Source organism: Elaeis guineensis, chromosome 2, assembly GCF_000442705.2.
Source record: "Elaeis guineensis isolate ETL-2024a chromosome 2, EG11, whole genome shotgun sequence".
Taxonomy (NCBI): Eukaryota; Viridiplantae; Streptophyta; class Magnoliopsida; order Arecales; family Arecaceae; genus Elaeis; species Elaeis guineensis.
Window position 1 is genome coordinate 105062243 of NC_025994.2, and position 70429 is coordinate 105132671.

General features: G+C 40.9%; 5 protein-coding genes and 1 long non-coding RNA gene across 18 annotated transcripts in view; 4 read left to right on the forward strand and 2 right to left on the reverse strand.

The window, feature by feature from the left end:
- The first annotated feature begins 811 nt into the window (after positions 1–811).
- LOC105045881 (uncharacterized) lies at positions 812–12459 on the forward strand. Of its 4 annotated transcripts, XR_003801683.2 has the most exons (6): positions 812–1291; positions 1389–2686; positions 2770–2865; positions 10041–10215; positions 12099–12202; positions 12290–12459. XR_003801683.2 is itself a non-coding variant. In XM_010924312.4 (4 exons), exons 1-3 carry the CDS (start codon positions 1138–1140, stop codon positions 2857–2859), a joined length of 1542 nt encoding a protein of 513 aa, XP_010922614.1. In that variant the 5' UTR covers positions 813–1137; the 3' UTR covers positions 2860–2865; positions 12099–12459. The 4 variants fall into 4 exon arrangements, 1 of the variants encoding a protein (XP_010922614.1); XR_012138993.1 differs by having other exon boundaries at positions 12099–12459; XR_003801682.2 differs by lacking the exon at positions 10041–10215 and having other exon boundaries at positions 813–1291.
- Positions 12460–13324: 865 nt separating this feature from the next.
- LOC105045890 (bidirectional sugar transporter SWEET2a) lies at positions 13325–19568 on the forward strand. 3 transcript variants are annotated; one of them, XR_832159.4, is made up of 8 exons: positions 13325–14369; positions 15255–15291; positions 15378–15594; positions 15677–15835; positions 15946–16065; positions 16216–16376; positions 17834–17864; positions 19145–19568. XR_832159.4 is itself a non-coding variant. In XM_010924332.4 (7 exons), exons 1-6 carry the CDS (start codon positions 14312–14314, stop codon positions 16333–16335), a joined length of 711 nt encoding a protein of 236 aa, XP_010922634.1. In that variant the 5' UTR covers positions 13325–14311; the 3' UTR covers positions 16336–16376; positions 19145–19568. The 3 variants fall into 3 exon arrangements, 1 of the variants encoding a protein (XP_010922634.1); XM_010924332.4 differs by lacking the exon at positions 17834–17864; XR_012138994.1 differs by having other exon boundaries at positions 13327–14369; positions 16216–17864.
- An 11812-nt stretch (positions 19569–31380) lies between these two features.
- Positions 31381–34139, forward strand: LOC105049215 (S-type anion channel SLAH1-like). Its single transcript, XM_010928795.4, has 2 exons — positions 31381–32289; positions 33688–34139. Exons 1-2 carry the CDS (start codon positions 31426–31428, stop codon positions 33979–33981), a joined length of 1158 nt encoding a protein of 385 aa, XP_010927097.1. The 5' UTR covers positions 31381–31425; the 3' UTR covers positions 33982–34139.
- Positions 34140–39207: 5068 nt separating this feature from the next.
- Positions 39208–49588, forward strand: LOC109504889 (uncharacterized). Of its 5 annotated transcripts, XR_012138999.1 has the most exons (8): positions 39208–39329; positions 39405–39492; positions 39568–39660; positions 39744–39794; positions 39946–40019; positions 40683–40769; positions 40842–40921; positions 41178–41483. It is a non-coding gene; the product is annotated as an uncharacterized lncRNA (long non-coding RNA). The 5 variants fall into 5 exon arrangements; XR_012138997.1 differs by lacking the exons at positions 40842–40921; positions 41178–41483 and adding an exon at positions 49244–49588; XR_012138995.1 differs by lacking the exon at positions 40842–40921.
- LOC105045917 (protein kinase and PP2C-like domain-containing protein) lies at positions 41568–53372 on the reverse strand. Of its 3 annotated transcripts, XM_010924361.4 has the most exons (12): positions 52997–53347; positions 52794–52911; positions 52532–52698; positions 50622–50689; positions 50282–50505; positions 48575–48626; positions 47737–48259; positions 47596–47665; positions 47303–47522; positions 47039–47143; positions 43659–43754; positions 41568–41962 (listed from the first exon to the last, which is right to left on the reverse strand). In XM_010924361.4, exons 1-12 carry the CDS (start codon positions 53106–53108, stop codon positions 41768–41770), a joined length of 1950 nt encoding a protein of 649 aa, XP_010922663.1. In that variant the 5' UTR covers positions 53109–53347; the 3' UTR covers positions 41568–41767. The 3 variants fall into 3 exon arrangements, with proteins under 3 accessions (XP_010922663.1, XP_029122111.1, XP_073108613.1); XM_029266278.2 differs by lacking the exon at positions 52997–53347 and having other exon boundaries at positions 52532–52694; positions 52794–52917; XM_073252512.1 differs by lacking the exons at positions 41568–41962; positions 43659–43754 and having other exon boundaries at positions 47039–47177; positions 52997–53372.
- A 14906-nt stretch (positions 53373–68278) lies between these two features.
- The window catches only part of LOC105045933 (probable methyltransferase TCM_000336), a 4848-nt gene continuing 2697 nt past the window's right edge, over positions 68279–70429 (reverse strand). Inside the window, exons 3-4 of one of the 2 annotated variants that reach the window (XM_010924379.4) lie at positions 70392–70429; positions 68279–68820 (exon numbers count right to left, since the gene is read on the reverse strand). The exon at positions 70392–70429 is cut by the window's right edge and continues 235 nt beyond it. In XM_010924379.4, coding sequence (XP_010922681.1) covers positions 68485–68820; positions 70392–70429 — 374 coding nt within the window. In that variant the 3' untranslated portion in view covers positions 68279–68484. The remainder of the gene's footprint in view (positions 68821–70391) is intronic. The other variant, XM_010924388.4, reaches the window with a different exon arrangement.

The following is a 70429-nucleotide window of genomic DNA, read 5'->3' on the forward strand; positions in this document are numbered from 1 at the left end:
TGCCATAACATGACAATTCCAATATAATATAGTATTTCAACAAATACTATAACATATAATTGTTTTATTGTTAGTATTTACAATTATATCAGTTATTGTATGTTAAATGAAATCTATAATATATTCATGTAAGCATTAATATGTGGATGAAAAAGCAATCCATGGCAAGTTTTGGTTTGCTTGATTCAAACCTTCCTGACTCATCCAAACACGGGTCTGAAATCATTCATTTCCAAAATTTTTCAAAAATAGATAATTTAAAAATAAATGGATCTTTATTTTATGTTTTTTTTGGTACAAATTTTTATTTTATTTTTTAAACACGAAATATGCAAAAATGGGAATGCGGGCCTAGGCCCATATGGTGGGCACCGTGGAGGAATTCTTTGGGCACAGCGGGCGGTGCAGAAATACGTGCAGCATCCGTGATGATTAGTTCATACGTGGAATCGAATTGCGACGTGCGAACAAAATTTTTTTTTTTTTTTTTCCATCGACTCCGCGCGGGAACCAATTACCGCGCACCGCCCGCGGTGCATAAAGAACTTCGCGGGCGACGAAAGGCCTGCGAGGCTGCGACAGAACGCACGCGTTGCGGATCCAAAGTACAGACAAAGTGGCTCCCACATCTGATGCCACATTTATTCCCTCCCAAGTTTTTGTTTTATATGACAGAAGCCTCGTCCTTTGTCCGCACCTCCAATGAATAATGACATGATATGCCGTCGGCCGTCCCCACCGACTTAGTTACCGCGTGTAGACGGCGATGTAACGTTGGGAAGGGATAGATTTATGATTCCGAAAGCGAGCCCCAACCCCGCCGCCCTCCCCTCCCATTTTCCCACTCTCCCGCCATCCCCCGCCTCAAAAAAAGGTCCCACTGCTTCCCCTCTCCCTCCCACACCAACACCTTTTCCTGTCCAAGATCAGTCATCATCCCCATTGTTCTCTCTCCCTCTCCCTTTCTCTTCTCATCTCCCTCCCAAACCCAAGCCCAAACCCTAAAGAATCTCGAATAGGGTCCACTGGTCTCTCGGATTTTGTTTTTCCTCATCCGATCCCGTTTATATCTATATAGATTGAGATTGTGGTGTTGGGGGGCAAGGAAAAAAGAAAAGAAAGCAGGCGGTCGTCATCATGCCGTCCGGGGCGAAGAAGAGGAAAGCAGCCAAGCGCAAGAAGGAGAAGGAGGAGAAGGGGAAGGAGAAAAAGGAGGAGACGGGCAGCATCCCCCATCCACCCGTTTCCCCATCTAATGACCCTCTTCCCTCCCCTCCACCTCAACCTGAAGGTTTGTGTCCCCGACTTCTAAATCCCCATCTCGCTTTCATTTTTTTTTTTTCTTTTGTATCTGTGTTTCTTGAATATGTGTTTCATTTGTGGACCAGGTGATGGACATGAGCATCGGATGCCCCACGACAACGGGAGGCGGAGCGAGACGCTGTCGGAGACGCCATTTGCGACCCGGTTGTCTCCGGCGAACCATCCTCTGGCCGAGGAGACAGGGGAGGAAACTCCTGGATTTCACCGCGTTGCCGTTAATTCAGCGGTTGAGAGCTGGGAAAATGGTAACGGAGAGACCGACGAGCCGGCGGTTGACAGGCAGCCAGATGAGCGTGCTAACGAAGATGCGACCGAGCTGGGAGTGGAAACGGTGGCTGCTGCGGGAGATGAGGTGGGGAAGGGAGAGTCTCGCGAAGCGGAGGATGCGGAAGGGACCGAAATGGAGAAACCGGCGGAGGAATCGGTTGTTGCTGTCGAGCAGAGCGTGCTTACAACTGAAGAGGTGGAACAAGAAACAGAAGACCCAGTTGAGATTCTGAAAGAAGCTCCGGTTGGGATATCCCATAAATGTGGATTGAAGGTAGTGGCTCTGGCAGCGAAGGATGAGATCAAAGAAGAGCCATCATATGAACGGGAAGCGAAGGTTGTGCCTCTGCCCGGTGAGGACGAGGTCAGAGAAGAGGAGGCATCCTATGAACGCGAAGTTAAGATTGTGCCTCTACCAGATGAGGATGAGGTCAAAAATCGGCCATCCTATGAATGCGAAGTTAAGGTAGTGCCTCAGCCAGATAATAATGAGACCAAAGAACTGCCATGGCATGAAAATGGTGCGATTGTATTGCCTCTGACAGATAAGGATGAGGTTAAAGAACGGCCATCTCATAAACATGAAGGGAAAGTAGCAGCTCTGATAGATGAGGATAAGGTTAAAGAACATCCACCCCATCAATGTGAAGTGAAGGTAGTGGCTCTGTCAGCGAAGGACGAGATCAAAGAAGAGCCATCATACGAATGGGAAGTGAAGATTGTGCCTCTGCCAGGTGAGAAGGAGGTCAGAGAAGAGGCATCGTATGAACGCGAAGTTAAGGTTGTGCCTCTGCCATCATATGAATGCAAAGTGAAGGTAGTGCCTCGGCCAGATAAGAATGGGGTTAAAGAATGGCCATCCCATGAACACGATGCTCCACCAGATAAGGATGAGGTTAAAGAATGGCCATACCATGAACGTGAAGGGAAAGTAGTGGCTCTGCCAGATGAGGATAAGGTTAAAGAACAGCCATCCTATGAACGTGAAGGGAAAGTAGTGGCTCTGCCAGATGAGGATGTAACTCGAGAACAGTTTTATGCGAGTAGGGAAGCCATCCAAGGTCCCGGACGAGCGGAGGCTATACCATATACTGAGGTATTGAAATGGGGTTGTATTAATCTTTTCTTTCACTCCTTTAGGGTAATGTTACTGATGGGGGGTTAACTGGATGGCTGTAGGTTGCACCGTGTTCCCCATTGGTAGTGCATCCTGCGAGGTGGTGGAATTGCTGTGGACTTGTTGATGTTCTTGTTGGTTCTGAAAGATAATCTCAGGTGAGCTTTTAATTCCTCTTATTGAAAAAAAATATTTATTTACATCATAACTCCTAGTTCAAGCTATTTAGCACATGTCAATTATTTTTCTATGGCAGAGGTTGAAGAAGCCTTGGCTTGCTTATTTTCTGATAAACATGTAGGTAGTAGTATTTAAACTGGTAGGGAGTATAATGAACATAGTCTATATTTCAGACGTAGAAGGAACAAGCTGACCATTTACTTGGTACTGGTGGAGGAGGTAATTTTTCTGATCATTGAATAGTCATCACCTGTAGCTTTTGAAGGAAAATCATGAAATCACATTAGGAGGGGATAAATAGTAATTTGGCTGGTCTTGCAAGGAGAATAAGTAAAGGATGTACATTTGTGAATTGTTGACTATAGTTTGGTATGATGAACACTAGGTGTTAGCAAATGTATAATTTTACATCTACTTTAGATAAGGTGATATATGAATATTGGCATTGATCATAAGTGTATGCGGTAGAAGTGTGAAGAGAAGGGCTTGTTGCTTTCAGCTTGGGGATCTTGGAAACATGAAAAGGTTTAAGAGAAAATTCAGGAAAGGTTGTAATACGCTTACTATGGTATTTGGCAGAGAATTTGGATTGCAAGAAATAAAAGAATCTTCAATGTATCAGCTAGATTGGTGGTGGATATCCTTTGAGGATTTAAGTTTTTCAGCCTTTTGTGGTCTTCTACCATTTCTACATGTGAAAACAAAAGATATTGAAACCATTCAAGGAAATATGTTTCGAGTGTTTATTGAGGACTGCTTGTTGGTTTTGAGGTGGGATGTAGATTGACTTGTTTGTCTTTATTTCATCCTCTTTGAAATGAAATTAATGGTCTTTGCCCATCTTTATTCTATGACAAAAAAAGGAAGAAAAATCTAAATATAAGCCATGTGTATCTTTCAACAATTCAAAAGCTCGAGCAATATAGTGTAAGGTGGAAAATTTGACATGTAGACTGAATAGCTGCATTAACAGTTAAGAAAATTTTAAAATCATATGCACTAAATTAAGAAAACTGTAAACATCTTTAGAAATAAGATGCTTAGTTGATACCAGGTGGCCGAGTGTAATTACAATGTAGTTTCATGGGATAAATTTGTTTATTTCATGTAGATAGCATATTCAGTGACATCTTGAAAGTTTGGAAAATGCTAAACAAGAGATGAATGAATTTCCAATTGAGGATTGTAAACCATTCTTTAGCTAGCTTGTGCAGTGAGAGATTTATGATAACAACTGGTTGAAAAAATTATTATGTTCCCTTTCAAAAGGATAAAGGCATTATTCAATATTGTACCAGTTATTTGTGAATGAAACTTATGAGCCACAGAAAGAATTTCTTTGAGAGGGTGATGAAACAGAAATTAAAAAGATTAACAATAGCAAATATGGCATTAAACCTGAAAGATCAACCATATAGGAAATTTCTGGTTTAGACAACTGACTTTGAAGAGGATAAAGAATCAACAAATGTTCAATTATTCCAGATAAAAAATATTTTGAGAGTACCATAAGAGGTAATTCAGTAGGTATTGAGGGAATTCACATTTGAAGCAAAGGTCCTATATATAAGAGTATGTATAAGAGTAACAATAGGAGTTTCATATAATTATCAAGAGTATGTATAGGAGTAACAATAGGAATATGTATAGGAGTAACAATAGGTGTTACGTATAATTATCAAGAGATAAGTCAGCTTTAGTTGTATGACTATTTAAAATTCAAATGTAAACTCTTACTGTTGTTAAGCTTTATAAACACATGGTAGATAAGCTTGCTATTGATATTTAAGGACTTGTTTGGCTCATGGGAAGAGGAGAGGGAAAGTGTGGTTAATGGAAAAATGGAGAAGTGCCTCATCTTTGGGCGGAGTTTTCAAAGGAGAGAGATCGGAAAGTAGCTTTTCCATGGGAATAAGATTCCCCACATTTTATGGGAAAAACATCCATATGGGACATGGGAAAGTCTAATTCCCACTGATTGGGAATTGAAGTAATTTTTTCCCCAAAAATGCCCTTAAGCTTTTAGACAGAATGGGGTGGTCTTTCCTTTTATTAAGGGCATAACAAGTATTTTATACAACTTTCTTAGGAAAATAAATGCTCAACCAAACATAGGCAATTCTGGAATGTGCCACTTTTTCATGGTCAACGAAACATGCAAAAATACTTTTTCGGGCATCATATACCCAGACATCAGCTTCTCAAGAAAAACATTCCAGTGAGGGGAAATTCTTCTAACGGGTCTTAAGAAGAGGTGCCAATGTTATATGTAAATTATGTAATTGGTAAGAAGACAATTGGGTTGAAAATAAGGCTAAAGATATGGAGGTTTAAGGATTGGCATAGCTAGAACATGGTACAAGTCAAATTTAGTAGACATAAACCAGGAGTTCAAAGGCTTCCGTATTTTTGGCAGCCAAGGAATGTTCTATACTATCATTTTGTTAAACTAATTCTGTTGGAAGAATGGTGAAAGTTGAAATGTATTATTACAATAAGATAGATAAGGAAAAGTAGTACTTCTGGGTCTTTTAGACATGATGGAAGTTTAGTAAGAAGGTAACAAGTCCAACAATTTTGTATTGATTAAAATATGGGGCAAGAAGAGGCCCTAAGCATATTTGGTATGTCGAGAACATGGCAAAGATGAAATTAGTGAGATCAGTCATGGATATTTGGGTGAACAAGGAGAATCACGGAATTATGAACATTATGTTGCATGGATAAGTTATTAGTTGAGGATGGAACACCAAACTAGGTGGTACAGCCATGTGCAACAAAGATCTTACTAGGCTTTTGGAGTGGAAGCGACTCGAATTTGTCTTGAAGAGTCAAGGAAGGGAAGGGTAAGGTGAATAATAGAAATGGCTGCAGTGTGGGAAAATGACTTATAGAAGTTGGCAGTGATGGATGCTAACCTGGCATTGGGAGCGGAATACATAAATTTGCAATAGTAAGGATAGGTTCAGTTATTTGATTTGTTTTGGGATAACTGGCTCTCTTCAAAATTTTTTTTTTCTTTGTTTAGATTCTTAAATCCATCATATGCAATGGTTTTGTGCATGAAATGGCTAGCATGTAAATGTATTTGGTCATTGCTAGTTCTTCTTTTTGTAAGATGTAGTAAGCAACAAAATTAATTTTTTCAATGAGACAATATTACATGTAATTTAATATTAGTATGTTTATTTATCTTTTCACATTTATATATGTTGAAATTTAGATTGCGTAGTGACTCATAACCATTTAACAATGAAGCTAAATAAATAAAATAGGTGCCATTACTGTCTGTTCTGTTCCTTCTATGGCAGTAGATGGCTTTTGTTCTTATTTAGATAATTTATTGTTTAACTAATGGTTGCAGATGCTAGTATCTGCAGGTGTAACCTGTGTGGGTGTTAGCATGGTCCTACTTTACAGTTACTAGATCTATCTTCAAAAATGCAATTCAAGATATCTGCAAAAGTAGTGGGTTTGGTTGGATGTCCAATCTCACCACTAATATATCCGTTTGAATGGTCTTTTCTGTCAATTCCGCCGATCTATTGCCATCTCCATTTGTAAAAGATTCTGGGATTGGTAATTTGGATGTATTCTTCCACATATTAGAGTATTTTCTTGATTTGACAAGTTCATTTTTGCTCCTTTTCAATCTATTGGGCATGAACCTGCAAATCAATCTCTCTTTTGATACTCCAGCTGCTTGTTCAAGCCTTCAAAGACACACTTTTCAGCTCCTGGAAGTGGATATGCTGCCTTTGATCATATCCGGCAAATATGTGTATCAGTATCACTTCACTGTTTCTGATTCACCCTCCACAACCTGCGTTATTGTCACTTAATACTTCACTATGATTTTTCTTTTTCTTTAAAAAATAACATGCCATGCCTTGTTCCAACTGCCTTCTTCTGCTACATGGATCCTCATCTGCCAAGTGTTTCTGTTTAGGGTTTGGATCAATTTCATAATGATACACTTCTTATAATTGGCTGGATCGATTTCATAATGATCATAAGGATATGCTTCTTATCATCAGCTGTCAACCTAATATCAATTATTCCCCTTTTTATCCAGCCTTAGAACTGGCATTGGTGGTGCTGAATTTTGTCAAATGAATTGAATTTGGTCGGTTTCCTATTAATGAGCAAACCTGAGTACTCAAGAGCTGTCTAATTTGAACATTCTTAGGTGAGGCTGTTAACTCCCTATGCTATTCCTGCGATGAATTCCATCTAAATTACGATATTACATTCTATTGGGTGTACAAATAATATTAAATTAAGTAGGAACAGAACATGGTCTATTGAAAATCTATAACTATAGATTCTTTTTTTTTTTTAAAAATCTGTTGGAAGCTAATTAGACTCTAACTTGTCCCTCATCCAAGATGTCTATATGTGAGTTCCACTGTTCATTCGGTTCAGCAGCTTCATTCCATTAATTTTCTTTTCTCTGGCCCACCTTTTTGTCATAGAGCTTTGCCTGACTGATAATGCACAGGGAATCTTTGTTAGTGATCTTGTTTAGGATTCTGTCTATATCCTTTGAGATGGGGTTGGACAGAGAAAAAAACTTTTAGCTAATAGTCTTGCAGAACATCTAATCAATTGAATCTTCAGGCTGGAGGTGGATAATTGGCCTTTCAACCTTTGAAATTCTGTTTCATTTGATCAGGAGAAGGAAAACACTTGTTTTATTTCTTAAGTAGAAATAGGAGTCATGGTTTTAGCCTTTGAAATAGGTTACTCAGAAACAGGGCCATCGTTCTATGTACTTATTGAGTGCTGAAGGTTTTTATTTTCTTTAGATGTTACCTGGGTGAGATACGGCTTCTATTTGCTTTACTTACATCAGAGTTTTTCAAGTGAAAGAACAGACCTTAGGTGTTATTGATAAACAATGCTGTCTTTGGTGAAAGCATGATTCTGTATAATTAGGAGTTTATATAAAAGAATTGCTAATCTGAAATTGTTCTAGTCATTTTTTCCTTGTAGTGGAATAAGTTTGATGAGGGTTGACATCTGGTTGCTTTTGGTTATTGTAAGGATCTAATGCCAGTTGCTGTCATACTTTGCCATATAGTTTATACTGCATGACACTATTGTCAACATGAGAACAATCCCATAGAAGTATCTATGGACTTGTGCTGGCCTGTTTCATGTTTTATTGTTGCTGTATGCTAGCAAATAAACCAACATCATTTGGCATTTGATTATAGTTAATTATTTGCATGGACTTACCCATAGTCCACTATTTCTTGTGGGGATATTTCATATTTTTTTTCAGTCTCTTGTTTCTATTTGTGGAGTCCAATATAATACTAGTTTTCATTGATATGTTCGTTAGATTTATGTAGATAATGTTACATATTATTTCAGGTTGTGCTTGTCAATTAGAGCACACCTTTAATGTTCTTTGAGATGTTGTAGTTGTTTATGTGTGACAAAAATTGTTCTTCAGTGTTTAAAATATGTCTATCTCCCACTAGAAGAGACTAGTTTTGATGCAAAAAATAGGTTCTCTAATGCAGCACAGCTCTGCATCTTTTGGTATTTTGATGAACTAGGTTTGGCTGTGCAATGCACATGAGAAAGGCAAAGATGCTAAAATTTCCATTTGTTTTCTTTTAAATTTGTATTATAGAAGATATTAAGTTGTAGTACTGCCTCCAAGAGAAGCCTACACATTCCATTGTGTGTGTTGAAATCATCATTTAACAACCCTGAGCATGCTAGGGTTCTATTGAGTAAGGTAATCAAGTAGTACATTGGAAGGAAGGGAGATCTGTTAGTTATATGTTTCATGGGCCCATGAGCAGATATTGTGTGAAGGGCTTCAAAGTCCCCTCACATGTTGCTGGACTCTGAGGCTTTGATGTTACATATGGTAGAAGATGTGTCTATGCTGATGTTTGCAGATTGTTGGTATGGTACATTATGTTAAGAATATGCTGTTCACTTCTGACCAGCATCGGTATGGTATGTGATACGATAATTCTTTGGTTAGCTTCATGCAAGTTTGGAGCTTTTGTTATTGTCATAAGGTTATTTCTTTTCCTATGAGTTTTATATGTAATTCAAGCAACTTTCTGGATATGCTTAATGTAGACATATGGATAGGTCAGTGAAGAATGTATCACACATTCTAGGGACACTGATTCAATAGACCATGCGGGATGAGCATGACAAATTGAGGAAAGGTGGGTAGCTGAATAAGACAAGAAATCAAAAGCTTGTTTATGGTATCTGAGTGGTGAGCTTTTATGTTCCTTGGGGATAAATTTTTCTGAATTATTGACCTGAATGGAGGTGCAAATGTAAGTTTTTTGAAAACAGGTCTTTTTTCTCATAAATCAAACAAATAGTTTTAGATGTCTTAGCTTGTTTATTTGGATGTTGAAATTGCATATTATTTAGAAGTAATTTGGCTATCACAATCCATGATATTATAAAATTTGTTTAGGATAACCTCTGATTTCTGGAAGCAAATATGTATTTATCCTTTCATTTTACTAGTAGTCTATTGGCAAAATTTTCTTTTATTTTTAGGTTTTGTTGGTATACCATGAAGTGTTGTTAGAATCTTGTTTTTCTTATGGCTGCAACCAAGGTTCACCAGACAGACTGGTACCATACCATATCGTACTGGGCATACTATACTATATCAGAACTTAACTGGTATGCAGTCTTGTACTGTACCGGCACTTGGTATGTGTTGCTATCTCATACTATACCTCGTAGCGACATTATAATAAGATGATACCGATATGAAATCCGATACCGAGATGGTGAATCTTAGGTGCAACTATTCCTCTTTTTTTTTTTTTAATTTGTGATGCCTTGTCACTTGATTGCTAAAATTTTGTGATGTTTATATAATTGACATTGAAATTAGGAAATTTTAGTTCATGCAGCTTTAAAACTTCTTAAGTGCAAAAGGCTATATGATATAATTATGTATGGAGTGCAGACATGCATATATATACACTCATAGACACAGACATAAACCATGAAATATGATATGTACATATCTGTATTCTTTTTTTATTTCACTAAATAGAAAAGGGTCTAAACATCATGAGCGTGAGAATATAGTCCAGTGGTGGGCTTGAGAGATACAGAGCGAAATAACTTCTGAAGATTATGGCTGCAGGAGGCCCTAAAGAAGAGACTTTCAATGTACCTCATTCTTGTAGACAGATGTGAAGTTCCTTTTCATTTTGGCCACCTTTGCAAAACTTTGGTGCTTTGCATCCTTGATGCTGAAAACTCGCAGTCTTAATGCTGAGCTTGAGACCTTACAAATTTCCATAAAATAACCCCTGACGGTAAAGTGATCCTTACTCTTGTAAACAGCAGGGCAATTCTTTTTCATTTTTGACCACTTCTACAAAAGTTTGGTGCTTTGCATAATTGGTGCACCAAACTGGCAGCTATAATTTTGAGCTTGAGAGCTTATGCAACTGAACATACTGCACCCTTGATGGTGAATTTAATCAGAATACTCATTGTTCATTTATCCATAGAAAATTTAATTATTGTTCTTTAATGCAATACGAACTTCAGTTGAACACATGAGATGGATGATTGCTACAAAACCATTATATGCAAGACAGCTTAAATTCTTCCTTATGTTATTGGTCAATAGTAGGACAAATTACATGACTTGTTATTTCTTTCAACATTTTATGTAAGAATTCCTTTATGATTATGGGCTGTCTGATGCAATCTTTTTCTAAGTCATCTATGCAAAATGTCTTCTAGGATCTTAAAATCTGATTTCTGACCTAAAGAAGAGGAGATAAAGTCACTCTAGGCAATACTATGAATGAGGTTAAATCTATGACTCAAAAGGGGAATCCTCATTCAAATGAGAATGAAATGACCAAGAAAAGAAAAATATCTATCACGCTGAATGCAACTCAATATCTATGTGGTTACAATGCTCAAATCTATGTATTACAATACTAATTGTCAAAGACTTGCTCTTGATTTCTCAATCTATGTTAGTAATCCAATACAGCAGATTTTTTTAATAGCACATCTTTAGACCATCTTTCAAAATTCAAAATAAGAAAAAAATTGTTTGTGTCATTAACATGACCTGTTTTTAGCATATACTTGTGACTAAAGTTAAACCTTTTCTTTTTAGTGATTATCATCCCTGAAGTAGCTAAGACTAAAAAAAATCTTTGTGATCCAGAGGTTGCTTTGAAGCATGTGCTTGCATGCATAAATACAACTTAGGTTTGGAAAGGCGTCCCTTTTGTTTGACTGTTGATAATTGTAAATAATACATGCAAAGAGAACTTAGAACGCCATACTCAACTTGGATTGCATCAGCTTGCTCCTCCTGCAAAATAATCTTTAACCAACTGGTGAATTGAAGAGCTGTGCATGGTCGGCAATAAGCATTGATTTATTTAACTGTTTAATCTGCTATATTTTATCTTTTACTTCTGTTTAATTTTTAGTTTTAGTATGTTTTAAAGTCTATGGTTGAGACTAGAAGATTACTTAATAATCCACATCTTGAATTAGTTTATGGAAGTGAAAAATGGGTGATATTTTAGGGTTTGATTTGAAGGTGTCATGTTCTATTTTCTCACTTCTTGGGGAATGGAAATGAGGGTTGTTTCTTCTTATGGCCGACTAGTTCTCTCCTATCTATTCTTTTCTCAGTCCTTCCTCTTCTTCCTTCCATCTTCCTCTTACCTGCGCTTGATTCAGTTTCTTTGCTGACATATTCACTTCTCCTTCTTGCAAATATGGATGCTATTATTCTATAACTTGCACACACATTAATAGGGATCTCAGATCATAGGATGGCTGCAGAACTCAGGGAGTTTTATTAGATGTAATTTAACTTTTTAAAACTTTCTTTTATTTTTTGTTGTTTATAAGTTTTAATAGGCTATTATGAATCAAGGGTAGATATTAAAAATCTTAGATTTTATTTAATAGTTTGATGGGTCTAGTTACCGTAGTGGTACTGTTAACATGGCCTTATTTATGCTATCGTAAGTGTAAACAGCAGCCATGCCTTGTGCTGCAGTGACTATGAATGTTCGGGCATCATTTTAGTTGTAATATTTCTGGTGCTTTTGTTTTATTACTTGTTCCACACTTTTCTTGTTTACATTTTATTTTATTGTTAAATAAATCATTGCTTATCATGCATGCTGATTGTTGCAACACCTTTTCTGTGCAGAAGCAGGAAATGAAGATGTAGTATGATAATTGATAAAGATTTGTAATAGTAAGGCTAATTGGTATTAGTCAAAGGAATTATGAAGTTTTAGATTTTTGAATAAGGTATGTTGATGGTTGTGGTGTTTTAAGGCTTCCTTGATCTAAATTAGCGAACTGATACTGTTGATCATTATCTTGGTTTCCTTGCAGCGATGGTAAAATTTTGTGATTGCTAATATCTGTGGCATGGTGGCTTCAGAGATATCCAGAATGTGTAGCCCAGAAACAAATATTCTCCTTTTTACTCTTCCCATTAGCTAATTATTGTGAAGTTCTCAAATATATGAACCCGTATATATGCATTTTTGCATTTGCTGTTATGTGTTTTTGATGTGTAAATGTATGCGTGCTTGTCAATATGTCATGGTATATAGAGTTTGGAATAACATGATGCTCTTTATTATTGATGATAGATTATAATGCATATATGATGGGCAAATCATTACAGCAGGTACAGTTTAGTGATACGAAAATGATCATTAACTGGATGAAGCATCAAATATGTGATTAGAAGATACTTGTTCAATGTGTGTGCTTTCTGCTTAAACGGGTCTTGTTCTTTGGTATATTCAGCTGTGTACAGTTCGATCATTGACTAAAGCTTTGGTTGCGCCTCCCACATGGTTTAGGAGGTTATGTTGTTTACTTCTTTTAATGAATGGTTATTGATGAGAGGGGGTGCGAAGATACTGTCCCCCCGGGGGGGGGGGGGGGGGGGGGGTGTTGGTTGGGTGGTGGTTAGTAGAGATGATAAATCTAAAATTTCATGATTTTGGTGAAAATTTTTGGGTGTGTCAATTGGCTCAGTTGATGAAGTTATTGAGAATTGATATTAGTGATGGGATCTGAGAACTACCATTTTGTTTATTGAATCTTGCTTGAGGAATCACCATTTTGCTGGTTGAAGCTTGCTTATATGAAGTTGGTGCAATGTGCATTTAGAATCGAGGAAGGAGAAGAGAACCACATTAGGGAAAAAAATAAAGGATGGAAAGGGGCGTTCTACAAATATCACACCCTCGATTATTTGTATTTACATAATGACTCGGGAAAAGTCATGGTAATTTAAGTAAAACCCTTTTATGTTAGTTATATATCTAAATTAATGAGAAATTTTAATTATTGGTTGTGGTTTTTTTTTTTTTGATGATAATTATAGGTTGTGGTTATGCGCAAGAAAGTTGGATGTTGAATTGCTGACCATTTCTTAAATAACTTTAATCATTGGTATTCATCTTCTGACCACTCAATGTGTATAACATTATTTTGACGTTTACTTGGTGTTCCAATGGTTGGTGGGATTAAGGTTGTTGAAAAAAAAGAAAAGAAAAGTTCGAAGGGGTGAGAGAGAGTTTTGGATCTCTCCTTGAAATAACTTCAACCATATGTCCGTGTCCATTTGTACGAAAGAAATCAATTTGCTTTCTGATTCACCCTTTAGATACTTGAGACAATTGACAAGCGGCAACCTTATCATGGGTCAAATTGACCAAACTATGATGCCTGCAATAGCTTCTTTCTATGGTCGGTTTGATGGATTTACGGAACGAAGTATGCTAATCCGAACTCCCGTGCCTTCCAAAAATAAAATAAATTAATTCAATGACGCTTATAGTTGCACGAACAAGTTGATGGGGAGGTTCTTTTTCTTGTTGATTCAGCTGCCTCGTCCTCCTTCCATGGTGTAAAAGAGTAGGAGATTACCGATAGGATGAATCTCTCCTCAAAACACTCGTCACTTCCCTTTCGTTACATTGGATGGTGAAATGGGACGCTGGGTTGGTGAGGCCCACCCTGCACTACCGTGCTCACGTTTCATCGATAGAGACCGACCGCAGCAGCGGGTGGATAGGAATGGAAAGGGGAGAGTCCAATTTTCTGCCTCCACGAATAGTCCAACAAAAATACAAAGCACATGCGGGACGTAAGCAGTGGTTGACCGGGCCGAGGGAGGGGATAGCGAGTTTCGTCGGCTGGAGGATCGGAGACCAAGCGGACCAAATGGCTGACATGGCCTTTGGGAAGATGCCCCGCCAGCTCCTCCTCTACTCCATTTTCCAAACGTGACGGCCCAGCAACAATAGATGAGAGAGGGAGATAAGAGGGTACCGCCTGTATTCCAGCCTGTTAAACACCCACCTCCCTCCCAGTTTAGAGAGAGAGAAGGGATTGATGGTTTCTTCAGGGATCTCCTTGTATGGCGTCGGCACCTATGCGGCTGGAATTGCTGGTAAGAACTCCACCCTCTGTTGCATCTCCCTTTCGATTTGTGTGTATCGCGGACGCACATTTTTCTGCTCTTGGTCTAAAGCTGTGGTGTTCCCTTATCTTGTAATGATTTGCTGCCCGAAAACAGAACCTTTTTAGGTGGTCTACTGCGGATGTGTCGCATCAGTTCACTTGCTAGTTTTGGGATCAAAGAACATTATCAAGTTTTTGATATTAAGCGTTTGACATTGTTGATGCTAACAAATACGAACTTAAAGAAAAGAAAACGGCAAAATGTAAAGAGAAGGCAGAATTTTTGCCCATCACGGACCATCGGTATGCCACGCGGTTACATGCTGTACCATTAGTCGATCCATTAACAATCTCTGTTGATTTCTCCATTTGATTATGGCTGTTGCTCATCGGATAGCAGAGGTCTGTTGTAAACTTTGAGCAAGCTGGGGGATCAGGGAATTCCGGAGAGTATTGTCAAGCCCTGCGGGAGAAGCAAAGAAGAGAGCTGTGTGGGATGTTCTTTCTTATGTTGCTTATGGGATTGAATCCCATATATACATGATCACAGAGTGTATTTGGAATGTAAACTATGTATGTTACCTATGAATTTGACTAGCTGGATGTATAAGGTAGTTTTGCATTTTATATATGATCCTTATACTATGTACACAAGGTAAGGTGGCTTTATGCATGTGACCAGCAAGAACATATGCTATAAGCTGGTTGACCATGTTTGCCAATAGGTGCAAATACCATAACTCCAACAAGCCCTTCCTTAGCCTGTTTTGATACATGAAGGATCGTAAAATAGCAGCAAGCTCTTTCCTTTTTGACGTTATGTTAGTCACATTTATGAAAGAGTATGACCAAACCATCTTCTTTATGTTTGCAGGTAACCTCTTTGCATTTGTGCTGTTTGTCTCACCGATGTAAGCGCCCCCTTGTATTCCTTTCTTAGTTGCTTGGCTAAAAAACATCTCATCAATTCTTTCCATTCATGTTTGATTGCTTTCAGACCCACGTTCAAAAGAATTGTCAAAAACAAATCAATAGAGCAATTCTCAGGGTTACCCTATGTGTGCTCCCTCTTGAACTGCTTGATCTGCATGTGGTATGGTCTTCCCTGTGTCTCCTATGGTGTAATCTTGGTTGCTACAGTCAATTCCATTGGTGCTGCTTTTCAGCTGGTCTATGTCACCCTCTTCATTATATATGCAGATACTACAAGAAGGGTAACTTCATCCCCTTAAGTTTTTCAATCCTCTTGTGTCATGTTTATGCCATTAATATATTTTCCTATGATTTGTTTTTCAGCTGAAGATGTCTGGATTGCTGATAGCGGTTTTCTGCGTTTTTTCTCTCATCATATATGTCAGCCTTGAGTTGTTTGATCACCAAGCACGGCAAACTTTTGTTGGATATCTAAGTGTTGCTTCCCTCGTTTCCATGTTTGCATCCCCTTTATTTATCATTGTATGTTTTCTCTCAATTCTGACTTGGATAACCCTGTTACATACAGTGTTCATAGATTAGTTGGTAATACTTAGCTCTAACAAGCTTCTTTTCATGCTTTTATTCATCAGAACTCGGTAATACAGACAAGGAGTGTCGAATTCATGCCGTTCTACCTATCCCTTACAACCTTTTTGATGAGTGTATCATTTTTTGCATATGGGATGCTGCTGCATGACTTTTTCATATATGTAAGGACACTGCTACATTTTCATTTCACTGGTGGTATTATTTATTTTGCACTAATTAGTTTTCTAATACAATAGAAGATCGTCTTCTCAGCCTAACATTTTTTTTTACTTGGTAAATTAATTCTTCATTAACTTAAATGTGAATTTCAGATTCCAAATGGGATTGGAACAGTGTTGGGGGTCATACAATTGCTGCTATATGCATATTATAGCAGGGAAGCAAGAGAAGAGTCTAGGTTGCCATTGCTAAGGTCAGATGGATGTCTCTGATCTCAAAAAGGTCAAGTGTGGATGACTCTGATCTCAAAAAGGTCAAGTGTATGATTCATTGTTTCCTTGTAATTCTTTCATAATTCTGTTGCGGGAATCATGTATTATGTATCAATGTTGTTTAAAAAAATATACAGAAGTCATATATTAGTAGTCTGTCTCAGTACTTAATTCCTGCAAGCTTTCTGTTATATATATGCACATTTCCTATGGGGCATCGGATATCCTTGGTTTAGTAGATGATTCAAATATATTGGAAATGAGTTCCAGGTTTCTTAACAGAGATAGTCACTTTTTGAATTCCATGAACCAAGAATATGCTCAAAGAACTTCAAACTGAATGACAGAGGACACTCATATGCTTTTTATATTGTTGTTGAGTTCTCTAATTGCATCATCTATAAATTTATCTATATGTTCCTTTCATTTTTATAAATCTTTCATGGACACACGCACATGCACATGCACATGCATGCATGCTCACACATATGTGCACCCATGCACACACACACTTGCAGATTCTTATGGTTTGTTTTAGACTCCTATTTCAAGTAAAATTGGTCTAGAAAATTCCTGCTTGCGGGATGTATTTGGTTGAATAAGTCATCCAATCATCAGGATTTGATTTTTTTATTATTTTTGGTGTTTTTCTGTCCAGACTTATGTAGACTTCTGGATTTTGCAACTTAATAAATATTTTAGGCATCCATATGGAGTTTGGTTACTTGGTCATTAAGGCTATGTTGGTTGCTGCTCAAATGGTGGGTAAGGGAAGTTTATCAGTTTAACCAACCAAATACCAACAACAATATGGATAAATTTATTTGTTCAAAGGGTAAAAGAGATAATCTGGTTAATTTTGCTTCGTGTGGGAGCATGAAATAAAGTTAATCACCAGAGCTTTCTCTTCGAACTTTTTCAAGTTTCAACAACTTTTCCATTAACCATAGCAATGTTAGTCAAATGAGTGATAACTTTAACTGCTTGTTATCTGACTTGGGGGTGGTTACCAATGGTAAAATCTATATATGTCCTGTTTAGCTATTCGGCATTCAAATGTAGCTTAAGGGTCCTAGTTTAATTGTAATAGAAGTCATGAAGAAAAGGCTCAAAAGGACAATAAGGCTGGCCACTAGAAGCATGGTGCATGGTTTATCATGAAAAGACAGGTTCTTTTGGCTAGATGTCACCCTTCTTATACCCCTTGCTCCCTCTCTCTTCTAGATTTCTACTTATGTTATACCTATTTTTGCATGCATTTTTACTGAATTTGTGTTGAAATTTGACCAGACACCCTCTTTTCTAGCTTGAAATCCTCTAGAACCTTATTCTTCCTGATGATAAAAGAATTATTCTTTAGAAAGCTTTCACTTATAACCATCACCTATCAAGCCAAATCCATGATTTTGACCATCACCATTAAGTTGCAAGCCTTTTATCAACAATCAGCGTCAGCATTGGAGATATTAGCAGCAACTAATTCCGTTGTCCTTCACAGGAGCTGATGGAATCTTTTGACTCCCCTCCAGGTCAGCCATGCTTCTAATCCTTTGTTTGCTTGTTTTGACTGCTTGTTATCTGCTTATTTTGCTCCCAACTCATAATTCCTCTTGTAATAATTGAGCATAACAGCATTGAGTTAGGACAAGTGGTTGCACAAGCTGGCTACTGCTTCATGCTTGAGGCATCCAGTTTTCTTTCATTCTAACATGAATTTTTCGCCAAAATATCCTTGCTTTGCCATCTAGCCAAGTGCATGGAAATGAAGCAATTTTGGCTTTATTGTTTGGACATTTAAGAACTACTGCATGCTGTGTAGGTTCTCAACTTAGCTATCTTAAAGGCTTTGTCTTCTCTGTATGCCTCTTGGGGTGGCAGTCTATCACTTCATTCCAGATACATGGCCTGATTTAAAACTTATAACTACTTTTGTCTTCATCAAGTTAACAATAAATGGTGATTTAGTGTGCCATTTGCACTTGTCAACCACTGAAAAATGCTACTTCTTATTTGGTGTCAAAGAATTTTCTTTCAGCTGTGATTTTATCTCCATGTTTCACAATTGGCGGCAACCTTCCAAGCACTGGATTCTTTAACTTTATCCACCTTTTCCATTACCAATTAGGGGTTTTCCTTTTCAAATCTATTATGTAATAACACACAAAATAATGTTTGAGAGAGAGAATCTAATCCTGGAAATCATGCAGAGAAACCTTTGTCAGAAATAATCATATGTACTTTGTTCATAATTCTGGTTTGAAGAGTTGCATCATGCTAATATAAATGAAGTCTCCATGCTCCATAATCATTTGTCATTAAGCATCGAGGTGGAGCAACATGAATAGATACATTGATATTATTCAGATGTAAGACCAAAACAAGATACATTATGGAATTCTATTTTAGCCTCGCTTTAACATTTTGGATTGTGTTCTAATGATGAATAGAGATTTTCCAACATGTGTGGGCACCTATTTTATTCATGACTGTTCAAGTTGAACCGCCATGTTGGTGCAGATCTGCAACAAACCAAACTCATGAACCATACATGACAAAAAATGATCTCCAAAAAACATGTTCGACACTTTTTTAATTGCTTAAAGAAGGCTAAATTTTTTTCAAGAAATTATGTGTAGAAAAGAACATTAGTCTCTAAACAGTAGGATCCATTTTGTCCTACACCATGTACAGTTTTCTTTAATCATGACCCATGATAGTATAGAGCATTTTGAAACTCCAAAGCATCTGTATAATTTGTGGTTGTGATCTGGCCTTGTGATATTGAATCATGGAACGTCAACTCTTCCAGTTGCAACCAACAAGAATCAGCAAGTGCAAGAAACAAATGCCTCAAGATGTGAAGTTTGTGCCATCTCCTTCGCCATGCTCTCTTATGCTACTCTTGAATATCTTTTCATTAATGTAATTCTAAGAGCTTTTGGAGGAGAAAGGTTTGTAGCTCTAGACATGACATTTGATTGATTTTTAAAAAGGTGGGTTTGTCAGGAATACGTTCTCCTTGTCTCTATCAACCTTATCTGTAATGGAACATGAGGCAGATAATTCCTTGAAGTCATGCAAGAAAAACTTGCACTTGGAACATCCTTCTCCATCAGACTTTACCTGTTGGTGTCAATGTCATATTTCTGTATCAGATCTTTAATCCTTTTTTTTTTTTTTTTTGAACGATCTTATTTGGATTTAGAATAAAGCTATAAGTTTGAAGACACCAATTGCTTCTCCAATTTATGAATTCTTCTCCAGTAGTGTGTTTGTCACGCTCCAAATCCGAGACATAATACGGCCATGCTACCGAGGGATGAAGTCCACGATAACACGAAGTCAATCCATCATAATCATCTAAAATCCATCAAACAAAAAGATTCAATTTCATTATTCATCAAATAATCGAACCAATATTGGTTCAGAGCATCTAAATCCAAAAACAAGTACCAACCCGAATCTCAATATTTATAAATAACTACAAATCCGTGATTATAAAATAACTAAATTTCTGCTATCAAATTTTCAAATTTGCTATGCAGATCTTCAAGCCTGGATTCTTTTTGTCGATCCTAACCTTATTCTTCTGTTCAAACAAAAAGAAAACAAAAAGAATATGAGCTACACTAACCCAGTAAGTAGAACTTGCACTTCCTTATCGGATCAAACATAAGTTTTTCATGATAATGCAATATTTAGAAAATAACAAGTAATACAAAATAAAGCATTTCATAGAGCATATAACAAAACAAGTTATAAACTCATCATGCATGAATAAATCATGTATATTTCACAATCATGAATCGTAAATCATTTTCATCATGTATTCATGTCATGTTTCAAAACATTGCTCACAGATATTCATGCTAAGGTCACTATTATATCCGTGACAGGACCATGTTTCTTAATCGACAGAGTTTTTAATTCATGTGCCAACTTTATACCCGCTAGCAGGATCATGTTTTGTGTGGATGCTAGCTCTGGATGTCGACCTTCCCGAAGGAATTCATTCATAGCTATCTGAGAGCTTTTGAAATCATTATATCTTTTTCTTAAAGTATACATATATATAAACGAAAAAACAATAAAATTCATGCTTCATAATCATGCTATTTTCATAAGACATATTAATGAAATCAATGCTCATAATAAAACATGCTTTTTCATATCACATATGTCGATCCTTATTTTATAAAAAATTATAATTTCATCAATAGCAATTCTTTGCATAAAAACATGATCATTTAAAAATAATTAAGGTGCATAAGATCTACTTACCTCGTTCATCTTAGATCTTCAGACTTCGTTAGAAGAATCAGCTAATCCTATTTAAAATATCAAATCATTATCAAATTCTATTCCATAACTATAACAAAATTAAATCATAAGGAAAGAAGACTGTTGACCGGATGTGTCGGACCATCCAGATACCAGGGCAATTCAGGATTTCTGATATGAGGGTCAGATTCAAGTGACTTGATCAAGAAATTGTGAAGCACAGATTAGATCGAGATCAATCAATAGAGTTCATTAATAATGAATTTGAAAGATCCTTGATATGATCAAATGAGGTTGACATACAGCACGGATATCAAAACAACTTTGGATCATCTTGTTAGAGTCAATATGAGCCCCTAAAAGATGAAGGCATGACTCGGTACAAGATTCATAGACCTTCTTAGAGAGAGAAAGTCAATCATGAGAGAGAAAATAGAGAGAGAAAGTGGAGAGAGAATCTTCGTATTCTTCAAAAGTGACAATCATGATTGAGATCATCAGAGGTCATATCAGGGTGACTTAATATGAATTAACCATGATTGATGTTATCAATTTCGAATAAGGATCGGATCGGGATCCAATCTACTGCACGAATTTCGGAACGATCTCAGATCATCATATTTTCATCTCAAGTTTATCCTAGGATCTGTGATGCAATCAGAGAGAGAGAATGATCCTAGAGAGACAAAAACCATAAAAAGAGATTAAATGATCTAGAGAGAGAAAATAAAGAGAGAATCTAGAGAGAGAAAATGGAGAGAGAATGTAGAGAGGAGAGAGAGTCTTATTATTTTATATAATAAATTTTTTATTTTTATTTTTTATTTTTTTTCTTCTTTTTCTTTTCCTTTTTTTTCTTTTTCTTTTTCTTTTTTTTTCTTCCTTCTTCTTCTTCTTTTCTTTTTCTTTTTCCTTCTTCTTCTTTTTCTTTTTTTCTTCCCACGGTTGTCTTGGGCTAAAACAGGGGACCATATGGTCCCCTCCTTTGCTCGGCCGACCAAGGGCTGCAGCCATCATGGCTGTGGCCGACGACAAGGGACGATGATCCCATGGCTCGGAGGGACCAAACCGATGGTCGGCGGTGACCACCGGCGTCGGAAAATTGAAGAAAAATGACAAAAATAGAGGTTTCTTCCGCAACAAAATCCGATGACTCCGGTCGCCGGCGAGCGTGCACATCGACATGGGAAGGAAAGAGGAGAAGAGAGGAAGGAGGAGGAGACTCACCTTCGACGCCAGTGAGGCTTTCCGGCGAGAAATTGGACGGGCACAGGTCGGGTCTCCACGATGGTTTTTCGACGATTGCCGCCGACTGAGTCTCGGGTCTTTGGTGAGAGGGAGAGAGGAGGGTTCTCCTCCTTAAATAGAGCCGGAGGGGGCTCTTTCCGATTCCGATTGGGAGTCAGTGAGAGGAGGAAGAAGACTGCCTTTAGGAGTCTTCTCCTCTGTTCTCCTTTTTTTTTTCGTTTGGGCTTTGTGGGCTGGTTTTGGGCCCAATTGGGCCAGATTATCATATTCTACCCCCTTTAAAAAAAAATTCATCCTCGAAATTTAACATACCTTCATTTTCAAATAAGTGTGAATATCTCGTCTTCATATCATCTTCAAGCTCCCATGTGGCCTCTCTCTCTTCCTGATTACTCCAATGAATTTTCACATATGGAATGATACACCGTCTTAGAACTTGTTCTTTTCGATCAATAATTCGGAAGAAAAATTCTTCATAAGTTAAATCTTCATGAACTTACAATGGCTCATACTTTATCACATTATTTAAATCAGGTATAAACTTTCTCAGTAGTGAAGCATGAAAGATATTATGCACTTTAGATAAATCCAATGGTAAGGAGAGTTCGTAAGCAACATCTCCTACTCGGCTCAAAATTTCAAAAGGTCTAATATATCACGGACTCAGCTTGCCATGTCTTCCAAACCTCATGACACTTTTTGGAGATGATACTTTTAAAAAAATATGATCACCGAAGTGAAATTCTAATTCTCTTCTTTTTCTATCTGTCCAATTCTTCTGTCTATCCTGTGCTGCTTTGAGTCTTTCCTTAATTAGATAGTTTTTCTCTCTAGCATCCATTTATTATCAGTAAAATCCTTCCTTATTTATAACTAATGTATTTCATAATATCTTTTGATTTAAAGGATTAATATTTCTAATCAATTCAGACCATCACGTTTTTGCTGCGCACTCTGATCTTAACTTACCAAATTATCTAAGTCTATCAAAAATAAAAATATCTTTGTATATTAAATCAATCAAAAATAGATCCAACTTTTAGATTTCATATACAATTTAGGATAAAATTTAAGATTTTCTTGTCATTACTATCTCTTAGGCATAGCACATCAAAATTAAATCTTCATCCACCTTCAATGTTTGAACTTATTACATAAACTTCACCACTCCTCAAGAATCCAATATATCTAGAATTAATTTGAGTTAACCTTCGATTTACCTTACAATCATTTAGACAACTTTCAAACCAACTTTTCTTTGCAAAAAAATTAACATCAAAATCAGTAAAGTTATCATGTCCTTTATCCATATAGGTTTAGCATTCTAATGTCATCAAATATACCTAACATAATATATCGATACCTCCCACTTCATTCTAGGATCGACACTTCTCGTACTCAGGTCAACTTTGCTAATTGAAATCTAAGATATAACTCGTCAATTCTATTATAGACATCATATGCCACTTATGCATAAATTTCATCATAATACCTATTGATTCGAAATCAAATTATTGAATCCTTTCTTTTATATCTATCATGTTCCTCATGATCTTAACCTCAAGTTCAAATATCACTAAAGTCACAATCCCGAATAATGATAACCTTAAGTTCAAATACCACTTAAGTCATATTCTCTAGTGATCATAACCTAACTTTATATCATTCTATCACGTCCTTAATGATCATAATCTTAAGCTCTGATATTATCCATTATACTCCACTCGGTCACATCCTATTGATCATACATAAAGTTTTGATATCACTTTATAATCTCAATGATCTTAAACCTAAGCTCTGATATTATTCTATCATATCCTAATCATTTATATCATAATCTCCAATGATTATAACATAAGCTCTGATACCATAAAATATCACACCCCAAATCTGGGACATAACACGGCCATGCTATCGAGGGATGGAGCCCACGATAACACGAAGCCAATCCATCATAATCATCTAAAATTCATCAAAAAAAAAGATTCAATTCCATTATTCTTCAAATAATCGAACTAATATTGGTTCAGAGCATCTAAATCCAAAAGCAAGTACCAATCTGAATCTCAATATTTATAAATAACTACAAATCCATGATTATAAAATAACTAAACTTCTGCTATCAAATTTTCAAGCTTGTTATGTAGATCTTCAAGCCAGAATTCTTTTTGCCGATCCTAACCTTATTCTTCTGTTCAAACAAAAAGAAAACAAAAAGAATATGAGCTACACTAGTCCAGTAAGTAAAACTTGTACTTTCTTATCGGATCAAACATAAGTTTTTCATGATAATGCAATATTTAGAAAATAACAGGTAATACAAAATAAAGCATTTCATAGAGCATATAACAAAATAAGTTATAAACTCATCATGCATGCATAAATCATATATATTTCACAATCATGAATCGTAAATCATTTTCATCATGTATTCATGTCATATTTCAAAATATTGCTCATAGATATTCGTGCTAAGGTTACAATTATATCCGTGACAGGGTCATGTTTCTTAATCGACAGAGTTCTTAATTCATGTGCCAACTTTATACCTGCTGACAGGGTCATGTTTCATGTGGATGCTAGCTCTGGATGTCGACCTTCCCGAAGGGATTCATTCATAGCCATCTGAGAACCTTTGAAATCATTATATCTTTTTCTTAAAGCATACATATACATACACGGAAAAACAATAAAATTCATGCTTCATAATCATGCTATTTTCATAAGACATATTCATGAAAATTTTAATGCTTATAATAAAACATGCTTTTTCATATCACATATGTCGATCTTTATTTTATGAAAAATTATGATTTCATCAATAGCAATTCTTTGCATAAAAATATGATCATTTAAAAATAAATAAGGAGCATAAGATCTACTTACCTCGTTCATCTTAGATCTTCAGACTTCGTTAGAAGAATCAGTTAATCCTATTTAAAATATCAAATCATTATCAAATTTTATTCCATAACTATAACAAGATTAAATCATAAAGAAAGAAAACTGTTGATCGGATGTGTCGGACCATCCAGATACCAGGGCAATTCAAGATTTCTGATCTGAGGGTCAGATTCAAGTGACTTGATCAAGAAATTGTGAAGCACAGATTAGATCGAGATCAATCAATAGAGTTCATTAATAATGAATTTGAAAGATCCTTGATATGATCAAATGAGGTTGACATACAGCATGGATATCAAAACAACTTTGGATCATCTTGTTAGAGTCAATATGAGCCCCTAAAAGATGAAGGTATGACTCGATACAAGATTCATAGACCTTCTTAGAAAGAGAAAGTCAATCATGAGAGAGAAAGTAGAGAGAGAAAGTGGAGAGAGAATCTTCGTATTCTTCAAAAATAACAATCATGTATCATATCAGGGTGACTTAATATGAATTAACCATGATTGATGTTATCAATTTCGAATAAGGATCGGATCGGGATCCAATCTACTGCACGAATTTTGAAACAGTCTCAGATCATCATATTTTCATCTCAAGTTTATCCTAAGGTCTGTGATGCAATCAGAGAGAGAGAATGACCCTAGAGAGATAAAATCCATAAAAAGAGATAAAATGGTATAGAGAGAGAAAATAAAGAGAGAATTTAGAGAGAGAAAAGGAGAGAGAATGTAGAGAGAGGAGAGAGAGTCCTATTATTTTATATAATAATTTTTTTATTTTTATTTTTTTCTTCTTCTTTTTCTTTTTTTTTCTTTTCCTTGTTCTTTTCTTTTTTTTTCTTCCTTCTTCTTCTTTTTCTTTTCTTTTTCTTTTTCCTTCTTCTTTTTCTTTTCTTCTTCCCACGGTTGTCTTGGGCTGAAACAGGGGACCATGTGGTCCCCTCTTTTGTTCGGCCGATCAAGGGCCGCAGCCGTCATGGCGATGGTCGGCGACAAGGGCCGACGATCCCATGGCCCAAAGGGACCAAACCGATGGTCGGCGGTGACCACCGGCGTCGGAAAATTGAAGAAAAACGGCAAAAATAGAGGTTTCTTCCGCAACAAAATCCGGCGACTCTGGTCGCCGGCGAACGTGCACACCGGCACGAGAAGGAAAGGGGAGAAGAGAGGAAGGAGGAGGAGACTCACCTTCGACGCCGGCGAGTCTTTCCGGTGAGAAATTGGATGGGCACAGGTCGGATCTCCACGGTGGTTTTTCGACGATTGCCGCCGACTGAGTCTCGGATCTTTGATGAGAGGGAGAGAGGAGGGTTCTCCTCCTTAAATAGAGCCGGAGGAGGCTCTTTCCGATTTCGATTGGGAGCTGGTGAGAGGAGGGAGAAGACTCCCTCTTCTCCTCTGTTCTTATTTTTTTTTTTTTTCGTTTGGATTTTGTGGGCTGGTTTTGGGCCCAATTGAGCCGGATTATCACTGTGTTGGTTAACTTTATGAATTATTCTCCACTAATTACTTCGATTTATGGCTACTTTCAGTAGTGCTTTTGCATGTTCTTCCAAAGCATTGCTAAATACTTCATTTATGTTATAGCTCTTTCATTTCTCATTCCTGAACTTCAACGCATAATCTCTCCTTTTTGGTTCCTCCTTTGCTTGTCAGACTGTTGATGCAGTCTTGTAAAATGTCGACTCGCAGTCTAGCCTCTCTCCTTGTTGCTAATTTGTTAACCACTTTGTTCTCAGCTGTTGGAACTTGCACAATGATTCCTGTACTCCCCAGTTTTATCATACATCCACCTCAACTGTCTTTGCCTGACTGCTCATGTGCTTAGATCTTCTTTATGGCCCAACGTTCCAAACAAATAATATTCAAGGGTCATTGTATTCTTTTAAACTTATTCCTGAAGCCTGAAAAGCATGTATGAATCAAACAACAAACTAAAAAGGTGCATCTCTGTTTCAACAACCTTTTATCTGTCTGCAAGCCATATTGTATATATCTCTCCATCTGACTAACGTATGTTTATGTAGCCTATGCCAAGCAGCGACTACCATATTACATGTACCATGTTGTTCTGCATTGATATTCAGGAATTGCATAGAAGGCACGAGCATGTCCGAAGGGTCAGTTGGTTGACGAAAGTATTCAACTTATTCAATTTCTTTTCATCCCATACCGCATTATATTCTTTACAATAGACATTTAAGGGGGGGAAAAAAGGGCCCGTTAGGCATTATTGGTGATTTTGTGTTTCCGTTTCTCTACAAATTACTGAAATATTACATGGAGATTTAATGCCGGCAGGATTGCAGAGGACTTGTGCCACCCTTTGATTTTGTTTTCGTTCTTTAATTTATGGAAGCAATAAATATTTGCTTCCAAAGTCTCTAAAGAGGTTTTATCATACTAGTTCAATTTTTTTTTTTTTTTTTTTGAGGTTTTCAAGAATAAAACAAAAAGGGATGGACCATAGTGTATTGGTAAAGTTGATTCATTGTGAGTGATGGGTACGAAATATGGGAATAGCCTTCTGGATAAAGTTGCATACATCAAACACACCCCAATGTGCAGTGGCTGCCCTTTTTCTGGAGGATAAAAAAACCAGAAAATAAGAGCATTGCCAAACGCTCCCTCAGTTTTTGACTAATTGAAACAACTAGCACTAAGAGCCGCTCCTAGGCAATTGTGCTGATTGTTGATTACATCAAGAGATGTATTATTATAAACTATTACGGCACAACTATGCTTAGATATTAGTAAAATAAGTAAGCTTGAAATTCAAAACAAGAACTAGAAATACTTAACAATATCCACACATAAACGACATGTTTTAGGTGCTTTACATGTATTGATCAGATTGGTGGTGCCATGGGAAGTTAGTCGAATGTGTGCTAACCGTGATATCTTGTTCTTTATCTGATGTTTAATGATGGATTTACACTATTACCTCAGACAATATTACCAGGGCCTTTAAATCCTTGATTAGACTAAAAATAAGATTCAACCATGGAGAGCTCCATACCTTTCTCAGAATAAGTAGAGCTGTTCATGATAATCAAGAAAAAGTTTGAAAGGTGAAGTAAGCAACAAACTCATTAATTCCACAGCATATTAACCTACTTGTGCAAACTAGGATAGCTACATATGTGGTACACGCTGGCATGCATGATTGTACTCAATTCTGTACCATGCAGTCTGCTTCTCTTCCGATTCATGATCGTATACAAACATACAACAATTGTTTCTTATCCTCAGAGCCAAACCACCTTAGTGCAAAAAAATAAAATAAAATAAATAAAGTAATTGTAGTAGGGATGTGTAAAACATATTACACCTCTCAAAAAAATATGATAATAAAATAATAAAATTGACTTCAATTTTAAACAAGGAAGGGAGTTCCAGAGCAACAAACACTAGGACCTCGTTTCTTCTGCAAGAAGAGGAGGCAAGATGTATGGTCAATGAAAAAATAAAAGAAGGTCTCATATTTGATTGAAATTTTTGAAAAAGAAAGATGATAAAGAAGTATGCTTATGAGATTAAGATTTTCATATTTTAGGAAAAAGAAAAATTTAGGTGGGATGTAAGAAAATGCAATTTCTATCGGCCAAAAATTAAGGTATGTTTTTTGAAAAATGCCCTTAAGCTTTTAGATAGAATATGATAAAATCTTTCTCTTTATTAAAGATATAATATATATTTTATATAACTTTTTTACAATAATAGATGCTTAAAGAAAATATAAGAAATTTTAGAATGTGTCATTTTTTTTCATTGTCAATTAAATATACAAATATGACTTTTTCAAGTAGTATGTGTCTAGGTATCACCTTCCTAGGAAAAATATTTTTGTGAGAAATTTTTTTTTTCCACGGACCAAATGAGTTCTAGATAAGTTTTGGGGGGTTCACTGCTGGTAAAGGTCAACACTTTAGCATGTGGGATATTGAAGAGAAAAAAAGAAAGAGAGATAAGAGCCCAGGAGACACGGAGGTGGAGATGACTCCTCCAAGTAAGAGGATCACAAAGTATTAACGTTATAATTATATCAAGCGTCCAACTTAATGGACAAAGACAATGTAATAAATACCGACCTCATGCATATTGCGGCCTTTGGTAAATAAAACTTTTCTTTTTGTTAGTCATAGCACATGTAAACATTTAGTTGAAACCCTGTCCGTGGTGTCATTTAATTGTTAGTCATAGCACATATAAACATTTAATGTAATAAATACCGACCACATATATTGGCTGTACAGAACCCTTATACTCGGTAGTTTGATTACGTGTTTTCATTAAAAAGAAAAATCGTGAACTAAAAGATCGCCATCATCTACGCGTCTTGTCGCACACGTTGCAAGTAGTCAACGGCTGGTAGTGCCCCAACTGTTCCGTGTCATTACATGGCTGTGGAAAAGGTAACTGCGAAATCTAGCCGAACTCATCTTTCACGACCATTTTTTGGTTAGTATTTTTCTATTTCAGTCGAGCATGTGTAGTACACAAGCTACGTGTAATTATCTCAGCCATTTAACAAGTTTTTCCTCTCTTCGGTAAGTTCTCGAGATCATTGCTTTGTTAAATGTAGAGCATCAAATGTGGAAGGCCAAGAATGACAGTTCTTCTAGATGCTGCCGCTCCTTCCAAGCAGCTACCAATCCGTGCGGTGAATCCCTTGAAATTGTCACAACTCCATGAGAAAGTAGCGCAGCTAAGTTAAAAATCAAAGTTTAGGAACCCCCCTCCCAGGGTTTCTTCTTTTTTTTCTTTTTTTTTTGGTAGAAGCCCCCTCCCAGGGGTTTGACCTATGACCGCCATCCTTTTATCATCGTGCAACCACTTAGGTATGAAATGGTGCATTCCGGTGAGGAGGGAGTAAAAAAGCAGAAGACTAGTCCACCATTTGGTCACAGATTGTACCTTACAAGCAGCTGCTTGGAACGGAGACAGCATGGCCGGTAGAGGACCAGTTGACTCGGCATCTCAATATATATATTTTTATATATGTATATGTATGTGTACTCGTTTTTTTTCCTTCACATACACAATATGATATGATGAAATAAATTTACAAGGAACCTAATTGTTCTGAAAATGACTGCTCTAATTAGGGATGTAGTCGGGCCAGGCTCAACTACCACCGGCTAAGTTCAAGCTTGGCTCTTTCTAGAATTGAGCCCGGGTATCAACTGCCCATTAAATTTTAAAGACACGGAGCCACCTACAGACAGTTACAACCCCCCCAACTCGACTAATCTTAAGAAAGAGATTTACATAGAATGGGCTACGAGGAAGGTAGCCCTCCTATTCCCAGGCAAGGGCAGGATATGAATCTTACTCTTTCATGCAATTACTAAGAGACTTTAACAGTAAGAAAATTGCCTTTTGCTATTCACAAATAGGTCACCATTAAATATGGGTTTCTTTCTCCCTTTCTCTAGAAAAAATAGGTCACTGAAAAAAAAAAAATAAAAAATCCAGTGAGACCCTCATGTTCTCTAATCTTTTTATATACATAAATAGACATAACTCTAGCTGTCAAGTCTTATTTAATTATTATCAAAAAAAAAAAACCTTATTTCAACTATTCGAGGTTGGTTCTTTGGATCCTTAATACATGGTTGGGGACGGATATGGAGGTGAAGATTAAATCATCATTGCCTTCATCTTTTCTTGATTTGACCATCGTCCATCTTTAGTAGTGGAATAGGGTAACCATCACTTTATTTCCACATGACCGAGCATTCACGAGAGGCAATAACCGGTTACCAGCTGACGTCAAGGTGTCCTATAAGTGGATGCCAGAGGGCAGCTTCAATCGCCTGAGCACCCCCAAAGAAATCGAAATGTAATCCCACTTTTCTTTACGTAGAATAACCAAATACATAAAACAGATTAATAATACCTTGGTCCAACGTGGACCATGTGGTCGCATACGTGGTTGCTATCCTAATTCCTGCGTATGCCTGGTCTCAATCTGAACCAGCAAGTGAAAAAGCGCACGCCGAATCACACTTCTTTTTTATATATTAAAAAATAAAAAAAACAACGGAAAACATTCCAAGGTTGGATTCTACTCATCAAAAGCTGCGCCGACCCATCAATAATTTAACATAAAAACTAAGGAATCCCACCTCCCAAATCTCAAACCCAGAATTTCCCAATGAAAAAAAAAAAAAAGAAAAAGAAAAAGAAAAATGAAGAACCGGTCCAACAAGGCGGGGCTTGAGTCAGTGGACCGGGGTTGTACCCTTCGCGCGAAAGAAGGAATCACCTTCCGTCGCTTCAATCTACCGTCGGATCATCAACCGCACACTCTGAAAAGCAATCCGAGAACTGTCACTCATCCGCCTGCACGGATCGTAGAGCGACCAGTGGATAATCCAACGGTGGATTCGCGCGAAGGAATGCGAATCCTTCTTTAGCGCGAAAGATGCACCTCCGATCGACTCTCAGTCGGTCAGACAGTCAGCCAACCCCCTTCTCCCTTTGTATTCCTTTCAACGTGTGGGTTACCTTTATTTATCATTATTATTTTTTCAGGCGAAATGGTGCGTCTTTAAATAGCGAGACCCCTCCACCAACGTGAGATGCGGTTGTAATGAGAGAAGAAGGAAAGTGAGAAAAGGACACAGATATAAGCCATCACTTTTCCTCGATGGAGGAAAGAGAGCAGCAGCTCCCAATCACTACCAACTCTTCCACCCCGAGGCAAACACCAACGACGGGCCTCAATATAGTTGCCACTAGCAAAGTTCTCGCCTGGCTCTCCAACCTGACCAGATTCCATGCCGGATACTTCCGCATTAGCCTCTCCCTCTGCGGCCAGGCCCTGCTATGGAAGACTCTCAGCGAGCCCACCACCGACGCCCACGCCCTCCGCCCTGTCATACACACGCTTCCCTCGGCCGCCTTCTTCTTCCTCTGGTCCCTCGCTCTTTTCTCTCTCGTGGCTCTCTGCCTCCTTTACGCCGTTCGCTGCCTCTTTCGGTTCGAAAGCATCAAGGCCGAGCTCTCCCACCATGTGGGCATGAACTACCTCTTTGCTCCATGGATCTCATGGCTCCTCCTCCTCGAGTCCACCCCCTTCCTCCACCCTAAGACCGCCAGCTATCTGGTCCTCTGGTGGGTGTTCTCGGTCCCCATATTCGTGCTCGACGTCAAGATCTACGGGCAGTGGTTTACCAAGGGGAGGAAGTTGCTGTCGATGGCGGCGAATCCCACGAGCCAGATTTCGGTGATCGGGAACCTGGTAGGGGCGAGGGCGGCGGCGAGGATGGGGTGGCGGGAGAGCGCCTTGTGCATGTTTTCACTTGGGATGGCGCACTACCTCGTGCTCTTCGTCACCTTGTACCAGAGGTTCGTGGGGAGCAATAGCCTCCCGGCGATGCTCCGCCCGGTATTCTTCCTCTTCTTCGCGGCGCCCGGCATGGCCAGCTTGGCCTGGGATTCCATTTCTGGCACCTTCGACAATGCCTCCAAGATGCTCTTCTTCCTCTCCCTCTTCCTCTTCGCTTCCTTGGTAAGTAAAATGGTGTCTTTTTTTTTTAGGTAAATTTGGATTTATTATACCAGTCAATTGTTGATACATTCGCGGGAATCATTAAATAAATATCTAACAAATCAAAAAGAGAATGTGAAAGTAGTATTTTTTTTTTTTTTCCATTTCTTTTCTTTTTCCCTCGGCTAGAATCCAAGAGCGATTAATTCTGTCTATGCCATCCATCTTTGTCCGATAATTAAAAAGGACGCACGTGAGGTCTACAATATGATTTTGACGCATTGGAGAGAGATGCGAATTTTCGAGCCGGTTTCACACTATTCAACACACTATTTAACAGTGGCAATTTATGGTTAGACCTATTTATTTGACTTATAAATGCTCCGCTTCAAATATATTTGTATTTGACACAAATAAATTTGACTCACAGATGTATCAATCCATCTGAACTTCATTATTAAATAGATTGAATTTAAATTGAAATATATTTAACTCATTTCAATCCATTTAATAATTAAATCAAATCATAATCCGATCTATTTAACTTAAAATTTTTTTAATTTTTTTCTGACCTATTTAATTCGATTCATTTAACATATTTAATCCATTTAATTTTACTTCATCTATTTAATAAATACAAATTGGATCAAATTATCTATTTAATAAATAAATTAGATTCAAATCTATATTTTTTATCCATTTAATAAATATATTGAATTGATAAATTTTTAATCCAACTTGTGCTTGATTCTATATATATATCTAATCCAAATTTGATTGCCACCTCAATACTATTGGATCATAGCCCCACAAAGGATTGAATTTTTTCCACCGTTCACTGAGTTTAAGCATGCTTAATTATATGTGAAATCCACCAACTAAAAATTAAAAAAAAAAGTCAGGCCACGGTATATATATATATGGATGGTGGATCCAGTATTACTCCGTTTCTTGTTTTATTGTTTGCTCAAAGAACTTATTAACAATCAATGGGATACGCGGCCAGCTGACGGTGAGGTTGAGCGAGATTATTTATTGCTAGGATTTCTTAGTAACGAACCTTTTTTTTTTTTGGTAGAAATCTTAGTAACTAACTTACCATGCCATTTTTAAACAAGATGGGCAGACGGAAGTTAAGAGTGAAAGTTGTGGTCAAAAAGAAAGACTATCTTACTAGAAAAAGGAGACAAAAGGGCATTTACAAAAAAGACAGGAGAAGAAAGAGGGGTCTTAAGGTGGGGAACGTAGCATACACGTTATTCTCCTAGCTGTAAGCAAAAAACTGCATACTAAAGTACCGGTCCACGTCAAAAAGTTAGGAAGACGATTAGACTTCATCCTCTACAATTTCAAATGCTACCATCATCTCATTTGTTTGCTTAGACTTTAACATGCATGGAATATTCCGACCGCATGCAGGTGTCGAGGCCAGCACTGTTCAGGAGATCCATGAGGCGGTTCAACGTTGCATGGTGGGCGTACTCCTTCCCGCTGACCGTGCTGGCCCTGGCGGCCACTGAATATGCCCAGGAGGTGAAGGGGTTCATCTCTGACGCCCTCATGCTCGTCCTCTCCGTTCTCTCCGCGCTTGTCACCCTCGCCCTCTTGGTCTTCACATTCCTCAAAACCCGCGATCTCTTGCCCCATGACGATCCCTTCGCACCATCGTCCTCCATGTCGACTGCCTTCGTAATGCCTACACTGCAAACATAGCCATGCACTACAGCTAATTTATGGACATGATCAGTGATAGACTTGTTCCATGTGTAATCTTGAAGCCTCCAAATATACGTAATCTCTGCGCTTGTAACATTTACATGTACGTAGTCACTTGTGTCCTTGACAAGTTAACTTTTTGGCATGGAACTCTCCAAGAAAATCGTAGCCTATTTTGTTCTGGTTCTTGTTAGTCAAAAATCATACGCCGAAGCAAACAGGCGATAAATCTTACCTTCAAAGCTAAAGAAAAGTCGTGATGAAAAGAGCTGAACACAGCAATACTCAAGCAGTCATATATGAATTTTGTCGCCCAAGAGCACAAAAGCATTGCATACGGAATTTTCCCCCACGCTTATCTGACATCATTTTGACCAAATTGAACTTTTTTAAATCCTGCATTGCCACGATGAAATGAAAATCCATCGTTGGAAGTATTCTACCCAAACTGATTGAAAGCATAAGAATTTAACGAAGGAAAAAAAATGATTAAACTCCAAATATATAGAGAGAGAGTGGGAGCTTCTACATTACCCAACAACGATCTTCTCTCAACTGCATTCCAAAACGGTGCCCTTTTCTTCTCCGAAGATAATAATCATCCCAAAACAGTTATTACCATCCCATTAACGAGTAAGTCTTATAATCTCCTTATACTTAGTGATGATTATAACTCCGATAATCCAATATGGTCAGTCTCAGCAATCTCTGGGACAAAGGACCGCAAGTTCTCATCCCGCTGGTCCGCCCGCCTGCGGGATTGTTTTTTTTGTTTTTTTTTTGCCGCAAAGTGGATATAACAATTATTTATTGGTCGATCCACGTGCTCGCTGCCATTGGAATTGACCATAACTGCTGGTGAGTAGCGATTTCTGACATGCACTCGCCAACTGGTCGACCATCGTGGCTCAATTTGTCCTCTCTACTAAATAACAAAATGGGACGTACATGAAATGAGGAATATCAAAAGTGGTTGTTTTCCCACTTTTCAGTATTCGATCTTCTTCTTAAATGGAACACGACACAGCTTCGTTTGGAGAAAAGAACAGAGCACAACCTGAAATATTGCTGGTTTCGTTATTATGAAAATGATCAAGTTTCCATTTATTTTCATTAAATGAATGTTGCAGACCCCTAAATTCCCAAGTTACAAGTCCTAACTCCAACCGAGGATTGGAGTCTTAGCGCTTTTAGTCACCTTAATCCCAAACGAATAATGGAGGTCTATCGCATTAGGCAACATTACGACAAAAATGTCTTTTGTTTTTTTCCCTTTTTTTGAAGGAAAGGGAAGCAATGCTGCCACCCTGATTTATTAAAAGAAAGAAACGTACAAAGAGAGATTTACAGAGGGAGGCAGGACCTTCTCTACAAAATAGAGACGGCAAGCAACAGTTACTACTGGAGATGTACAGATTGGGCACAAACAAAAGTCTTCAAAGAGGCGCAATCTATTCCAAGGGAGCGGCCAAAAAAGCAGAGGTTGGAGAATCTACGTTACGCCAAAAATGAAAAACTGATTTTTTTCTGTTCTACATGTCAAAGTTCTTTGAGCTTTATTATACCGGAGATGGGCAAAAAATGTGAGAATTCATATTCAACACTAGATTTGAAGCAGCTTAATTGAACGCCGCCTTTGAAACGCAACTTAATTCGTCGACGGAGCTCCACTCCATCCAGCACTTTGATGTCCTGCTTTCAATGGAACTCATGGGGTTTCATGTCTTCTAGGACATCATATCTGTTTCATCTCTTGTTAACTTTTAGATTTGAGAGTAAAACAAATTAAGCCACTACTCCTTTCCTCAAAATCTGTCTGTGTCGCTTTGCCTCTTCTCGCGTCCAGGTCTCTCTTCTTTTCTGATACATGATCGGCAAATGACATCTACCAAGTCCAATGAATGGTTGACAGGGGCCAAAGAACGAAATTTAGTGGTAATAGTACCTTTGAACTAGCTGAATAGTTTTGTGATGTGCCGTCAATGGGATTGCGTCGAGTCTCGCATGACCATTTGGAAAGCAAGATATCTTCCTCCTCTTATCAGGAACCACACTACTTCAAAGGAAGGAACTCGGATTTACCAGTCTCAAAGAGAAGGGGGCAAAAAAAAGGAAAAAAAGGGAAGAAGACTCTTTCGCCATACTTTGAAGAGAGGGGCAGTGATTGCTGTGGGAATTGGGAAAGAAAAGAAAAAGAAAGAAAGGCAGCAAACATGAAGAGCTCTCCTGCAAGTTGTCCATGCATATCTTAGGTTACCAGGGCTCTCATTGATCTATAGCAAATTCGATAGAGCAATCCTTTATGCACCGTGCATGGTGCAGAAAACTGCACACCGTATGCGGTGATTCGCTCATGTGCGGATCCGAGGATGTTGGTGAAAAAATAAATTTTTTTTTTGCCGGCCCTGTGAGAGCGAATCATAGCGTGCGGTTTTCTGCACCACGTGTAGTACACAAAAAGTTCGCCAAACCGTGCACTGCACATGGTGCACAAAGAATTTCGCAAATCGAAATACCCACTGTACATGGATAGATGACACAACAATGGAGTGAAAATTGAATTTAGAAAGCAATATTGGGCACACACAAGTAAAATTGCCAAGGATTTCCACCTCCATATAGAGATGGCAATGGATCGGATATCGATCGGATCGGCCTATATCCAAACCTAATCCACAGTTAAAAACTCTATACTCATATATGCTCTATTACCATCTCGTGTCGGGTCGGATTGGATAGATAAGAGGGGTTAGATCAGATTGGATACATGTAATAATATAAAAGCATTATAGTTTTGAAAGGGGATATGTATTAAGATTATATCGGGTTGGATTCGAGATAGGGCATATCATTATCTATATCCAATCCGAATGCGTTTTGGATATTTTTTCTAGAACTCACACCTACCCTAGATTCTAATCGAATTGGATAAAACCTGTATTATTTTGGTTGGATTGGATCGGATGCTTGATGGGTAGGCTAAATTTGTTGTTCCTATCTCCATGATCGAGTATCTTGTGACCAAGTCTGAGACTAGGTAATCAAAAAAAAGATAAATTTTTGTTGTCAAAGTTTTTGCTTGATGGTGAGTGTTGTGGTCGGAGGTCTCTTGGCTCGGATGGCTCGGAGAACTTTCATCTTTCATGAGGTATTGTCTGCTTTGGCTAAACGATTCCCCTATAATCTTATAGTTTTTGCTGAATGGGCCATCTTTTGGGGGTCGCTTGGGCCTCACGGATTTGTCCTACTTGTGCAGATGCCTCAAGAGAAGGAGTAGAGCCCAACCATATAAACTAGAATTACATTTGATTCACAACTGATGTGGGACTAAACCGTTCCGCCAATATATAGTAGCTCTTCTCTTGGGGGTCCTTCCTCTAGCGCCATTATTATGGTCAGAGATCTCTTAGCTCGGGTGACTTGGGGAACTTCTGCTCTTTGTAAGGTATTATCCATTTTGACCATACGATCCCCTTACGATCTCATAGCTTTTTGCTGGATGGGCCATTTTTTGGGGGTGCTTGGGCCTTATGGATTTATCCTGCTTGCACAGATGCCTCAAGAGAGGGAGTAGAGCCCAACCATATATGTCAGAATTACTTTTGACTCAGTACAACCAATGTGGGATTAAATTCTTCCATAATAATAAAAGGATCGTACTGCCAAAGCGAACAATACCTCACAAAAGATGAAAATTCTTCAAGCCATTTGAGCCAAGAGACCTCTGACCATAACAATGGCGCAAGAGGGAGGGCACTCACCCTATTTTCTGGAGGAAGATGGTGAGAATCCAATCGCAGAACTATCTCATCACTTTGTCAGAGAGATCCAGCAATAATGAGGACAACAAGGTCACTTGACTACAGAAATGGACACTATCTGTCGAGCTAGTGGTAACTCGAGTAATTTTTTTTAAAATGAAAAATAAATAAAAATTAGTGGGAAAGATTCTAGCCATCCATTAATAAGAAAAATTAGGATAATTTATTTTTATTAGATTAAAAAATTGGTTGCCATTCTTTTTTTATTTTTATCTTTTTAGAAAATATCACTTAGCCTCGTCCGACTTGATCGTCCCTATTTTCCTCCTTCGTCTTCAACTCACCGCTCCTCACCTCTTTTATTTTCAACCTACCTCCTTCTCTCCTTCATTTTCAACCCACCCCTCCTCCTTCTCTATCTTCAACCCGCCTCTCCTCCTCTTCCTCCCCTCTATCATCTTCAATCTACCCTCCTTCCTTTGCAACTCAACATTCCTCCTCCTCCATCGACTTTTGGTGTTTCTCCTCCAAGTTCCATGGTAAAAGCCTAAGGATTGGATTGAAGAGGAAGAGATTGTTTAGAAAGAGCTTCTCAATTAAGATAAAATCATGCTCCTCCACCATTCATCTCACTATAAAAAACTATCTAGCATTTCAAGAAGAATACTATACCAACCATGCATGCATATGACTAGCTATAGATAGTCATTGATGGATTAATTTGACCATCCATATTGGATCGAATGGCTAGAATGTTAACTTTATTAAAAGATGATTTTACCCTTTGGAGCACCATAAAAATTCTTATTCTTTTGATCATTTTTATTGCTTTTTAGGCTTTAGTCTCAAGGGTAAAATGAAGAAGTTTGGTTAAGCCAATGCTTTCTCTTTTTTTCTTTTCACTCACTCTTCATCCCAGGCCTTTCTCATACTTGATCAAGTTTCAAAACATACTTTGTTATATTTTCACTTTTATATATGCATTTGCAGGTATATTAGTTTCTAGTAAAAGTCAAGAGAATCTTAATGTGAAGTTTTTTATATGTCGGAAACTACAAGTAACTTAAAAAATTAGAGCCCTGTTAAAAATTTAGTGTTAACTTTATTCCTATATAAATTGAAATTAAAAGATCCATAAGTATTGTCAATTAGATGCCTGTAAGTAAGTTGAAAATAAATCAGGGGCTTGACTTTCATTTTTCTCTTAATGGATTTCCATTTGGAGTGAAAGCCCAGTATCTTCATCTAAAGCTTATCATTTGGACTTATATGTTTAATTGAGAGATTTGAAGGTAGTTTTACCTTTGACTTTAAATATTGATTGGGTAAGAAATATCTCTAAGCTAATACGGCAAATAGTGTGCCGAATTTTAAGTAGTTTTGCCGTCAGCCTTGTGCCGCACCATCTTAACCCGCGCTTATAAATACCGACATTTCGGCATCAGTCACACATCCCGTTTTTGAGTTCCCTCCCTTCCGAAGCCCGCTCTTCCCTTTTCCTTGTCCACCGACTATTTGCTCCCCCCTCCAGATTGAGTGGTGCATAGGGTTCTGATAGCTTCGCCGGTCTTCCCCGAAGAAAGGGTTTGACACCAACCCATCTCTTTCTTGATTCTTTGCCTTGAGCTATGATACTAATTCTTTGTGTTTCATGGCAAGATCCACCCATTGAACGGGTAAAGGAGCTTCGAGGCAATGATTCAAGAAAAGGTTTCTGATAGCTTCGTTAGTCTTCCCCCAAGAAAAGGTTTGATGCCAATCCATCTCTTTCTTGATTCTTTGCCTTGAGGTATGATGCTAGTTCCTTGTGTTTCATGACAAGGTTCAACGATTTATCGGATGAAGGAGCTGCTAGGCAAAGATTCAAGAAAAGGTTTGATCTCTGATAGGTCCGCCGGTCTTCCCCCAAGAAAAGGTTTGATTCCAACCCATTTCTTTCTTGATTCTTTGCCTTAAGCAATGATACTCATTCCTTGTGTTTCATACTTTCATGGCAAGATCCAAAGATTGATTGGGTAAAGGAGCTGCTAGGCAACGATTCAAAAAAAGGTTTGATCCTGTGTGCAGCCGTATGTTGAGAGATTTGGAGGGAAAGAAATGCAAGAATCTTCACCAAAAAGAGATCTTCTATTTACTCAATTCTTCAAAAAGCTGTAAACTCTTGTAAGCCGTGATCCCTTCTTGATGTCTTTTTTTGCAGGTGATGAGACCAATTTTTTGCAGATGATTTCTTGGCTAGATCAGATGATTTTTTGGCCGTCTTTTTTTGTTCTGGTATATCCTCACTTTCTTCTTTTTCTCTCCTCCTTTTTGGTCGATTTGAGGTGGCTATGGGCTTTTTCAGATAAAATTTTAAACAATGATTATATATATATATATATATATATATATATATATATATATATATATATATATATATATATATATATATATATATATATATATATATATATATATATTTGCTCTCTCTCTTTTCATATCTCTCTATTTTCTTTTATTTTTCTTGGATCTGAGGCATCTGAGATCACTTTGATGTTTAGCCCTAGAAAACCAATCACCCACCGCCTTTCTTTTCCTTCTCGACTTGATCCAAGATTATTGTGAACTGCTTCAGATCAACCCCTGGAAACCACACTTTGAGAATGGAGTGAGTTTTCTGGTTCATGGAATGCTTGCCTTTCTCATTCTTCTTCAATGAAGAAAGACTTCTACTTTTAGATTTCTTGAAATAATTTTGGCTTTTGGAAGATAATTATGGCTGCAAATTATTGGATTACCTTACATGTTAATTTTCATACCCTTCTTTAAGACCTTACAAATTTGAAATCTCAATTGTCTACCTGTAGTTTCCTTTTTTTCAGATTTATAATTGTGCTAGGGACGTGGGTCTCTTATCAAGCTGTTCCTATACTCATGCGTTATCTTTTATTTAACCAGATTCAGCTTTATCTCCAGACTCTATGTTTTCATACCTATACATCATCATGGAATGCCTTGGGGGGACAGAACAAGCACCACTTCCAGGTATCTAGCTTTTGTGGTGGTTATTATTTTGCCGTGTTCTTCAGCCTATCGACATGCTATCTTACTATACAGTGCACCGTTGGTAAAGGATTTTCCAACTATTCACCTGGCAAGTGATTTTCTGTACACTCTTAAGCATTACAATCTGCAAGGTGGAATTTCTTTTTGTCACTCAGCAGTTCTCCTGTGCTTTGTTCTTTATGAAGCTCTCATTAATGGTTGCCCCCTTAAATGTCTCATACCACTGGCCTGCTGTTATATGGTTCTGCATCTTGGAAGTTACCTGCTGCTGTGTTGTGCTATACATTTTTTTTTGGTAGAACTGTGTTATGCTATACTTGCTGGTTATTCACTATACTTCATAGTTTTCTACTCTTCACTTGTCTCTTTTATGTATTATTTATACAGGTTGGGAGCTGTATTTTTGAACTATGGGCCATTTCTTGTTTCCGGCCGATCTTCTTGTGGGTTCCCTTTGCTCCTGTAAACGTCATGTTACACTTTTCTTCAATATAGGCTTTAATCCTGAGTTACCAAAAGAAAAAAAAAAAGGGAAGGTCATCAGCCATCACATAGTGTGACACACAGAAAACATATTTATTCATCTTGAGTGATGACAACAAAAGGATCTTGTATGTTGGGACAGCGGCAATATGTCATACATTTATCAAGGTTAAGGGCCTTCATAGTATGTGCCCATGAAACAAGGTCATAATGAAATACTAACTCATCACCAGGTCGTAAATGGAAGAAATACTATGCAAGATCTAGGTCACATATTCATCTGAGGTAGAAAAGGAAGCTAAAACTGAGGACAGCTTTCATTTTTCTTTCACAATCTTGTTCACAGTGGTATAATGGATTTCAGAGTCATCATGATCGCTCAAAAATTGTTGGAAAAGATTACAGTGCTGCTGCTTTACAGTTGTCAATAGAATTTGACAGCAAAAGAATTGTTTGAAAGGAGTGCCATCATATTAGAAATACATCCCCAAACACTAGTAAATTCTCTCAGCAGTAGAAACCGGGCGAAGGAATACAACAATGACCGTGATATTATCTTTGCTGCCACGTTCGACAGCTTCTGTGGCCAGTCTCTTGGAACACATTGCAGGCTCTTTAACGGTGTCTTTGATGATGGATATCACATCCTCATTGCTCAGCACATCCCATAATCCATCACTAGCCATTACCTGAACAGGTCACAAAAATCATTAATCTGATTACATCCAGGTATGATAACTTTATTAACTACAATGCAAGGTTCACACTAGCGATTTCATTACCCATACTAGTACCATGTTGGTACTATGTCAGTACAATCAGTTCTGCATACCCACACTCAATGCCCTCCACTGGATCGAGTATCAATTCAGCTCAGGTATATTATAGTAATGCCAGGTGCAGGATGGTATGCACCACTATAGTGAAGATTCAAAATATTTCATCAAATATATAGCATATGGTGCTCATCAATCAAAATAGAAATTTCTACAAGCTTTACATGTTTGCATTGGATATTTGATGGTTTTGATATGCTTCACAAATATTATGTAATTCATTTAAAATTTATGAAAAATGAATATTGTATGCACCTTTCAAAGATTGTGATATATTCACTAGGGATATAAATAATCAAATTAGAAGTAAAAATAATGAAGAACGTGGATGATTAAAGATAAAATGTATATTTGAAAATTGTGGTGGATCCTGCTCTTATCTTTTCTCCTACCTTCTCCCCTATCTTATCTATTCTTTTTATGCTTAAACACCTACCATGTTTGGCATCAACCTATTAAATTACAAAGTTGACATTCTTACATTAAAGTGCACTGGTATAAAGGGCACTTATGTAACCCTCTTAGTGCATAAACCAGTCCCATCTACATTATATACTACAACCTTCTGCACAACCATGCACACAGACATACCAGGCCAGAGTCAATATGAGACAGTCTAGGATGACCTGGACCCCGACCCAGCTTGAGAAAGCTTCTAGGCAACCTAGTCTAACCTAACAAAATGGACCAAAAGACCAGACTTGACCATGCCAAACTGTTTGTTCGGTATGACCCAACAGACCACCTGCCTATTTGCAAGTCCATTGTCCATGCAAACCCTGTTGGCTGGTGCCTTAGAAACAGAGGCATTACTTAAGTACTCCCATGTGGAGCAAATGAATTGTGAACTATCATAAGCAAATAATCAAGACAGATCATTGGATATTTGTTCCCCATCTTTCATTCCTTTTTTTGTTATTTCTTAAGGTGAATTACAAAAACACCCCAAGTTTAAGGATAAATTATACTTACACCCAATAGTTTAAAAAACCTATGTTTACCTCCTGAGGATATTTGTATCCAAAATCTTAACCCATAACTTAACAGAACGCTAGTCAAACTGTTAGCCTTAAATGGGATCCGAGTGCCACATTATAAAAAATTTAAATAATGATCAAAATAACCTTTAGTGACATACCAGCCCCCAACAACATAAGAAAATATGTATCTTCCTCCCCATCCAAGGGAAATTTTGACTGTTCACATGAGGTTAACGGTTGCACTAACACCCTTAATTTAACTGGGTGTAACTGTAGGTTTTACAAACTTTTAGGTATTAGTATAATAAACATAAACCTCAGGGGGGATATTTTGTAATTTACCCTATTGCTAATCACGTATAATACGGAATAAATGAAAACATTTTCAGCTGTCAGGTTGAAAGCTATTTTTGTATGTTCCTCCGTTAAATAAGTCAGGAAATTTCATGGCAGTAGAACTACTTATGGATGATTATCTGAGATAATTAATGATGCACTTCATAGAAAAGTAATATAAAACATGAAATGGAGTCCAGAACAATGTAATTCAAAATGAATACAGAACCTACCAGGAATTCATCATCTGCTGTTAAGGAAGTCTCAGTTATCTCAGGCCGTGCTGTTACTGCAGGCTTCAGATCATCGTCACCGATTGAACGTGTGACCTGATAAGAAGAAAAAGCTTAATAATGGAAATAATTTCAACCAAATGCAGAGACATACAGTCAATCAACGATTAAAAGATGAAACTAAAATACAAATGCATATTCATCCATAATGACCTAAATAAAATTGAACAGCATCTGGTCTGTGGTTCAATTTAGCTATTTGGCATATTATTTGTGCCTCAGAAAATATGATCACAACATGTAGCTCTTCGGGAATAATTTCCTGCTCCTTTACCCCTTCCACATTCAAGGAATATGCTTCCCAGTTGGATTGACTTATATTGAATAAGACTATTGTCATTGTCCACAATTTAACTTGGCCAAGAAATCAACACAAATTTGCAGTAACATCAAGCTGAATGAAAATTAAAGTAATCTCAGAACCTGATGGATCATAACCAGATCATAGACAACAGCATAAGGGTTATTGGACATATGTTTTTTTCTAATGAACATAAGCATAGATCCAGCACTTCTCGCCTGTGCTGTAACCAATAGAACAAAGCTCTGACAAATACTTGCACTCAGATCATGATGTAGGTTGCTTGCAAATGATAGAGTCAGTGAAACAGGGATAAGATGGAATTCCAACACAGAAATACAGAGGATAATCTTCAAAGACAATGATCCTATAACCAGTAGAAGATAAATAAAAAGCATATGAATGCAAATAAAAATTAGGTCACCATTAAATTTGCTAGACATAAGATATGAGTGATCATTTTCATTTTCTTAAATAAACTGTGCAAAGGAATATATATTAGAGTTTTCAATTTAAAAGTTCTTAAATTAATGTGGACTATAACCATCATCTCGTTCCAACTATTTGGTGTGGGCTCTGTGAATCCTCATTCACCAAGCAATCCCTATTTAGCATTCTTTTTTCATGTTTAGTTAAGATCTTTTTCCCTTTATGATGACTTCCATCTATTTTTATTTGAGGTGCTCCATCCTTTTGCTTCATCCTTCAAATAGAAATTCCTATCTTCCTCTGTTGTATTTACAAATTAGATAAAGAAGCATCTTATCTTACAAATCCTCTTAAAAGTTTAATGTCAAGTATATCTAATAGCACTAAAGCTAGGTGAATGAATTGAAGAAGTGCCTGTGATATGTTATGCAGTCACTGCATTTCCTAACGACTTAAAGAAAATTTAACACCGATAAGGCCTTGAAGTTGCATCACTTAGATAGCAGTAATAAGATCCAAGGAATTCACACTAATTGACATAAATGAGAATTTTGATATAGATGTGCTAGATCACATTAATAACTACACCAATCAACACTAATGTGTTCAAAACTAATTCAGTTGGTGTTTGCTGGTCTAGTGAAGTCTTTTCTTAAGGGAGTTTGAAGTTATACGGGAGTTTTCTGATAGTTACCAAAAAAAAACTGCTCTCCCATTGCCTTGATCAGAGATGAGACACGTGCATTTATGATATAGAGATTTTTTTAAAAAAATTATAGGCACATACGTTAAGTGTCGCCTTGATTAGAAAATCAAGATGAGATCCATTTGTATATATATATTATCATGGATCGTGTATTGTAAGCCCACGAAAGCGCAAGCCTGGGAGAAAGCCAGATATGAGTTTGGTACAATAGCACTGAGATTGGTGAGTAGATACAAACTCAAGCTGAATGTCAAGGTATGCATTTAGGCTGGAATCCATATGGTAGTATGTACAAGGTTTTAAATCTCGTAGAATAGGGTTGCCCCGATTTTTTCATAGTACCAAACGCACTGCCGTTTCATCCCGTCCTACCACTTGAGACAAAGGATGTCTCAAGGCATCCTAATCGGGATGCTAGAACACTAGTGGGATGACCCTATCCCGATACATGAGATAGTATCCCGTCTCGATATTTTGCGGGATGTCCCGTTGGGATTTGAATCTTTGGATATGTACATATCATATATTAAAGATGTGCTTCTTTACGAGGAAAGATCACCATAGCATGTATTTCATGCTACATATGCTTAAGACAACCAAAAAGGGAAGTGAGCATTTTATTAAAAGAAATAATAATCCCTGCAATCTCACTGTGTGAGTTCCCTGAGGCAAACTTTAAGCTTTAAGATTTGCCCTCAATGACTTTCGATTATGTTTCAAAGTGACAGATCAATGTCAGTTACTTTAGCATGTCTTTGATGATGATGAAATAATTAGCCAAGAGACATGTCTAGGAAGGCGGTTAGTCTGGAGCCAAGAAGCATAAGTAAGAGAGGAAGACAATTTGATTACATCAAATATATGTATTCACTGGTGGACTAGTTATATATAGACTAAAGGTGGCTACTGTATAATTGTGAATGCATAGCGAGAAAGAAGAATGAAACATAGTCGTAGAGGGATTGGGTATGTTGTGATTGAATGTGTCTAGGGCAAAGTAAAACACTCATTAAAATTATTCTCTGTATCAATTTGTAAAGAGCAACTATGACATCCTAACAGGTATATAGTAATAAGCTTAGAGTGTTCACTGGTTGCATGTCCCATTTACCTATATGAACAACCACCAAGTTAAGGATATGTGAAAGAAACTTTAAGATATCATTGGATGATACCATGCCTATCATTTATGAGTGGGAGATATTAAATCATGGCGCCAATGATAGGCTACCATGCGGTAAGCACGATGTGGGTGGTTTTATGATAACTACTGATTCAAAATGGGAGAGTAGTTTTTTTTTGTTGGGTAACTACCAGAAAACTCCCATATAACTTCAAACTCCCTTAAGAAAAGACATGTTTCTTTCAAAAAAATTATGGAGAACTCATCAAAAGAGTTTGATGGTGGAAGAAGTATTTGGGTGTGATCTAGAGGGTATTTTTCCATCAAGGTGATTACACTCTTGACCAGGGACAACAATAATTTGTGATTCAATTTTTTGATAGAAAATAAAATTTCTGCACTTCAAGACATAATTCTAATATTTATTTGTTTACAACATGATTGCGACAAAAAGTGTAGAAAATAGCTTACAATACATATCTGAAAGCCTTGGGAGACCTCAGGCTCTCACTAGATCTCTTAAACAAATTGTTTATTAACAGCTTGACTTCAGCATAAAACCAAATGAGCTTGCTTAACCACAACCAATTACAAAACAAGCCAAGCTTACGCTGGATTGCTAGGGCTTGGTTCGTCAGCACCTCTAATAACATCCTTCCATTTAGCCAATGTTACTTTGTATAAGGAACCACATGTTGTCCAGTTTTGTTTTGGCAGTTTCTCAAACAATATAGAAGACAAGAAAATTATAAATAAAATACCTGGAGAGCAGCTGGACCGACCCTCCATGTGTCTACTAGCCACTTCACTTTAATGCCTTCTTTGATAACACGTGTTCTTTCATCAGCACAGCTTGCAACATGATCCTATTTAATATTCAGAAATTCATAATTTACGCTTCTGTGTAGGTAATAAGAATTAAAATATCAAAATTTTATACCTGTACAACCACAATCATAACAGTAAATTCATAACATTTGACATTCTTTTTGACACTAAATTTATAGGTGAAGTTTAAAATGCACCTTACTCATAGGAAATGGGTGGCCAGAACGGCTTAAAATTGCACGGCAATCACCAGCATTTGCAACGAAAAGCTTGTTCCTCACTATTAATGCTGCAACTGCAGTACAACCAGGATGCCAATCTTTCTGAATAATTCTTTTTGAGTTACGGTGCAAGACTAACCCATCTCTGAATGCCTCATCTGTCCTTGTAAATGCTTTAATAAGTGCATCTGTTGGACTGCAGCAAGCTAGCAATTAGCAGGAAGTGAAGCAAATAAACTATCAAATATAAACAGATGGCTGGAAGAAACCTGCATGTATAACCAGCATTCTGTAAGAATCCTGGTAGTGCTCGGGCAGAAAACTCAGCAGCTGCTGCACCTGAAGAGAACATTCAGAAATATTAAACCTTAGTTATGAAAGGAAAAGTAACAATACCATCATTGGCAAACCTCTATGGCCATCAAAAATTCCAAAAGCATGAACATCGTTCTCATTGCACATTTGTGGAAGCATGAAGTGAGTATCTTCCATTGTTTCCCTTCTTCCACATGTTGCAAAAGATCCCCAAGATAAAGTTGGATGGTAATGTGATTCATTAAAAGAACTAGCCCACAGCCTCATATTGGACTTTGCTGCATTTGTTATCCTGGCTGATTGTTCTCCTTGATCGTACCAGTTCAATTCTTTAAAATACTGGAGATCCATCATGCCATTTTGGCATTGATTGCTGGGGGAAACCAATGATGGACAAGAGACTTTTTCCACATGCTCCATGATGAAAGTTAATTCCTCAACTATGTCATCAAATGAAGGCCTATGTAAGGGATTTGGGTCCCAACACCTTTTAATGAGTGACAACAGATCTGATGGTGCTCCAATGTCATGATGAGCAAGAATAGGACGCAGACCCTCGGAAACAACTGCTGCAGTAAGTTGTTGTTCGGTATAGCTCATTTCAAGCACAGTGTGTGCCTACAGGAAGAGAAACATCTTCCTGTTTATCAATATAATAGAATAGAAAAATACCTGAAGACAATCTATAGATAGACACATATGTAAGGATGCACACATGCAGTAAGACAGAATGCACATGAAGGATCACACTGAAAATTGGAGAAGTTTCATGTGGCCTGAGCCTCACTGAAGTAGTGCTCATAACATGAATGAAACTTATGAAAAAAATCAAAGGGGAGCATCTTCATCATTTGATTGAAATGCATTTTTGCAGGTTCAATGCGAGTGCATATGTACAATATTGTACATGTTACAAAAACAGGAAAAACATACCTGAGCTTCTGCTCTTAGATCTGTGTAAGGAACAACACCGGTAAGAAGTTCACTGCAGAAGAAGACCAATGAATCAGAATGACAATATCTTACACTTTAAGAGGCATTTATACATGAACCATATGTAAGAATGTTTTGAGACAATCTATAATTCTGTCACATGTCCGCAGATATGAACTGTTTTTGTCCAGTTAGCAAGTACTCCAAATCTACCAAATTACAAAAGCTATGAAATCGCAAATCCTGGAGACGCCTTATCATGCTCGACATACATACCAGGCGATCCTGAATGTATGTGTTGCTATGGGTGGTCTTTTTCACATTAACTATTATTTGCACTGTCTTTTAATGAAATAATCTAACATCTGATGCAGCAGCTAAATAGTATTTACAGAAAACATCTCCAAATTGTTACATTTTGTACCCTTCTAATATCATGTATGCATGCGAAAATTGGTAAGTTCTTTCAAAATATTCGCACATTTTTTCCAAAATCAACCAAGTGATGGTGACAGATTTATCATGAACTTTTTCCAAAACTTTGCTGAATCTTGACCTTTTACATATTTCCTTTATTGCTTCTCTCTAATTAATTTAGGACTCTAGATGCCCAATTTTACATTATATCTATAATGCCTACTGGGTTTGTACTGACACCATGTTCTTCAGTCTATTCATGCACACAGAACATCAGATAGCCAGATATGCTTGCAAATGCTATGATGGAGAAAGTTAAAAGTCAGATCTGCAGCAATTGCAATGATGCCCAGAAACATGGCCTATAAGTGATTGCAATAAATGCCAAACATATTAGGCTGGATATTGACAACTCAAATCGGAGAGGAGTTATCTAATCTGTTTTGGTCCATTGATTCTTTTGGGTAAGGCTAGGGTTGGGTTCAACAGAAAACTGGATGATCCAATTCTGATCACAATCATATGTTGCATGTGGGTGCAGATTAAGATCAAACTTGACCGATGGTTTCATACGGGTTTCTGTTGGATCAGGTCTTATTGGTTTCGGGCCCAGTTAGAATCAGGGAGACCCAATCTGTTTGCATCCCTACCTCTGTGATTTGTGAGTGTTTCCTCAGTTTCCGTTTAAGACTCTTTATGCACAAAAAATCTAATTTATGAAACCCATGACAAGCATCAAAGATTATTGTATAACATGTTCAATTTTTTGCAGTTACATATATTTCTTATCCTTTTATATATATTTATATGGATTTTATATAGTGGAATCTGAATTACACATGTCCTTTTAGTTCGATTTCTTACTTGTTACATGTAAACCAGTTAACGCAAAAGGTCGTTCCAAGCTCTAATATCTCCTCCGATCTCATAAGTTTGCTTATAAACTTGAATACGCAAGAAGCACCATAATCATTATCATTCAACATGTTATATCTTAGAAATGTCATCTTCAGCACAAGTATCCTTAAATGCATAAATGCATATCATATGCATAAAGGATTCATAGATGGTACAATATCCACAGGCAATATGTCTTATTCCAACTATTATGCAAGAACCCCTCTACATAACAAGTATTGGGGTGAAAAAGGAAAGCATGCATGGTTCATTTGTTAGTACATCAAAATTTCATAGAAATAGAAAATAGGTATACAATTTAATAATTGTTTGGGATAGAAAAGCTAGATTTATTCGATAGGACAGAAAGGCATGAATTGTCTAATTCCTTACTTGATAGATATTCCAAAACTATAGACATCAGATTTTTCTGTGTGTATATCCTTTCTCAGAATTTCTGGTGCCATGTAGATGAGCGTCCCAACCATGTTTCTTTTGTGAAAACCACCAGTAGGCTTGCCAGATGATTTCCAATTTTCAACTGAAACATGTTTAAGATCCTTCTTGTACATAGCCAGACCAAAATCCGCTAGGTGAGGACGAAGGTCCTTGTCCAGCTGGATCACAGATTTGAATATTTTAAAACAAGTCCAGAAATCAAAAGGATAATACTAATCTAAGGTTTCAGATGTGTCATTTTAGCAGAAAATAAGAGCATATGGAAGATACTTACAAGGATATTTGCAGGTTTTACATCCCTATGTACAATTCCAAGGTTGTGTAGGTACTGAAGAGCTTTCGCTGACAATAGAGGTGGATAAGAATGAATGGTTAACAATGCGGCAAAAAAGGTTGCCTAGCGAATTTTGGTAGAAAATTGGTATCAAATACAAAAATGCATAATCAAGAAAAGAAGAACCTGTTTAGAATGATTATGCCATGCAAGAAATTGTACCTTCATGTTAAAAATTGTGAAAAATCAATAACGAGCATCACTCAGAAAGCATCCATTAGTTACTGAAGAAGTTCTCGACAATAATAACAAGAATATCATTGGCATGCATTCATGATGCAATTTTATATAGTTTCAACAATTAAAGTAGATCAATTTCTAATTAAGTTAATGGTAGGCAAGCCTTTGTGGTTGGAACTGTTAAATAATGATTCAATCCTTACATAAGAAAAGGAAAGAAAACACCAAATGCATGATGAAAAGGAGCAGCAAAACATAAGGATACTAGAACAAACAACTTGACACCCAAGAAATTTTATTACCACAGCAAAGGGAGAAAACACTGCAAAACTTATTTCTGCAAAAACAAAAAATAACTGTAGTACCTCAAGTTACAAACAAGGCAAAAAGTTTTCAAAAACAAAATACCAAATTATTAGTTACGGAAGAGAAGATTAACAGCATATAGATCAAGTAAGATCAAAACAACCACAGATGCTGGGACTTGGAATTTGGAGATGTATGACAGGAGTAGGTTCATGAAACTATTTCCCTTGCCTCATCGCTTGTGAATCCACTAAATGTTTGGGAATCCAATGGTTCCAAGCCCAAAGTTGTCGGACACATTAGCTAGATGATCCCATTGTCTCAAAGATTGCAAGGCTGGGCATGACTCTTGGTTACTGAGAAGATCTTAGCGTATTAATATAGCAGGCTACATGGCCTTGGCCATGGTATGAAGTAGAGGAAAAATATGCTTTTGTGATGGATTAGTAATATATATTAAACAAAGCTGTGGAAACAAATTTTCATATTGAAATACAGACTAGAGCAAGGTTTCAAATGCCACTGGTACAGGACTGTAACAACGTATACAGTACCAGTATGTTTCCTTCACCGGCACATATTGTGTCAATACTAAATGCCGTACTATTTCGGTAGAAAACCGGGATAAGATCCAGTGCTGGTATTTTAAACATTGGACTAGAGTTTGCTCTGGAGGAATTCCTAGCATGATGGAATCTGTTATGAGTAGACGTTGTTTTCCCACGTACACAAAGTTTATCAGTAATCTTTGTCAGAAGGCATCATCAATCTAGACCAGCCTGTCAGAATCCATATTTCACACAGACCATACAGGCTACAGCTGCATGCTAAAGCTTTAACTTCCACCCAGCCTCCCACATCAAGAAGCGAGTAAGTAAATGGCCATAAATAGTTTTTCTTGATAAAGTTCTTTCAAAAGAGCATAGAGCTCTGTTAGAGGACAAAGGTCAGAAAGGTTGCTCCGTTTCTTATCCTCACTGAAATGCAGTGCATTTTTGTCGCCTTAACCAAAAATGTGTCACATATTAATAGCTTTCCTTGTATATTAAATAATTATACACATATATGCATTCAAAGAAGATCATCCGATCATTCTTCCTTGGAAACTAAAGAGTCCGAGTAAAAATATTCGGTAAATGAGAATTTTCTTAAGAAAAGGACAAATCATATTCCAGGAAAACAGGACATGACGGCAATATGAAATATTAAAAACAAACAAACAAACAGGTGGCGGCAATAAAGGTAACGACCTGATGGGAAGATGAACTGATGGTCAAGTAAGCAAAAAGCAGCAGCGCATAAGCACCAATTTCACCACAAAGAAGGCAAAAAGCAGTAGAAACCCAAAAGGCGCAAGAGCGCACCTAGATCGCAGGCAATGGTGAGCACTTGGTAGATGGAAGGGCTCCACTCTTGGACATGCAATTTCTCGGCCAGGTTCCGCGACTCGTAGAACTGGAAGAAGAGCATGTAATTGGGAGGCCTCGCATGGGCCGCCACCAGCTTGGCCACCCCCGGCTGATCCAGCTTGCTTCGAAAACATCCAAATACAAGCGATTCAGGAACCGGTGGGGTTAAAAGAATCAAGAATCGAGCCACAGAGAAAGATGGAAAGTCGAAACTGACCACAGCAGCTGCAGTTCCCGGTGGAACTTGTCGAGATCATCGGCGGTGGAGAGGACGGGCTTCTTGACGGCGACTCTCGCGCCGCCGAGCCTCGCGTCGTAGACGGTGCTCTCGGAACCTTGGGATTTTGATCACACGCCACATCACGAGGAATTAAGGAATAGAGAGGGTTATAGGAAGGGAGAGAGGATATGGATTCGTACCTCGGGCGATGGGAGCGAGGAGGGCGTAGGAGGAAGGGGGGAGGTGAAGAGGGATGGTAGAGCTGGTGCAACAGCCACGGACGCAGGTGTTGGGTTCGACTATCTCCACCATCTTCGTTCTTCGCTTCGCTTCGCTGCAGGGAGGGGGAGAAGAGAGGAGGAAATAGAGAGCGGCTTCGTGGTGGAAGGACGGCCCCGGAGAGTCGCAGTAGTAGGTCGGCTTAGGCGGTTACGCCCTAAACATTTGGAACGTGCCTTGGCAGCCCTGCTTCCACCGCGCTCGCTCTGCGCCGCACATGTTTTTGTTTGGAAGCCGTGTTTCATCCCGTTTCTTCCAAAGATATGCGATGGCAGGTGGGATGCACGAGGCCAGCGCTAACTACCTTGATTGTTATTTCTTTTTATTTGGAAAAAAATTGTTTGGGGCCCCGCAGGATCTGGATCTGGCGGCGTGATGAGACATACCCACGGATCTTGTAAGATTTTTTAATTTCATGGATTGTATTCGCATTAAGGTTGTATTTGATAGATGACAATCTATGTAGATTGTCAGCAATTTAAAAGGATTAGACTGCTGTATTTGGTAAGAAATTGATTGTTGCATTTGGTATGACTTTTTGATAGTTATCCAATTTATTTTGACAATTTATATTATTTTTTATAAAATAATTTAAATATATTTAAAAAAAATAATTATTTAAATTATTATTTTTTTATGATATTATAATAAAAATTTAAATAATTTTTTTTTTAAAAAAAATTATACAAAATTCGTGCTCCTCCCACCTTGACAGTCCAACACAATGCTCTCATCCTTCCTTTTTTTTGCGAACTCACTTGCACCTTTGTTGCCCTCGACCGCCTCTCCTTCGTCCGTGCCCTCGTCAACGTCGATCATGGCTCTCATTTTTGCACTGGCATCGATCTCCCTCCCTCGCCTCCATCACCGCCATCTTCTTCTCCGATGAACTAGTTACCGTCTGTAAGTTTTTCTGTCGTCGCATCCTTGCACTATCAGAAGCCGATGGTGGTGGAGATTCATGATGCCTGCATCGATAATGGGGGCGATCTCGCCACCGCTTGTGACATTTGGTGCTATTTTGAGGACACCTTCTTCTCCATCAAGGAGGTTGATTTAGTCCTTGTTGCCAACCTTGGAATGCTCCAGTGACTGCCGACGATCATCGAGCATGGAAATGCTGTCGATCTGGCGCTCACGGGATGGCAAGTCTCGGTGTTGGAGGCCAAGACAATAGGACTCATCTCGAGGTTTTCCTCTCTCGCTAGATATATTTTAAAATTTTTTAATTTAAATTTAAAAAATAAAATCAAATTCACTCTCAATAATTCAAAATTTTATAAAATTTTATAAAAATATTTTAAAATTTTAATTTCACATTATCGATAATTGGATTGTTATACCAAATATATCAATCAAGATTTTTAATAATTTTACTGTAATATTATTTACATGTACCAAACATAATAACCAACATTACTAATAATTTAATAATATAATATATCTTGAAGGTAATTCACATTATCTTTCAAGATTGTCTGACATGCACCAAACATAACCTAAAGTGATCACTCCGTCTGTACCAAAAAAAAAAAAAATTGAGGAAGAATTCTCATTGATTAAAAGAAAATAAACTCTTCATCCACCAAAAAAGAAAATAAAACTCATAGCCACGTGTCAGAGGGAAATTGGTGGCTTGGTGCATTAAGTTTGGGTCATGCAATACGGCACGGAGATTTTGTTTTGTACTATGCTTCAGTCTCACAACATTATGCTTTAATTACAAAGAATATGCGTAATTATTCCAAAAAGGGATATGCATAATTGCAGACTCGAAGCTCTAAGATATGTTTCTGTTAAATTAAATTCTAGGCCTTCTTTTTATAGATTATAATAAGTCTAATAGATTCTCTCACTCTTACATCAAAAAATAATAAGTCTAATAGTTTTTTTTTATAATTTTGTTTTTAGACTTAATCCATTCAACAGATTTGGCATTAATCATATTTTTCTGTTTTTAAAAACATAAATATTTTTGAAATATAAATATAAATTTTATAAATGCTGTAGTGACAACAGCTAAGATGATATGGGAATAATTCGGTAGCATGGGCGGTGGTTGAAATTTAATAGCAATAATGGTGGTTAGGATGCTGATAGCGGTCAAGATGAAATAAAAGATGTATCTGACTTTAATAACCAAAAAAAAATTGAAAAAGAACTTTTAGCAACTTTCAGTAATTCAAAAATTCAAAATAGAGTTCTTTAAAGAAATAAAATTTGATCCGCCAAACAATTTTTATCTTGATTTTCATGTTTTAATCTTGCTAATTAAAAATCCAAAATTACAGTAATACCAGACAAGAACTTTATTGACGTCCCTTCTTTTAAGAGCTTGCTAATGGTGTGCCCTCCTGGCGGTTTGGGTCAAGTCGAGGACCAACCTTAACCCAACCTAGATCATCCTCTTTATAAACTAAACTCGGGATGGATCAAGTTGACTTAGTTGGGTTGAGGTGTTTGTACCATATTAATTGGACTAAATTAGGTTAACTTAAAACTTTAAGATAACAAAAAGATTAGGGGTATTTTTATTTAATTAATATTTGTTGCATTAAGTTTTCAAACTTATGATTTTTAATGATACCCTTGCATACGATTTAATAGAATTGAACACATATAGGAAAAACTTATTTATTTATATATCAGGTTGGATTGGGTCAAGTTGAATTAGGTTCGGATTGGACTAAAGGTCAACTCCAACGTAACCATACTTGGATTGAAAATTTTGAGCCCAAACGCTATTCAAGTTTACAGAACTTGAGCCAACCTAAAAGAGTTTGGTGGGCAGATTGAGCCCGACCCAAGTTACACTTTTTGTGTTCAGAATGCAAATCCTCGGATTTGTCCCTTGAAAATACCTCTGAAAAAGAGATCTTCATGAAATAAATAAATTTGTTCATTCAAACAAATATAAGATATTCTAAAGTACAAAAAAATAAAATTGATATCATCTATTTAAAGATAAGAAAATATTTATGAAATCCAAAGATGCTTCCTTTTCCCACCTTTTTATAAGATGGTCAATATTAGACGCTGTGGTGATAATGACATGTTTTATATATTATTCTATAAAAGTGCTTAGGTTTAATCATGAACATATTTATATTTTAAGAAAAGCGTACCAAGTTTTTCTTCTCTAATTTTTTTTGGTCAAAAATATTTGACAAATAATGGATTACAAAACTAGGCATGGCTTTCACCAAAACATCCTAGATCCCCTAAGCTCATAAAATTTTCATATGCTGACACCGCATTACCTTTTACATGATAGATTTTTTTATTTTACTGTCTCTAAGAATATATTAATATTTTCGGGATGCAACAGAGTTAAGTTGTGCACGTATCAAATAAAGAGAAAAGAAAATGATATTTGAAATTGTTGCGGCCAATCCCCTCGTCGCCTGATCGCCGGGAACGAGCGTCTGCAAAAAAGAAAGTCCACACTGATCGAAGGCGGCTCCGACGGGGACTCTTCGACGGTCAAGTCAGAGAGGTGACTGGGCAACAGTGAAATGAAGACAGAGAGCTCAAACGAGAGAAAGAGAAAGAGAGAGAGGGGGAGCAAGCCTGTGGTTTCGAAGTCCCTCTGCACTGTTGCCTTCCCCGATATTTATAGTGGGGCGCGGTATGGCGCCGTCATTAATGGCGCGGACAATTGAGGAATTGTCAACTCATTGTAGACTGTCAGAGTCGCCGTGAAAGCGTCATATCGCCGCAGGGCTGTCAAATCACTAGGGTTGACAATGCCCCAGGCGGGATAATGCCCTTAGGTGGCAGTGCCGCATATTGACAGGCTCTGACGGCTGTACGGCGATCGGAGGAGTCGACCGACCCTAGGTCGGTGGCCATCTGTGTGGCGTCGGGTGGAGATTCGGGCCCCTTTGACGGTCAGCCGGGCATGTTGCGAGAGTCGGCCATCAGACTCCCTGGTTCAGTCGGCCCGGAGAGTGGAAACCCGACCGACATATCCACGGACGGAAGAGGGCCGTTAATCGATCGGCCAGTCGGTCGGTCCGTCCGGCAGTCGGTCGGTCGGTCGGTCCCTCCGCCAGTCGGTCGGTCGGACGGTCCCTCCGCCAGTCGGCCGGTCGGTCGGACCCTCCGACAGTCGGTCGGTCGGACAGTCCCTCCATCAGTCGGTCGGTCGGTCGGACCCTCCGGCAGTCGGTCGGTCGGACGGTCCCTCCGCCAGTCGGTCGGTCGGACGGTTGGTCATAAGTTGGCCCGAGCGGGGTTGGTCGGTATTCTCCAACAGTTGCCCCCCTCCACTCCTGAATCGGACGGTGCGCTGACCGATGCCTCAGTTTGGGCAGCAACGCCGGACGAAAAGGAGTGGATTTGTCGTATGCCACATTCCGACCGTACCGCGAGTTGATACGATGTCAGGCGTCTCATGAATGCCGAGTGATTCGCTGACATCAGATGTTACGTCGGTGTCAGACGTCCCGTCTTGTTGTCGTCAGATGTTATGTCGGTGTCAGACGTCCCGGACGATTTGGTGTCAGGCGATCGGGCGTCCGGCGCCTCTTGGGGAACGCGAATCGTCGCCCAGCGCCGATTCTGGGAGCGCGGGGCACTGTCAGGCGTCCCATCGGGAATGCGAATCGCCGGGGGCGATTTAATTCGGGACCGTGGCCCCTTCCGCCACGTGTCGGAGGTGGTTGGGCCGGCGCCTCTCGCATTAAATGAAGGCGGTGCGGCCGTCCCCGGGATGCGCACGCCGAATCGTCGGGCCAAAGGGAGGGCTTGGAGGCCGCCACGTGTCGCACATCCAGGAGATGTTGGTTGGCGCGGGGGCATCTTGGCCGTCGAACGGCCCTATATATATATAGGACCATCTGCGCTCGGAGCTCTACCCTGAATCAATTTGCTGCAGAGACTCTGCCCGAGTACTCCCTCCGTCGTCGCCGGCAGTCGTCCCCCCTTTCACTTTCTAAAGGGTCAGTTTTGGGTTCGTGATCTTTCTCTCCTTCCTTCTTCTTCTTCCTCTTCTTCTTCTCCTTCTCCTTCTTCTTTTTCCTCTTCTTTTTCCTCGGCCTCGCATCTCCTTCGGTTCTGGTGCGATGGTCGGAAATCCATCTCGGGGGGCTCGGTCGAAAAATCCGATCGATGACCTTCGGTCGACTCCGGAAGTTGAGGTTTCCTCACTTTCGGAGCCGAACGTTGATCGGCTTCGGGATCAGTATTGCATCCCGGAGCAGTTTCAACTTTCCGCCCCAGGGGCCGGCGGTCGGGTTAACAACCCTCCGCCGGGCCAATTGGCGCTGTACGTCGAAGATCTCCACGCGGGTCTTCGGCTTCCGATTCTGGAGTTCATCCGGAATCTGCTGGATTATTACGGACTTTGTCCGGCGCAACTGGCGCCGAACTCTGTCCGACTAATAATCAGCTTCACTCTGTTGTGTCAGCTTCTGCCGACCAACCCTCGCATCTCGCTCTTCCGGGCATTTTTCGTGTTCCGACCCCACCCTAAGGCCCGAGGGTGGTGGCTCTTCAACCCCCGGAAGGGTCTTTCCTTCATTACTGGTCTTCCCTCGTCCATCCACGGGTGGAAGAACCAGTTTTTCTTCGTCTCATCTTCTTCTCCCTGGGGCTTCCCTTCCCACTGGGGCGTGCCCCGAACCGAAGCAAACGACAACAGCCGGGTGGAGGCGGACGACCGGGAGGACTTCCACCGACTCAAAGACATGTCGGTTCCGAAGCAGAGGGAGCTTGTTACCGAACAAGCTCTCTATGACGCTGGCCTGAGCTTGGTCCCCCGACTAGGTATCGCCCGATCCCCCGGTCCTCTTTTCATTCGGCCCTTATTCCGGTTCTTAGATTAACATTTCTGTCGGTATCGCAGGGACACCTCCGAGGATGCGGCCAACCGACGCCGAGATCCGACAGTACGCAGCGAGGAAGAGGCCGGCATCGGGGGCAGGACCTTCGCATCCACCGAAGAAGCCCACCCCAGCAGCGTCGATCGTCGAAGCGTCGGCGACCGACCAGTCGGAGTCAGTAATAGCGCTCGCGGCTCCGGCGGCGCAACCGGAGGAGAGGCCGGCAGAGGAAGCGGCCGAAGGGACATCGGCGGCCTCGCCGGCAGGTGTGGCGTCGGATGACGTTCGGGAAACCGAACACCATCCGACGGTGTCTGCGGCCGCAACGGGGGGCGTCGGTTCAAACTCGAGCATCCCCTCCCTGCCAGTTCCGTCGGTCGGGGCTGCCGATCGGGGGAAAGCCCCGATGGACCCCGCGGACGACACGAGGTCGGGGAGTCGCACCGTGCCACCCAGTGCACAGTTCCCCGAAGGGGCGTCGGCGTTGGCCGACCACAACCTGGCCAGGAGGTTGTGCCAGGAAATCCTCCTTCCAGCTGACGTGGAGGCGCTAAGGTCTCGGCAGGTAACCGAGATGTTATCTTCATTCTATCCGATCATGGTCGAGGTAAGTTCCGTTTTGCCTCCTTTTTCCTTAATATTTTAGTTACTTTGTTTTCCTGACGAAACGCTTGTGTCGGCAGCTGATCTACACCATGTCGGAACTCGAAGCCGGATACCGGAGGTTCGGGAACGTCCGGGCGGCTTGGAAAGAAAGGGCGGCGGCGGTCGAAGCGGATCGGGCAATGCTGGTCGACCACCTGAAGCAGTCGACCGACCGGGAGGCAAAGTTGGTGGACGAAGTCTCCCGCCTCGGGTCCGAGCTAAGGTCGGCCAGGAAAGAAGCCAAACGCAAGGGTCGAACCGTGCACCGTCTGCGGCGCGAGCGTGACGGTGCTGCCGCCGAACTCGAGGGTGAGCGCGAGCAGCTCCGAGTCAGCCTGGAAAAACTTGCCAAGGCTGAGGAGGATCTGTCAATCGCCCAGGCCGACGCTGACATATCGAAGGCAGAGGCAGAGTCAGCAAGGGATTCTCTCGGCCGGGCGGAAGAGGAAGCAAGGTCGGCGAAGGAGTCGGTAAGTCGGGCGGTGGACGACTTCCGCGCCACCGACCAGTACCGGGAGGAGATGTTGGAGTCTGGCTTCGCGTCGTACCGGGTGGGGTACGAGGACGGTCGGGATGCGGTCCAAGCCTTGTACCCGGAGCTGGACCTCAGCAGTATCATCCCACCGGGGGCCGGCGACCAAGTCACTGAAGAGATGGCCGACCCATCATCGGGAGGCATCGCCGTGGCGGGGAAGGCCGTCCAGGGACAAGTGGCCGAAGGAGAGATGGCTGCGACTCCTGTCCCGGCGCCGACTGTCAGCCCCCACCGACCGACGATCCTGCTTCGGTCGTGGACCCAGCGCCGATCATGGTGGATACGTCGGTCATCCCCGATCTTCCGTCGGTCGAGGAGATCGACTCAGAGGGATGACCGCGGCCTCATTGGCTTTTATCTTTTTCATTTTTCTTCTTAGAACAATTGTAACTGGGGCTTCGGCTCGATTTTGTAAGCTCCTTTTGACTTTGAATGAAATCAGTCTTAGGCTTATACTTTTTCCCTCTGTCTGTTTTTCTTTCTTTCATGAGTTGTAGAATGCATCCGAACACGTGAGTTGTTAACTTATATAGGTCGGTTAGGACGTTCGGCAACTCACGCCGCCATGAAGGTGGACCAAGTCCCGACTTAGGATCGGCCTTTGACGGTCGAAGTAGTAAGTCGGGAGTCCTTCCTCCGGCCGTGAGTCGGCGCGTTCATCGAGTCGGAAGCCGACAGACCGCTGGATAAAGGTTCGGCTGTCGGGTCTCTTCCGATGCGTTCAGTCGAATGTCGTCCGACGCATTTAGTCGGCGGAACGCCGATAAGTCGGATCCCGATACCCTCGTGTCGGGTATCCATACTTCGCCTCGTGATATACGGTGGTAAGCCGAATATCTTCCAGCCGGCCGTAGCTCGGTCGGTGAATCATGAATGCGACTGAAGTCGAATCGTTCGATAGACGGTGGCAAGCCGAATATCCTTCGATCGGTCGTAGCTCGGTCGGAAGTCGCGACGGCGGTCGCGTAGGCATTCCGCCTTTCTCTAGTCGGGGCTCAATCAGTATGTTAGCCGATAGACTGGCCCGAAAGTCTGACCGTAGAAGGAGTGTCAACTCCCGCCAATACAAATATATTGGTCCTCGTAAGAGTCCGATATGTCGTCGACTATGGAGCCGTCGGTTTCGTACGGATACCAAGTCCGAGTTGGCACGTCGGGGCTCGACCTTGGTGAGCGCCGATCGTCAGTCGAAAAGTTAAACTCCGAGATTTCAAACTGGATTTGTATTCCGACTGGACAAGTACAGAGCTCATTGATAATACAACTTCAGGTTGTCGGCGTTCCATGTTCGGGGAATGGGTTTCCCTTCCAAAGTCTCCAGTCGGTAGGCTCTCGGACCAAGGTGTCTGCTACCGTGTAGAGCCCTTCCCAGTTCGGAGCCAGCTTCCCTTGGTCTAGGGGCTTCGAGACCTCTGCCTTTCTCAGGACCAAGTCACCAGGCCTGAAGAGCTTTGGTCTGACTCTGGCGTTGTAATACCGGGCCACCTTCTGTCGGTATGAAGCCATGCGAAGTTGAGCCTCGTTTCGCAGTTCAGGGAGGAGGTCTAGGTCGGCCCTCCGACAATCAGAGTTGTGCGGCTCTTGATACCGCTCGACCCTTGTAGACGGCAGTCCAATCTCGAGTGGAATCATTGCCTCCGTTCCATAGGCCAAGCTGAAAGGTGACTCTCCGGTCGGAATGCGGGGGGTCGTTCGATAAGCCCACAGAACGGAGCCCAGCTCGTCGACCCAGAGGCCTTTGGCTTCATTTAGTCGGGTTTTGAGCCCGTGCAGTATGGTCCGGTTGGTCACCTCGACTTCGCCGTTGGACTGAGGGTGTCCGACTGAAATCAGTCGGTGCGTGATGTGAAACCTTGCGCAGAAACCTCTGAAGTCTTGGTTGTCGAATTGCCGTCCATTGTCGGTGATGATGGTATGCGGCAACCCGAACCTGAAGATGATGGATTTTTGGACAAAGTCCTCCATCTTTCGTTCGGTAATCTGCGCCAAGGGTTCGGCCTCCACCCATTTGGTGAAGTAGTCGATGGCGATAACTATGAACTTTCTTTGACCCGATGTCGGAGGGAAAGGACCGAGAATGTCGACCCCCCACTGGGCGAAGGGCCATGGAGCGACGATGGGAGCGATTTGGCTGGCCGGTTGGTGCTGCACGTTGGCGTACTTCTGACAGGGTTCGCACCTCCGGACCAACTCAGCCGCGTCCTTCATCATGGTGGGCCAGTAGTAACCCTGTCGCAGGACTTTGTAGGCTAGAGACTTGCCCCCCAAGTGATTCCCGCAGATCCCTTCGTGCACTTCTCGGAGAGCATAGTCTGCGTCGGTCGGTCCCAAGCACCTAAGCAAGGGAAGGAAGAACGACCTTTTGTAGAGTCGGCCATCCTTGATTACATATTGGGAGGCCGACCATCGGAGTCGCCTGGCCTCCGTGGGATCCTCGGGGCTGATCCCGTCGGTCAAATACTGAACGATCGGATCCATCCAGCTTGGTTCGGCCGTCAGTTGTAGCACCTCGTCGACCTCGTCGATACTAGGTCGCCCGAGATTCTCCATGAAGGTCCGGCCCAGGGCGCCGTAGTCGGACGTCGCAAGCCGGGATAGCGCGTCGGCCCGAGCATTTTCCGCCCTGGGGATGTGGGAGATCTCGAAGTGTTTGAAGGGCGTCACGAGATCTTTCACCTTTTGGCGATATTTGGCCATGGTCGGATCCCGTATTTCGAACTCGCCCTTGGTCTGTCCGACGATCAGTTGGGAGTCGGAGAAGACTTGGAGACGGTCTATCCCGAGTTCTAGTGCTAATTTCAACCCCGCAACGAGCGCCTCGTACTCGGCCTGATTGTTGGAGGCCTTGAAGTCGAATTGGAGGGCGTGTTCGGTGGTCACTCCTTCTGGGCCGGTGAGTAGGAAACCGGCCCCGCTCCCCTGAGCGTTGGAAGCCCCATCGATGTGTAGTACCCAGGTCGGGTCGGGGCAACAGTCGGAGGTCCCGACCTTCACCGGGTCGTCCTCCCCCGATTGTATGTCGGTTGTCGGGCATTCCGCGATGAAGTCGGCAAGAACCTGGGCCTTTAAGGCAGGTCTCGGTCGGTACTGGATGTCGAATTCGCCCAGTCTCACAGCCCATTTCGCCAGTCGTCCCGACGTGTCAGGTCGGTGCAAGATAGCCCTCAGGGGCTGGTCGGTGAGGACCACAATGGCATGTGCTTGGAAGTATGGACGGAGTCGCTGTGCCGAAATGACTAGGGCGAAAATCATCTTTTCTGCCTTTGAGTACCAGGTCTCAGCTTCGTGGAGCACCTTGCTGACATAATATACTGGTTGATGAACCCGGTTCTCGTTCTCCCGGACGAGCACAGAGCTAACCGCCTCTGGGGAAGTGGCCAAGTAGAGGTACAGGACCTCCCCGACCTCCGGCCTCACAAGGAGTGGCGGGGAGGCGAGGTACTTCTTCAGTTCCTCGAAGGCCTGCCGGCACTCGTCCGGCCAAGAGAACTGCTTGGCCTGCCGCAAGGTTTTGAAGAACGGGAGGCATCTTTCAGCCGACCGAGAGATGAATCGACTGAGGGCGACGATCTTCCCATTCAGCTGCTGGACTTCCTTTTTGGTGTCCGGGTGCCGCATGTCGATGATGGCCTTGATTTTCTTCGGGTTGGCCTCGATTTCTCATTGCGAGATGAGGAATCCGAGGAACTTCCCCGAAGTTATCTCGAAGACGCACTTGGTCGGGTTCAGCTTCATCCGGTGTCGTCGTAGAGTGCGGAAAGCCTCTTCAAGATCCCGGACATGATCTTGAATCTGCGCACTCTTCACCAGCATATCGTCGACGTATACTTCCATGTTGCGTCCGATCTGGTCTTTGAAGACCTTGTTGACGAGTCGTTGGTAGGTGGCGCCAGTATTTTTCAGCCCGAAGGGCATTACTCGGTAGCAGTAGAGACCCTTGGGAGTCACGAAGGCAGTGTGCTCCTCGTCTTCAGGTGCCATCCGGATCTGATTATACCCGACGAAGGCGTCCATGAAGCTGAGTAGTCGAAATCCGGACGTCGCGTCCACCAGCTGGTCGATCTTTGAAAGTGGAAAGCTATCTTTTGGGCAGGCTCGGTTCAGGTCGGTATAGTCGATGCAAATCCTTCACTTTTCGTTGGCTTTTTTGACCATGACAATATTGGCGAGCCAATCGGGATACGTGGATTCTCTGATGAAGCCCGCCTCGAGCAGCTTGTCCACTTCTTCATCGATGGCCCTCTGTCTCTCTGGAGCGAAGGACCTTTTCTTCTGCCTCACCAGCCTCATCGTCGGATCGATGTTGAGTCGGTGGGTTATTGTCTCTGTGGGGATGCCCGACATATCCGCTGCCGACCAAGCAAATATGTCGGCGTTGGCCGTCAGCAGCTCAGTCAATTATCGTCGTTCGGGGTCGGGCAGTTGAGACCCGATCCACACCTTCCGGTCGGGGTTTTCCGCTATCGGGATCGACACGAGCTGTTCGGCCGGCGAGCCCCGTTCCTCCTCCTCCCGTTGGTCCAGTTTGTCGATCGTCAGGGAGCCCCTCAACTCGTCGCTTTGAGCGGAGATCTGGAAGCATCGGCGAGCGAGCTGTTGGTCTCCGCGCATCTCCCCGACTCCGTTCCTGGTTGGGAATCGAACTAGGAGATGGTACGTCGACACGATCGCCTTGAGGGCGTTAAGTCCGGGTCGTCTAAGTATGGTGTTGTAGGCCGAAGGTACTTGGACAACCGCGAAAGTTAAGTGGACCGTGCTTTGTCGTGGTTCGGTGCCGGCCTCAGAGGCAGGGTAATTTCTCCTTCCGTCGCGACGGCATCCCCGGCAAAGCCTATCAAGGGCGTGGAGACCCTCTTAAGTCGATCGGTTGATAGTTGCATCCGGGAGAAGGTTGAGTAAAACAAAATATTTGTCGAACTTTCATTATCTACAAAAATTCTTTTTACATCATAGTTTGCTATTGTTGCCGAAACAACAACAGCATCGTCGTGGAGAGTTTGGATACCCCGAACGTCCTCTTCTGTAAAAGTGATTACGTCGTCCGAGCGCAGTTTTTTCGTCGGCTCCCCTCCCACAGATGTCTCCGGGCCCAGTCGCTTGAAAATCATATTGATGACCCCGGCCGTCGGCTGATTAGTCGTCGCTTCTTCAGTCGGCTGGGGTCGTCGGTCGGCCACAGGTTGAGTCGGCGGGTTTCTCCAAAATTTATCGAGATACCCCCGACGGATGAGAGCTTCGATCTCATCCTTAAGCTGGATGCATTGCTCAGTATTGTGGCCGTGGCCCCGGTGGAATCGGCAGTACTTCCGTCGGTCGAGGCCTTTTGCCTTCAGAGGCGGAGGCCGTCGCAGGATTCTTTCCCCTCGATCTCCATCAAAATCTACGCACGGGGGGCAGAGAGAGGAGTGTAGGAATCATACCTGGGGCGTGTCGGCCTTGGAGTCTGCCGCTGGGGCGACTTTTGGTTCTGTCGTGGTGTCGAGACCCGACCATCGATCGGGGGCTTGCTGGGCGCAGCGGGTTCCCGACCCTTCCTCCGCTTCTCCTTCGGGCCTCTGGATTCGGCCAAGCGTCGGTCGGAAGCTCCTTCATCCGCGCGCATGTACTTGTATGCACACTCTAGCAGCTCGACATACGTCCGGGGGAGGGTCTTGTCCAGGGAGTAGGTGAATCGGGACGCCCTTAGTCTCCGTTTCATGGCTGAGATAGCCATGTCTTCGTTGAGGTCCCGGACCTCAAGCGTGGCCGTATTGAATCGCGTCACGAAGTGTCAGAGCGCCTCGTTTTCTTCCTGTTTGAGGGAGAAAAGGCTGTCCGACGTTCGCGGCAGCTTCCTGCTAGTGCTGAAGTGAGCCACGAAAGAGTGCTCGAGCTGCCCGAAGGAGTGGATACTCCCCGATCGAAGATCGGAGTACCAGGCCCTGGCAGCCTTGCGGAGTGTGGCGGGGAAGCCGATGCAAAAGAGAGCGTCAGTTGCCCCCTGAATCGTCATGAGAGCTTTATAGCTCTCCAGGTGGTCGATTGGGTCGGTGGAGCCGTCGTATGGCTCCACGTGCGGCATCTTGAACCGACTGGGGATCGGTTCATCGAGAATGAGTCGGGAGAGAGGTTGGGCAGTCTGGAAGTCGACGTCGTTCGAGGACTTCTGTCCGTCGACCTGCAACTGCGCAAGTCGACGGTCGATCTCCTCGAACCTGCACTCGTAGTCGTCCGCCCGTCGGTGCTGGGAGACCTCAGGAGTGGAGTCTCCGGAAGATTCCGAGAGGGAGGCGGACGGCGTTCGCGGTCGCTTCTCCTTCCTCGCCCGTTCCAGCAGCGAAAGAGAGAGCTGCTGGGACTGTCGGGCATCGCACCGTGGCCGTCCCTCCTCCTCTCCGTGGGAGCGCTGTTGCAGGCGCTCGCGCGGAGGCGACGGGGATCGGCGCGGTCGTCGGCGGCTGCTCCTTGAGGGCATCGGACGGGCCGCCGGTTGTTGCTGGAGGCTCTTGACCGCGTCCGTCAGCACGGTCATCTGCCGTACGATGGCCGCGATCTGCACCTCCGTGGTCACCGCCGGGTGCGGAGAGCTGGGCTCCGCTGCTGAGGGTGGCGGGGAGGCCTCTTCCCGGCGGGAAGAGCGCCTCGCCGACCCGGTGACCCTCGATCGTTGGGCTCTTATCTTTGTCATCAGTATCTTCTGCTTGAGAAGGCCTGGTGCCGTGGCCTACCCCTACCTGGCGCGCCAATCTGTTGCGGCCAATCTCCTCGTCGCCTGATCGCCGGGAACGAGCGCCTGCAAAAAAGGAAGTCCACACTGATCGAAGGCGGCTCCGACGGGGACCCTCCGACGGTCAAGTCAGAGAGGTGACTGGGCAATAGTGAAATGAAGACAGAGAGCTCAAACGAGAGAAAGAGAAAGAGAGAGAGAGGGAGCAAGCCTGTGGTTTCGAAGTCCCTCTACACTATTGCCTTCCCCGATATTTATAGTGGGGCGCGATATGGCGCCATCATTAATGGCGCGGACAATTGAGGAATTGTCAACTCATTGTAGACTGTTAGAGTCACCGTGAAAGCGTCATATCGCCGCGGGGCTGTCAAATCACTAGGGTTGACAATGCCCCAGGCGGGATAATGCCCTTAGGTGGCAGTGCCACATATTGACAGGCTCTGGCGGCTGTACGGCGATCGGAGGAGTCGACCGACCCTAGGTCGGTGGCCATCTGTGTGGCGTTGGGTGGAGATTCGGGCCCCTTTGACGGTCAGCCGGGCATGTTGCGAGAATCGGCCATCAGACTCCCTGGTTCCGTCGGCCCAGAGAGTGAAAACCCGACCGACATATCCAAACTATTGGGGAATACCGACCGACCCCGCTCGGGCCAACTTATGACCAACCGTCCGACCGACCGACTTGCGGAGGGACCGTCCGACCGACCGGCAGAGGGACTGACCGACCGACCGACCGGCCGACTGGCGGAGGGACCGTCCGACCGACCGACTGCCGGAGGGTCCGACCGACCGGCCGACTGGCGGAGGGACCGTCCGACCGATCGACTGGCGGAGGGACCGACCGACCGACCGACTGCCGGAGGGACCGACCGACGACCGATCGATTAACGGCCCTTTTCCGTCCGTGGATATGTCGGTCGGGTTTTCACTCTTCGGACCGACTGAACCAGGGAGTCTGATGGCCGACTCTCGCAACATGCCCGGCTGATCGTCAAAGGGGCCCGAATCTCCACTCGACGCCACACAGATGGCCACCGACCTAGGGTCGGTCGACTCCTCCGATCGCCGTACAGCCGCCAGAGCCTGTCAATATGCGGCACTGCCACCCAAGGGCATTATCCCGCCTGGGGCATTGTCAACCCTAGTGATTTGACAGCCCCGCGGCGATATGACGCTTTCACGGCGACTCTGACAGTCTACAATGAGTTGACAATTCCTCAATTGTCCGCGCCATTAATGACGGCGCCATACCGCGCCCCACTATAAATATCGGGGAAGGCAACAGTGCAGAGGGACTTCGAAACCACAGGCTTGCTCCCCCTCTCTCTCTCATTTGAGCTCTCTGTCTTCATTTCACTGTTGCCCAGTCACCTCTCTGACTTGACCGTCGGAGGGTCCCCGCCGGAGCCGCCTCCGGTCAGTGTGGACTTCCTTTTTTGCAGGCGCTCGTTCCCGGCGATCAGGCGACGAGGGGATTGGCCGCAACAGAAATCAGTTTTTTTTCACCGAAATTGTTTATCCTCCAAGAATTAGATATTATTTGGAAATGCTATGACCTAGATACTATTATTTTTTTCACATTCGATAGTACAATTTAAGTGATATAGGTTGACATGCTCAACAACCTCAAGGAGGTATTCTTAGCTATTGTTTATAATTTGCACTTAACATTTCTAGGGATGACTCCTCTTTAATAGTCTCAAGGTGATCTTCTTAGAACCACAATGGCATAAACTGCCATTATTTCCTCTTTCTGCATTACTTCACTGAGTAGTTCACTGTATATGTGAAATAGACGATCAATAGCTTCTCTACCAATATAATGGCATAGCATAGACTCCTGTATAGCTCTTATTGCCGTTGCCAAAGCCGCTCCATCCTTTTTAGCATCTCCACTGCCGACTTTGTCTTTGAATATCTTTAAGTATTCAACCGTAAAAGAGCCTTCCCTCAGCACTTCATATTCTATTTCCCTTAGAGATGGACCATAGAATGGAGCATTATATAATTCTAGATCTTCTCCTCCAATTTCTCCCTGCATATTAGAAGAAAACAAAATTATGACTTCTTGGCTTCAAATTCCAGTTCTATTTGCTTGCAGCAATATAGTAGGAACAAAATTACATAGAGTCAGTAAGAAGTATATTATCTTATTAAATTGAATTTTCTTCCTAGATAGTATCGCCCATTTCATAACGAACCAGATTTGTTATAGACTCTACTACTTTCACAGAGAAAACTAGAAGAAACTAGTGCGTTACTTTACTGAAAATAGTCAACAAGATGTACCTACAATAGAATGAAAACTATATGATTGCTTTTTTTCTTTTTCTCCCTTGAGAAATATAATAAGCCATCATTATTATAGCATGAATACTATGTATAATTCTTTTTTTTTTTTGGGTGTGCATGAAGACTTTATTTGGATATTCCTTTCTATCAGAATATCCTACAAGAATCGAGGGTGTTGGCCTGCTCAGCTTGCATCTTTTAAGGGACCACCAGAGGTTCAAACAAGTCCTAAATTTGAATCACGGTCAAGGGACTTACAAAATCCAAGAGGGAAGAACCGGCTTTCACTCGCCTTCCCCCTTCCCAAGCTCTTTCCTAAGTAGATTCTTTAATTTCTTCCTGGTTCCCTGATCTCCATTTTCAAATTTCTATCCATCCCTCCATTCTATCCTCTCTTCGTTTCCCAACTCTAAAATAAGCTTGCCCTCTCCTCCATCATCTCTATTGGCCTTTGCGTTGTTCTCAATCTGTAATGGCCTGGCACCTACTTCTTCATGCCCCTCTCATATAAAATTCGATCCCAAAAAGCTCATGGAAGAGATGTAGAGTACACAGAGAGAGTGTACGCCACATCATCAAACATTCGGAACCTCAACTGAAATGAAGGTCAACTAATTTATAAGATGCATTAGGTGTTATAAGTTTAGTTAATTATGCAAGACCTTTGTATCATGAACAGCCATGCCATTGGTGAAATTATTAATTGGGCCAAGTGCATCACTGAGCTGATGGATCAATCAAATCAGGAAGCAACACGACCTACTCCCTTTTCTATCCTTTTTCTTTTTTTTTCTTCTTCTTCTTTGTCCATATTCAGCCATGTTGCTTTCCGTTGAACTGGCCCGATCCAACCACTAATTTTTTCATGCCGCGAGTCTCTATTTTCTCCCCTTTTCTCCTTTTGTTTTTTGAGAAACGACACCACTATAAATCTTTGGCATGACAATGAGAGGGAGAGAGAATAGTCTCTTTGAAAATGGGAAAGTGAGATTAGAGGATTTCTTTCCTTCTAGGCCTGGCCAAGTGCAAAGTAAAACAGTCATGGCATTAAATGGCGTAGTAGACTAACTGGATCTTGGATGGTATGCCAGGTTACTGGTAGCTATTATAGCAAATCCCAGATCTCCATTTTTCAGGACTAAAAGCTAGAGACTCTAATTGCCAAGCAAACGGAAATAACCATTGGAACAGGCTCTGATTCATAAATACGAAGGACTTGGCTTACATGCTCTTTTTTTTTTTGAAAAAAAAATAAAACAATATTACATGTTTTTTAATTTATTAGAAAAATCTATTAGGAAATGTCAAGCTTACCTGCGCAACCATGATGGAAAGAGACCTGGCCAATAGTT

What these genes read in the sequence shown, in the direction of transcription:
- LOC105045881 (XM_010924312.4), top strand. Translation starts at nt 1,138, where the DNA reads ATGCCGTCCGGGGCGAAGAAGAGGAAAGCAGCCAAGCGCAAGAAGGAG. An exon ending in CCCTCCACCTCAACCTGAAG is followed by an intron (nt 1,292 to 1,388) that starts GTTTGTGTCCCC and finishes TTTGTGGACCAG; the next exon opens with GTGATGGACATGAGCATCGG. An exon ending in AGGCTATACCATATACTGAG is followed by an intron (nt 2,687 to 2,769) that starts GTATTGAAATGG and finishes GGATGGCTGTAG; the next exon opens with GTTGCACCGTGTTCCCCATT.
- LOC105045890 (XM_010924332.4), top strand. Translation starts at nt 14,312, where the DNA reads ATGGTTTCTTCAGGGATCTCCTTGTATGGCGTCGGCACCTATGCGGCT. An exon ending in GTGCTGTTTGTCTCACCGAT is followed by an intron (nt 15,292 to 15,377) that starts GTAAGCGCCCCC and finishes GATTGCTTTCAG; the next exon opens with ACCCACGTTCAAAAGAATTG. An exon ending in ATGCAGATACTACAAGAAGG is followed by an intron (nt 15,595 to 15,676) that starts GTAACTTCATCC and finishes TTTGTTTTTCAG; the next exon opens with CTGAAGATGTCTGGATTGCT.
- LOC105049215 (XM_010928795.4), top strand. Translation starts at nt 31,426, where the DNA reads ATGGAGGAAAGAGAGCAGCAGCTCCCAATCACTACCAACTCTTCCACC. An exon ending in TCTTCCTCTTCGCTTCCTTG is followed by an intron (nt 32,290 to 33,687) that starts GTAAGTAAAATG and finishes GACCGCATGCAG; the next exon opens with GTGTCGAGGCCAGCACTGTT.
- LOC105045917 (XM_010924361.4), bottom strand. Translation starts at nt 53,108, where the DNA reads ATGGTGGAGATAGTCGAACCCAACACCTGCGTCCGTGGCTGTTGCACC. An exon ending in TAAAACCTGCAAATATCCTT is followed by an intron (nt 50,506 to 50,621) that starts GTAAGTATCTTC and finishes TCTGTGATCCAG; the next exon opens with CTGGACAAGGACCTTCGTCC. An exon ending in TCGGTCCAGCTGCTCTCCAG is followed by an intron (nt 43,755 to 47,038) that starts GTATTTTATTTA and finishes TCTTCTTATCAG; the next exon opens with GTCACACGTTCAATCGGTGA.